The sequence below is a fragment of the Elgaria multicarinata genome, chromosome 1 (assembly GCF_023053635.1).
Source record: "Elgaria multicarinata webbii isolate HBS135686 ecotype San Diego chromosome 1, rElgMul1.1.pri, whole genome shotgun sequence".
Classification (NCBI taxonomy): Eukaryota; Metazoa; Chordata; class Lepidosauria; order Squamata; family Anguidae; genus Elgaria; species Elgaria multicarinata.
This window is the reverse complement of record NC_086171.1, coordinates 200,991,043-201,062,422: the sequence shown is the minus strand read 5'-3', so window position 1 is coordinate 201,062,422 and position 71,380 is coordinate 200,991,043. Positions and strand designations below refer to the sequence as shown.

The window sequence follows — 71,380 nt, the reverse complement described above, 5'->3', positions numbered from 1 at the left end:
TACAAATGTAAATAAAGGGAATTTCAGCAGGTGTCCTTTGTATACATGCAGTACCTGGTGAAATCCTTTCTTCATTACAACAGTTAAAGCTGCAGAATCCCAGCCCTCTTTTGTATCTGGTCATGCTAGGCTTTAACTGTTGTGATGAAGAGGGAATTTCACCAGGTGCTGCATGCATACAAAGGACACCTGCTGAAATTCCCTTTTCTTTGCATCTCTTAAACATACAGGAGCCCTGTCCTCCTTTCCATATGGTCACCCTACCTAGTAGTAGGCCGCTCTTTGGGGCTGCAAATCATAGACTGTAGCCTCAGTCAGTTATTCAAAAGCTTGTACAATACTGTGGGAATAGTTAGGCTTGTTGGTTTTGCTAATACCAGATCTGGATGGTTGCCACTATCTAGGCTGTGAAGCATCCTGGGAGGAGATGGCCTAAATCCTTTTTCGTTTGTAGCATCATCATACTGTATCCAATGCTCTCTTCCTTTGTCTCTGCTTTTCTGATTACCCTGAATGCACTGTGGCCTTTTAAATCTCCATGTTGCTGCTATAAATAATGAACCTTTGAATTAAAGGGGGGAATCTTTGTAGTTAGTGAACCATGAGAGCAGAAAATGGTCAAGATCTTTCCTTTGCTTCTTCTGAATTAACTAACCTTTTCAGATATTTTGGCACAGATGTTTCAGTGTATAAATTAGGGAGAGGTAGATTTATGTTAAATATTAGGAAGGTATTCCCAATCCGTCTAATGTAAAGTGTAAACTCTTCTGCACAACACCAAGTGCAAATGTCATCCAATAGAAATGCTAAATAAAGGCATAGGAAAGCCGCTCAGTTATGAGAGTAGTGCTGTGCTGAATTCCCCCCCCCAAGAAATTTTCGACCATTCTCATTCAATTGGTTATTGCCCTGTAGTTGTCCCTTTAAGAATCTCCATACATGTCTGTGTGTGTGCTTTGCCTTTATTTTAATTGACCCAAACATACCCAAAGGGTTTCAATGAAACAGTAGAGGAGGCTGTTCCTTCCTTTCCCAATGACTCCATCTACTCTTTCAGGGTATGAAGCTCAGCCGGGTGGTCATCCCTCTTGGAAGGCATCTTCAGCTGGCAATGGTGGGTGGTACTGCGGCAAGCCCTCCCCTCCCCCTGTCTGTCAAGAGAGATGCATTGTGGGAGAATGGTTCGTGATGGCCCGCGTTGGTGCCGCCGCTGCTCCCTGCCAGCTTTTCGTACTCTGCAGTCGGCTGCAGGGTCCTTCTTTGGTGCTTTCTCTCCCAGATGCTCTTTCGTTGCTTGTGGGTGTTGCTACTGCCTGGGACCGCTGGCCCCTGACTTGGACTGCCCCTGCTCTGGCTGAAAGAGATCCGGTTTGCAAGGACATCCTTCCCAGAGATGGCCTGAGATGCTGAGAAGGGGTGGTCGGACTGCTCCGGGTTGTGTTCTGGGCTGGGAGGCAGCGGACTCACCAGGTAAACATACACTTCCGCTTGCTGCGCCGCTGGCAAACGCTGGTGCCACTCGAGGCCTAGGCGGTGTGGGGGACCCCGTGGGGAATGTGGGTAGGTGTAATCCTCACCATTGAGATGGGTTCTGGAAGCAGTATCTGAAGCGAGGGCGGAGTACACCACCCGCCTGGGGCCAGGTAAGATTGGGCTGGGGATGAAACTGGCCTCGCTGGACTGGCGGTTGTAGTCCTCGCGTGGCTGTTCCGACCGGCGGGGAGTAAGTTCTGCTGCATCCAAGCCGACGGAACGTTGCAGGAAACTCTGCCCTTGGTGACCCGCTGCTGCTGCTGCCTCGGAGCTGTGTTGTTTGTCCCCGGTGGCCCTTTGGTGGTTACGGGCGTGGACGCCATAGTGGCCCGAGCTGGTTCCTGCAGCAGCTGCACGCTCGGGAGAGCTGAAGCTGAAACGCACCCACGAGGCGACGGATCCGGCGGGACAGGCCGGTTGGGGAGTTTCGGTGCCCGAGAGGTGGGAACTGCCCTGGCTGCTCCGGCGGCGTTTCTGGCTCCTGTACCAGCCGGCCTTCTTGTTGTCCGTGTCGTGGTGGCTCGACCATTCGCCGGAGTAGTAGGCCTTACTCTTCCTGCCGACCTGAGAACAGCATACTTTGGATTCGTGCGGGCTGCCCATTCTCACAGTCACCTTCACGGGATCCACAATGCAGCGGAAGCGCAGGTTGGAGGCTTTCTTACAGTCCCGGAGCAGCACCGAATCCTTCCACAATCGCTTGCTGCTGGAGAGGACCTTCATGGTCTTGAGCAAGCTGCCACCTGTGGAACCACAAGAGCAATCGGAACACAAGTAGCTTGCCTTACCAAACACTGAAAAGTAGCTTGCTGCCTTAATTAATTAATTAATTAATTACATTTCTATACCACCCAATAGCCGGAGCTCTCTGAGCGATTCACAGCCTTAAGCTGTGTGGATTAGTTTATGAGAGCCTTCTGCAACTTGTTGCCCTCCAGATGGGGTGGACTGCATTTCCAAGCATCCCCCAGGCAGCCATGCTGGCTGTGGGATGCTGGGAATTGTAGTCCAACACATTTGGAGGGCGCCAGGTTGGGGAAGATTGAGCCATAGAATCCCTAATCAAGCAAAGTCCAGTTCATTTTTCCACGTCTTGTCCTGAAGGGGTTGTCAGGTGAAAGAAGTCCTTTAACAATGTAAGAGGGAGGAAAAATGTAGGGTACACATACAAGATGGGGGATTCATGGCCTGGGAGCACTACATCAGAGGAGGATTTGGGTGTGGTGATGGACAGCAAGCTGAACATGAGTCAGCAGTGTCAGATAGCCGCTAGAAGGGCTAGCGCAGTTCTGGGCTGCATTCGAAGAAGCATTGCATCAAAGACGTGTGACGTCCTTGTTCCTTTCTACTCAGCACTAGTGAGACCACACCTGGAGTATTACCGTATTTATTCGATTCTAAGACACACTTTCCCCCCCCCCCCCATATAAACATCTCTAAAAAACCCTCCCCACAGCCTGAGTTCGATCCCAGCGGAAGCTGGTTTCAGGCAGCCGGCTCGGGTCGACTCAGCCTTCCATTCTCCCGAGGTCGGTAAAATGAGTACCCAGTTAGCTGGGGGAAAGGTAATAACGGCTGGGGAAGGCAACAGCAAACCACCCCGCTATAAGGCCTGCCAAGAAAACGTCAGCAAAAGCTGGCGTCCCTCCAAGAGTCAGTAATGACTCAGTGCTTGCACGAGAGGTTCCTTTCCTTTTCCTTATTATTTCTTAGAATCAAAGCTTTTTTTCTGTTGGTGGTACTGAAATTAGTGTGCATCTTACAATTGATGGCGTCTTAGAATCGAAGAAATACGGTATGTACTGTTCCTGAAGGACATTGACGAGGTAGAACAGGTTCAGAGGAGGGCAACAAAGATGGTGCAGGGACTTAAGGACATGCCCTATGAGGACAGGCTGAAGGAACTTGGGATGTTCAGTCAGGAGAAAAGAAGACTCAGGGGAGACATGTTACCAGGGTTCAGGTACATAAAAGGGTGCCACAGGGAAGATGGTCAAGAACTATTTCCCATTGTCACAGAAATTAGGACCCAAAATAATGGGTATAAGTTATGTAGGGTGACCATATGAAAAGGAGGACAGGGCTCCTGTATCTTTAGCAATTGTATAGAAAAGGAAATTTCAGCAGGTGTCCTTGGTATGCATGCAGCACCTGGTGAAATCCCCTCTTCATCACAACAGTTAAAGCTGCAGGAGCTATACAAGTGACCAGATACAAAAGAGGGCAGGGCTCCTGCAGCCTTATCTATTGGAAGGAAGAGGGAATTTCACCAGGTGCTGCATGCATACAAAGGACACCTGCTGAAATTCCCTTTTCAATACAACTGTTAAAGATACAGGAGCCCTGTCCTCCTTTTCATATGGTCACCCTAAAGTTACGGCTACCTAGATTTCAAATATATATAAGGAAAAACTTCCTGATGTTGAGATCTGTAAAACGGTGGAACAGTCTGCCTAGAGAGATTATGGGTTCTCCATCTCTGGAGGTTTTTAAGAAGAGGCTGGACAGCCACCTCTCATGGTGGTTTAATTGGCTTTCCGGCATATTGCAGAGGGTTGGACTAGATGATATTGTTGTCCCTTCTAACTCCTAAGTTCTATGAAAAAGAGAAATTCAAGTGGGGAACAGGAAGGACGGGGAAGGAATCAGAGATGGAGGGAATTTAAGAACACAATTTCCAGGATTCCCTGGGGGAAGCCATGACAGTTAAAATGGTAGGCATTCAGGATGCACTTGCAGCCTAGGTGGGCCTGCTCCATGTTTGAGGGTCCCATTGGTCATGTGTCTGATGGGACCCTTTCTACATTGATGGGTTCTCAGCTACAGACTTCCTGCCAATGGTGTAGTGGTAAAATTTGAAGTGCAGACGCTCATCCTGACACTCGTCCTAGCCACGCTGGGTTGATCCCTATCGACAAATGAAGGCTAGGAGTTTGATCTCCACCAGGAAAAGGTCTTCTGTAAAGCGAATGGGTGAGAATTGCCTCTTTCAGGAGCAGCCCCCCCCCACACACACAATACTTTGCATAAGCAACTGAGAGCAATATATTGCTGCTGGAGAAATTCATCCCCACCCCCCCCGGCCCAGCTACTGTGACAATTGCAGCTAAGCTGAGAGGGAATAGGGAATTCTGAAGGGGGCAGCAGGAGTGGCAGATGATGTCAGCCTCCTTGCTAATAAAAAATTGCTGGTGCAAATCCTGACTCCACTACGCCGCTACTTAGTGTTGGCAGGCACTGCAAGCTGCCATTTGAAACAGCTGGAAAAGGGAATAGGTAGGAAGAAAAGAAGGAACGGAGGATAGATGGATGGATCAAGCATACTAACTGGAGGCTGGTGGCTCCAATGTCAGTGGGGTGGTGAATCCACTCCAGGTTTCAGTCAGAGCTCTAAAGGAACCGTGCAAGGTGCAAAGGTATCCAAGGTGCAAAGCACAGCACCTTGGGTGGCTCCTTTAGAGTTCTGACTGGTTCTGACTAAAATCCGGAGCAGATTCCGTGCCCAACTGGCACCAGAGTCACCAGCCTCCACTGCATCCTAAGGACTTCAAGACAACAGGGAAAGGGATATTTTCCTCACCACACACTTCTTACTCGTCTACAATTTACCTTTCTTGAAGAAAGAATCGTATATTTTCTTCAGGAGCGGAGCAAAGTTAATCCAGAACTGAAGAGAAGAACAAGAAGGAAGTCATTGTACTGACCAGCAGTGACTCACAGGCAATAAGCCTGTATACACCATTTGCCGGGGAACATGGGTGGGAGAATGCTGTTGCACCCATGTCCTGCTTATGGGTTCCTGGGCAATAGCTGCTTGGCCGCTGTGTGAATGGAGTATGGACTACATGGACCATTTGGTCTGATCCAGCAGGGCTCTTCTTACGTTCTTATGACTGAGTTACTTAGGGGTCCTTTTGGCTGTACCCCAAGGGCCTGAGCTGCTTCAACGTGGTTCCTTCTGATGTTGGAAGGCTTATGCCAAATAGGAGGGGCTGCCAATATGGCTACTTTCCACATCAGGGCACCTTCCACCCCCACTCCCACCCACACCAGAGAAGGGGCAATTGTTGGCATAGAAAACTGCTGAGTTAGCAGCTGCCTCTCCTATCTGATTTTGGTATTTCTGATGTTACATTAATAGCATTGGAAAGAGCCATGTTGCATACCCATTTCCTACCTGGAAAGCAAACGACCCCTTTAGAGAGAGAAAAAGCACAAAACCTGCGGAGATATTGTCCTGTGTATCGCCTGCATGGTTAGGATCACCACATGCACACGCATCTCTGAATATGTCTATATTTAATATTTTATTTTATTTCGTTTTTGTTTATTCAACACATATCCAAAAATACTCTAGGAGGCATACAAAGTTAAAAACAATTTAAGCAAGATAAAACGATCCATAAAATAATCCGGCATACAACAATATTCAGCCATCAGCAATAAGATTCTAAAAAGAGAAGGCCTGATGGAATAATAGAGTCTTTAATGTTTTCTTAAAGATGTTCAAAGAAGTCAGCAGGCAAATTTCAACCAGCAGGCCGAGGACCCTAAGTGACTGGCTGGAATAAAGGGGCTTCCTAAGGTACCTCGGACCTAGACCCACGTAGGGCTTTAAAGGTAAGAACTAGCACTTTATATTTTGCCTGAAACAAATTGTATATGTGTACACACATACACACACAAATGAAAGTTCCAGGTTCAGAGTTAGCTCCAGGGGTTGATGAAACCTTGGTAAAATGCCCTCAGGGAGGCATCTCCTCTTCTTCCTCATCGCAGTTACTGCTGCTCATTCGCTTGCCTTGTAATCTGGGCCCAATCCGCACCACCTTCCAGGCGGAGGAAGCAAGGCAAGACAGGGCTGTCACTCTTCCTCTTGCCACCGCTCACATGCTTGGAGAGGAAAAGGGGCAGGCAGCAAGGAAAAGGAGTAGCACACTCAGGGACTCTGCCTTGGCAAATGCCCGTTGATCCCAACCCATAACACTGTCCCTGCCTCGGTCGCAGCTGTTCGTTTGGGACAAAACCAGCCCCTTTGAAGTGTAACCTGGAAGTAAACAGGGAAGCTGTGCAGGTACTGGAACATGTTATGTACGTCCTTATAATGTGTGTCCGATCTTAACAACCCCCACCCCCGCTTCGGTTCGCTTACCAAGGTGATGAGTTGAACAGTATATTCCAGTAAGGCAAAAAGGCCCAACACAATCAGGATGGTGGCTAGGAGCTTCTGGTGGGGCTCACCAAAGGGGAGGCAGCTGTTTTGGATCTTGTCCCCTGGCGCAGCCATGGCTGGAAAGGTAAAAAGGAAGCTGGAAGTCAGTGCAGCATCTTCCCCCTCATCTCCGGCCTCACACTGTTGTCAGCCGCAGCAAGAGCAATCCAGCCACAACTGCAGGAGTGCAGGGTACTCGGTGGGTTGCTAAAGCAAAGGTGTGTTAGGGCCCAGGCCTTTGTGACAGGGGCAGTGTGTCATTTTGCAAATGTGAGTCAGGTTAGGATTGTCTCGGCTGGACCAATCAGAAGCGGCCCTTTCAAGGGACACTGCAGTAGCCCAGCCCTGCTGAGCAAAAGGTCCCCGTGAAGCAATGGTGCTTGTGTGATCTCTTTACCCAGGGCTTGTCTGTTTGCTCTACTTACTCCGTTGTTTATATGAACCATTGTTTATATGACGCAGCTGCCAACTCTCAGCCACACTGCTATTCCCCACGAAGCTGCACATTTTCGACGTGTCGTTTTACTGCGACTTTTTACATTGCTCCTGTATCACCACGGTTGTTTGTGTGTCTGTCAGTGGCTTCAGGTTAAGAGAGTGGGCGTAATTAGGGCCGGTTCCCAGTACAGGGTAGGTGTGGGATATAGGGCAGGTGGCGGGCTTGAAAAGCCCTAGGTGACTGTTTAGTAATGGCTGCCATGGCAATATTAAAGTCTGGGAAATGAAAGTAAGGACAGTTATTACATCTCATGCATAAATTCAATCAACTGTAGCAGAGCAGACGCACAGCTACAGGGTTTCAAAGCTACAGTATTGCACAGAGTTGCCAGAAAACAAACAAACATTTTTAGCAGTTTTCAGTCCCTTGATATTTGCTGCCCATTACCGCCATCTGATAATGGCGTTGTGCATTTTCCCGGCTGGATAGCCCACACTCGCTCCTACTAGGCCACCCTATTGATGTTGCTTCATAGCAGCAATGCTGTGGGGGTTGTGGGGAGTCAGTAGATAAAGCAGCGCTGTATAGATGCCCCCACAAAGAGAGGCAGTGGGCTGCTGTAGTTAATCCAGACTTGAGTCAACAAGTGCTGAGTTCAAGTCTCTATTCACCTACAAACCTTGCTGGAGTGACTTTGGGCCAGTCACCATCTCTCAGCCTAACCTACCTCACAGGGTTTTTGTGAGGGTAATATTGGTAACCATCCATTCATGTACATGACCCTGAGCTCAATGGAGGACGGCTGGGATGCAAGCGAGATTAATAATATGTTTCAGGTGGGATAGTGGAGGCAGAACCCAGGGGAGTGTGATGCTGGGATTTATTTTTTTTCAGAGTAGATGGGATGGCGTCGTTTTCCATGGTTTGGCAAGTGAACAAGGTGATAATGAGAGTTTCATATGTTTGTTTGTGACATTAGCATAGAGGAAGTCAGGGATGAGGAAAGTAATCAAGCAGAGAGTGGAGACTTCTTTCCTTTTTCTTTCTTATTTTTGGACGGGGTCCCTACTTCACACTAACAGTTTGAATGGTAATACTTCTTGGCAAGATTGCTTGCCCCTCCGATTAAAAGCTAAAAACTGCATTTCACAGTTGTTGTTGTTGTTGTTGTTAAAGCTGGGTTTCTCAGCTAGTCCTGATAGCTATGTTTTACCTCCAGTGTTAAAGGGAGTATGCCTGTGTACACCAGTTGCTGGGGAACATGGGCAGGAGCGTTTACTGTACCTGTTTCCTATTCAAAAGCCTAGTAAGAGATGTAGCATCATTAGCTAACAAGAGACATTTTTCTCTCTCTCTCCCATAATAATAGAACCCAGGGTCATCCCGCAAAGCTCATGCATGGGAAATTCAGGACAGATAAAAGAAACACTTACTCATGCAGGCCATAATTAAACTATGGAATTGGCTACCACAAGATGTAGTGATGTCCACCAATTTGGATGGCTTTAAGAGGGAGTTAGACAAATTCCTGGAGGAGAAGGCTATCAATGGCTACAAGTCTTGATGGCTATGTGCCACCTCCAGTATCAGAGACAGTAAGCCTATATGCACCAGTTGCTGGGGAACATGGGTGAGAGGGTGTTGTTACGTGTCCTGCTTGTGGGTTCCCTATCAATAGCTGGTCGGCCACTGCATGAACAGAATGCTGGACTAGATGGACCCTTGTTCTGATCCAGCAGGGCTCTTCTTATGTTCTTACCCATACCATATATATGTCTGGAAATGCAAGCCTTGCAGGACATGCACAATTTCTAGAGAGAGATATAAAACATCCTCGGCATGCACCTAAACAAATAATGCGTGCGAAACGGCTTCTCTGTGTACAAAGTGTCACAAAGACAAACGTAGCCCACGTCGTCGACCAGGAGCGCCTGCTGTCCCAGACCTGTACATGTTCCAAAATTTCTCATCTGCACCATCATGTCTGCACCTCATTTGTTTAATTCAGACAAAAGATGCAACAGCCAGCATTGTTGGCTTCCTAAAGGGAGCAAATTTTCTCCTACTGACTGATTAATTACTCAGTGAGCGCATTCAGCTTGAAGAGACACTTTAATTATTCAGGGAGCTGCGCGGACGGTAATATAGGCCTTTTTGTCTTTTGAGTCAGCTAGATCTCGTCACGTGAAGCCAAACCCCTGGTTTTGTGTATTCAAGAAAATGTTTCGGAATGGCTGCTCCCCCAACCTACATTAAGCTCCAGTAGAGACGAACCAGGCCAAGGCAATGCTAGGTGCTCTGGTCAAGGTGTGTGTGGTTTGCTGGTTCTGATGGCCTTTGTTGGAACTTTGAAATGAACAGCTGGCCTGTGCACACAAACCCCCTAGGTACGGTAAGCCAGCGCCAGGGCTCTATTTGCAGAAGGAAAAAGAAACTCGGGTTTCCCTTGTCATTCTGATGAGTAGGTATGGCTGCCTTCCCGGCTTTCGAGTGCACCACACACACAATACCTAGTTGGGATTAACAGCAAGATCTCACTCAGAAATATCTCCTTTTCTTTGTTCCCCACCCCTTTTTTTTTGAGGGTACCTAGCTTGAGGAAAAGGCCTGCATAATTCAAAAGCAACCATACCACGTTGCACGTCCTTCAGTTCCCAACTCAAAAACCACCCTTTCGAGGCAGCCTTTGGTGTAACTGCGCTGTTCTCCCATCCCGTCTTACAGCAGCCTTCGCCAGCCTGATGTCCTCCAGATGCTCTGGGCTGTTCTTGACTATTGGCCAGGCTGGCTAAGGGGAGTTTAAGCCCAAACCATCTGGAGGACACCGGATTGAGGAAGCCCGCCCTACTGTAACTAAGACGGAGAGAAACATTTCAGGATGCTAGAACAAAGATTTAATGTATGAAAAGCACTGTGTTTTTCGCTGGCGACAGTGGAAGACAGTTTGTTAGAAGAATTTCTGCAGACATTCTCATAACCCTCTGAAGAAGGTCTGAAAATAAAGAGACTGAAACACGCTGGGCTTTTCAGAAAATAAAATATTTGTTCTAGCATCCTGAGATGTTTCTCGCCTTTTTGGGTCTACCTTGGATGCTTACCTACTTTTGCGTGCCTCTTATAACTCAGCCTATGTCCATGGGACTGAAATGATTGCACATTCTTCCCTTGCTTAGCCCAGCCCCCCTTCCTCTGCTAGTTTCCCCCATATCATGTTTTAGATTGTAAGCTTCTCGGGGCAGGGGCCTGTCTCTTTGTACTGTGTGCAAAGTGCTGTGTGCACTGATGGCACAATAATAACATCACAATGATCTCATAGGTGATGTCATGCAAAATGAGCATCAGCCCAGTAGGACTGGGTGGGCTAGACCAGCAAACCCTACCTAACTTGATGCCCTCCAGATGTTTTGGATTGCAACTCCCATCATTAAGTGGCCATCCTGACTGGGGCTGATGAGAGTTGTAGTCCAAAACATTTGGCCAACACCAGGTTAGGGAAAGCTGGCCAGGACCTGTTGACCCCCATGGGCTTTTCAAGCCTCCTAGTAATGGTATCTCAGTCACTTTCATTGCCTTGTGTATGATTTATCTGCTTCTAATATGAGCTCTTCCATCTTTTCATCTCACTCTGCAGAACAATCCCCTTCCACCAAGACCCCGGCCCTGTATGCATATATCCATCATAGTCCACTTCATGTGCCTGATGAAATAGGCTCTTGTTCTTGAAAGAGCCTGGGCTCCATAATTCAAGGAGGACGCAGACAAGCTGGAGCGTGTTCAGAGGAGGGCAACCAGGATGATCAGGGGTCTGGAAACAAAGCCCCATGAGGAGAGACTGAAAGAACTGGACATGTTTAGCCTGGAGAAGATTGAGGGGAGACATGATAGCACTCTTCAAATACTTAAAAGGTTGTCACACAGAGGAGGGCCAGGATCTCTTCTCGATCCTCCCAGAATGCAGGACACGGAATAACAGGCTCAAGTTAAAGGAAGCCAGATTCCGGCTGGACATCAGGAAAAACTTCCTGACTGTTAGAGTACGACAATGGAATCAGTTACCTAGGGAGGCTGTGGGCTCTCCCACACTAGAGTCATTCAAGAGGCAGCTGGACAACCATCTGTCAGGGATGCTTTAGGGTGGATTCCTGCATTGAGCAGCGGTTGGACTCGATGGCCTTATAGGCCCCTTCCAACTCTGCTATTCTATGATTCTATGAAAGCCAGTGCTGTGCAAAATTTGCCACACTTTAAGCTGCCAAAAGATTCTTTTTGTAAGAGGGCTATCCTTTCGCAATTTCCGCCAGACTGTGAAAGTTAAGACACAGCTTAAATTAAAAGCAACTATGTACTTCTGCACCTTGGATAGCTCCTTTGGTATTCTGACTGAAACCTGGAGTGGATTCACTGCCCCACTGGCATCAGAGCCACCAGTCTCCACTAGTATATGCTAATGGTGAACTTGTTATCCCAGTGCTGGTCTTGATGTAGCCACAGAATGCTGGCTGATTGTTGAAAAGCAGAGAGGGGATGGAGAACCCTGGACAAGAACATGGTTGGTTCAGCATCAAGAGTAGGTATGGTTGGGTTGCCTGCCAGAGCTCCTCTTCACCATTGCAACCTGCTAGTTCACCTGCCTATTGCTTTGGCCCAGACAACAGTGGTGGCGAGAAGGACGAGCAGGAATTGCCACAGCCTACTTGCTCATTGGCTCTTTTTCTGCCAAACAAACACATGGTAGCAATGACTAGAAACAGGGTGACTAACGTAGGAACGTAGGAAGATGGCTTATACCAACCATTGACCCATCTAACTCAGTACTGTCGGTGTACAAAATTATGCATGGCGTGGAGAATGTGGGTAGGGAGACATTATTCTCCCTCTCTCATAATACTAGAACCCGGGGGTTATCCCATGAAGCTGAATGGTGGGAAGTTCAGGACAGAAAAAAGGAAGGACTTCTTCACACAGCACATAGTTATACTATGGAATTCACTACCACAAGATGTAGTGGTGGCCACCAATTTGGATGACTTTAAAAGAGGGATATACTGTATATACCGCCCCATAGCTGAAGCTCTCTGGGCGGTTTACAAAAGTTAAAACAGTAAACATTAAAAAAGTATACAAAATTTAAGAAACATCAGAAACATAAAAACAATATAAAAACAACAGTATCCATTAAAAACAAGAGTTCTGGGCCCTGTTAGAAAACAAACTTAGCGTTGTTAAATGCTGTTAAATGCCTGGGAGAAGAGAAAAGTCTTAACCTGGCGCCTGAAAGATAACAGTGTTGGCGACAGGCAAGCCTCATCAGGTTGGATAAATTCCTGGATGAGAAGGCTATCAATGGCTACTAGTTCTAATGGCTATGTGCTACCTCCAGTATTTGAGGCAATGAGCCTGTGTGCACCAGTTGCTTGGGAGCATGGGTGGGAAGGTACTGTTGCACCATGTCCTGCCTTGTTGGTCCCTGGCCGATGGCTGGTTGTCCACTGTGTGAATAGAATGCTGGACTAGATGGACCCTTGGACTGATCCAGCATCAGGGCTCTTCTTATGTTCTTATGTCAACACGGATTGGCAGCTTACCAAGGTTACAGGCAAGAATTTTTCCAGCCCTGTTTGGAGACGCTGGGGATTGAACTTGGGACCTTCATTAAAGAGCAAGAACAGTGATGGAGGGGGGCACTGGCTCAGTGATGGAGGCTTGCTGGGGAGGCGCCCTATTGGGGGCGTCTTGCTAAGTCCTTCAAAAGAACTGGAGCCAGCCCTGCAGGCTGAGACCATGGACAGTACAGGAGCACTACACGGTGCAACTTTTTGATGCCGTTCCCACTTGTAAATAAACTGCTCTTCGGAGAAGTCACCATGCCTTGACACAATTGAGAGGAAAACATGTTATCCTTAGAATAGCTACCAGAGGAATCTGGGCTAATCCTGAAGCACAATGAGAAAGCCTTTGACACGACTGTAATTATCAGGAAAATAAAAATAAGGGACCTGACTCTGGAGGTGGCTCCTTGTTTCCGAAAGCCTTGATAAAGTCAACGAGCCAGATACGTCTTTCTCTCTCTCTCTTCCTGGAATTTCATTTTTGCTTTTAGTAGCATGTTGGTGGTATATACCAAACCCTCCAAAAGCAACACATCTAAGATTTGAAAATGTATGAATGGAACCGAAACAAATGCTGCCATCTTCTGGCCCAAATAAAGATCTACATCAGTCAATGTAAGTGATACCAAACCACTTAAAAACAACTAGGGAATTGTTTTATGAATTTATTTTAAAACATTTATAGCTCACCTGATTGCTGAAGAGTTCTAGGTCGGCTCAACAGGTAAATAATATAACAATTAAAGACATCCCTCCACTTTATAACATAATGCACAAAATCAGCAGCAGAAAGACATCACACAACAGCAATTGAAGGTATTTAAGGCACAATCCTATACATGTTTAGTCAGAAAAAAAGTTTGACAACTCCCAGCAAGCATTGCTGGTTGGGGAATGCTGGGAGTTGTAGGACATTTTTCTGTCTAAACATGCATTGCTGGTTGGGGAATGTTGCAAGTTGTAGGACTTTTTCTGCCTAAGCATGCATAGGATTGGACCATTGAAATATTAAATAGTAGAGACTAAATAACACAGCAAGTTAAAATTCCACACCAAAGGTCTTCCTAAAAAGGGAGGTCTTCTCCAGCTTCCGCAGGGTTGTTACTGGGGAAGTGAGATAGGCCGTCTTCAGAATGGAGTTCCAGGGCCTAGGCCCAGATAGCAAAAAGGTCCTCTGTTGTGATAGGAAAACTCCCTTTTCAAAAGGTCTTAGGTCTAATTCACACACACAACAGAGGAACTGTTCCAGGACTGGTCTACTTCAGTCATGAGTTTCCACCGGTCCCCTTGCAGTCTGAATATATGACCCATAAAAACCCTGCCTATAGAAAACTGACATATCAGGGGAAAGGCATATGAATTCTTCTCCCTGACATCAGATTTTCTATGGATAGTTTAAAAAAGAAAGATCATCCAGCTTTATGGTTCACTACCTACGATCTGTAGAATAGTCTAGAACAGTTTTACCACATCCTCTGCTTGAGTGAATTAAGCTTTTGTAGACTAGATCGAGGCATTATAATGTAGGGCCCACTCATTTCTTTCTAGAGTTGGTGGCAAAAGAGCTACATGAACTCTTCATCACCAACAATAACAACAACCTGCAAGCACATGCAGTGGATCACTAAAACCAGTCCAATTAACCACCACTGGCTTTATGTGGCTAAGTATAATAGGAAGCCTTCAAATATCCGACCCAAATTGACCATCAAATTATCACTCAAGTGACCAGGCGATGGCTACTTTGAATGAACAAGAGCAAGGGAATGTGCATAAATAGGAGTGGAGTGGTGGTGGTGGTTTTAACAAGTTGATTTATGATATGGATCAAAGACCCCATGATGAGAAGGAAATAACATTTTAAAAAACAGATTTTTCCTCAGGCATGAGAAAAGCCAATATATATTGAAAAAAAACTGCAGTCTCGGTTTTGTCATCTTTTCTCATGGGCCTTTCTTACAATTTGTGGCTAACAGATTCATTTTACAATGTATTGTTATGGAAAACAGACCTTCAGATAGATGTAGGATACGCATTGTGACAGAAAGCAAATTCAGGGTCTGAAAGAGTTTCAGAGATAAGGATGTCAACATTTCCCAAACATTTTACCTACAGGAAGCCTTCTCCACATTGACTTAGCTGTTGAGGAACTCCTGTGCCTACCATGAACCTCTGCCTGTTGAAAAGGATGCTGTACTGTTCAACACGCCCCTGTCCGTTTTATACAGGGCATGGTTGGGCCTGCAGATCCTCATCACTGCATGAGAGTATAGTTGCTCAAATTGGAGCACATACGTAATTCACATCGTAATTACATTTCTCTTCTTTAGTGCCAACATCATCATCAAAACCAGCACTGTATTATGAAAATCAGGGGCCTTATACCAGGCCCTTGTTAGCCTCTTCGACAATCCGGTCCTGGTCAAGAGGGCCTCAATCTCCATATTCAGAAAAATAAATCAAGTTCAGGGCAAAGGACAGACGCTCTTGATTGTTCTACTTTTTCCACAAACCTCCTGAATGATGTTCATAAACCACTCTGAGAACCTCTTCCCTACCTGTACCCTACAATCAGCATTTGAAGCTCTCCTCTGGGTGCTTTCCTCTGAAGGAGGTGTAGAGGAATGCTCTCCCCTGTGGGGCCTGCCTGGCACCGACACTGTCATCTTTTTGGAGTCAGGTGAAGACTTTTATCTGTTCTTAGTCATTTGACGGCTTACAATGGGCTGTTTAATGTATCAGTTGAAATGTTTATCACTGAAGTTTTAGTTCTTTTATAGAGTGGCTGTAATTTAGTAGATAATAGTTTTAGATACTTTAATTTTTTGTTTTAATTTTGTTGTAAGTCACCTTGAGTCTTTTTTCTTTTGAGAAAGGATTCTACGATATAAAACAAAAACAACAGAATGCACTTAGGAGATGCTTGTGTTTATACATAGCAGGAGAAGAGGGAGCAGAATGATGTCTTTCAAGGAATCATGTCAACCTTTACTGGTCTTCTCACATAGGAAGGTCTTGAGAAGTTTCCAAGGAACTTAAGGTGCTCCAGGAATAGATTTGGGGCAACAAACTGGGAACTGTCCCATTCTTAACACACACGCGCACACACACACAGAAAAGGGAGAGGATATTCAAGATTTTACACCAGTTCTTATACTGCTAGCCCTTGGTATAGTTTAGAACTTTTTAAGATGCAGTTTGTTTTCTCAACAAATGTTTGTTGGAGTAGGGAGTTAGTGCTGCCATCAGATGCCATTCTAGTGCAATCCTATACATCTTTATTCAAATTAAGTCCCATTGAGGCGGGTATACGATTGCAGCCCAAGTAAGTGGGTATGCTATTTCAACCTTAAAACGCCTATTTTTTTAAAGCTGCAGACCACAACAGAAGAAAAGTTTAAGAAAAAGTGGAGGCAGTTCACAAAAAGAAATAAACCATAACTAAAAAAAAAAAAAAGATTTTGGAGAAAAACAACAACAGAGTTTGAGCACTTCTATTTCTGCACCATAAAAGAGACAAGGAAGAAGCCTCAATAGCAGGCAAGGTTAGCTAATTTCACAGTAGAGACCCCTTCCTCGGCTGACGTTCTTGTGGCACCTTCAAAATAAAGAGGAACAATAGCACTTGTAAGGGTGGTTATTTTGGAAGACACGCATTCTAAGCAGGAGATTAGGAGACCCAACATTTACATGTTATGATCCGCTCAACCTTCAGGTAATAAGAAATGGAATGGAGTCCATGCAACAGCTGTTTTTAATCAGCTTACCTGTCCACATATACATGGCCATATATGGCCTTAACACACACACACACCAAACTGTCCGGTCGCCTTCCGTTTACAAGCCTGTCAATACACATGGGATTTTTGGTGTGATGATCTTATTCTTGTGAAAAATCCACGATGTGCCAAGATCTGTTGAATGAATTGTTTCTTAAGCACATGCTTAAGCTTTTTAATGTGAACCTGAATAGTTGCCAGAAATGTAATTTCATTAAAGTTTACAAATGGTGCACAACTAGAAGGCAGGTTAACAAAATTCATGCTACTTTTTGAAATTAAGGGCTTTGAGTGTAACTAATGTTACTCTAAATATGAACTTAACTGAAATATACAATAAATAAAAGGATACCTAACTTTCAGGTATCTCAAAAGATATTCTTCACAAATACTGAGTAATTTCTGAGCTGCAGGCAGTATTAGAGTCCATAACTCGGTATTGCTTATTTATAAAACTGAGAAATCCCAAGAGGTTAATTCAATTGGCCTTCTTCCACTAGTGGCCAGGTACACCTGCAAGGTAGTGCCATGAGGTGGTTGGGTACCCCTGAAGAGCTGGCAAGCTTGCGTACCGAGAAGCTTTTGGCTGTGGCTACTACTGACACATCTAACACAGACAGCAGGGACAGGATATTTTACAGCCAAAAGGAAACAGCAACTACCACATCAAAGGTTGGATCCAGATTTGCTCTAAATGTGCTGACAGAAGTGGTCTTATCTGCCCCCTCTTCCTCACAGCAACCCCTCAAAAGTCCTACACAGAGAATCAGGAGTCTCTTGCTGAAAGGGGTGCACTGTTATGGTGGTAGGGATCCCCCAAAATAGGGCAGTGGGACCTTCTGCTAGAGGAGGCCCTCTACTCGTGGATAGTGCCTTACTCTTGTGGAAGATGGATCCTGAATCCAATATAATGACCTGATTTATCTCATCTGTAGGTTCGTTATTGGGTTAACCGCTGGGCTGTTCAGCCCCTAAACCCATTGGTCCAGGTTCACCGATCACTCCGACAATCTACAAATGAGCCATTCGAAGGCTGTGGATTAACAGCAGATCTGGCGATCACACTGCAGGCAATGCGTCAGCTCTTTCCCTCTTGTCTGTGACAACCCATGGTTTCTTTAAAAACAATACTGCCCAACGTGTAAATGTACATTTGGGTTAAACGTGCATAATGCAGTAAGGTGTTGTTGTTTTTGCAAAAGTCAGCTAGAATTACTGGATAAGGACAAGTTTGCTCTAAAAATTTCACCAACATCTGTACCATCATGTGCTGATCAAGCGTTTCACTGTGCATTATGTGGAATTGCAACACTACCAGCTGAAAAAGGGAAATCTGTACATTGCTGAATTCACTACACAGGTAAGCAGGCAACAGTTCTAATGAAGCCAGGGAATATTTACTCTGCACAGGTCACACACATACACACACAATTGTTACCTGCTAGACTCTTATTGACATCCGTAAGATTTAACTGCAAAAATGAAAAATGATTTTTTTTTTTATAATCAGTGAGAACAAACATGAAATCTGTACTATTTACAGATCAGCAGCCTATGAAAGCTTAAAAAGAAGACCCAGCACAAAAGAAATGAGTAGCTATTGGTAATACAGTTAACTGCACTTGAGAGCAAAAAGCAGCGTTAGGGGAGTCTTGCCTTGAGGAATGGATTGGTCACAGGAATGAAACTTGTTGAAGTCTATAATTCTAGATTGCTTGGTCGTTTCAAAGTCTGATGCCATCTTATTTATAGGCTACTGTGCATACAAGGTTGCATCTGAAGTAGCGGTGTAAATATAGCTACGCACGCACAATATGCACTCCACACAATGATCTTTAGGGCAGACAACTTCAGGCTGGCACCTTTTCTGGTGGGTTCCTCTTCACCAGCATCTTCACATGCAGTGTTGGCAAATCAGCAATCTACAGCCCTGTGGGAAGCCATGCTGGTGTCTGAACACTACATGTGAGGGGGCCTGTGCAAGAGTTACAAATCCGTGAAATGAGACACCAAACCTCATGAAACACTACATCAATTAAGGGCTTTTCATGTATAGTGTGCTTTGCAGAACCTGGGTTTTTGAGCAGGGTTCTTGAAACACTTTTGTTGTTGTTGTTGAATTCTGCTGCAAGGTCTCAGGTCATCCCTACCACAGGAAAGGAAGCATAGTTCTGTGGTAGAGCACATGCTTTAATTGCAAAAGGTCCCAAGTTCAGTTCCTAGCATCTCCGGTTAGCTCAAGTAGTGGGGCTCAAAATAGCCTTTTTCTTTCTGAGACTTGCACAGCCATTGCCAATCAAAGTTGATAATATTGAGCTAGAAGGAACAAATAATCTGACCTAATATAAGGAAACTCCGTAAATTCCTGTTGGTAGAAAGGGAGCAACTCATGTGCATTCTTAAATATGTAATGGTGTACAGTGTATTTGTTGAACTAAGCAATGCAGCAAGATTGCACAATCTATGGACAAGCATAGACTCCTCATTTGCGTATCACAGTAAAAGTTAGTGACTGGAATGTTCAGCTTAGCAGTAGATAATTTGCATACAATACAAAACAAATAAGAGATTGGTTTCCATGGAATCATTTAATAAGAGTAGTTGTTAAGTATTTGAGCCGCCCCTGCCCACCAATGCATTTTTCCAGCTTACTAAGCACATTAACTACTTACATGAAAAATCTTTTAATTAAAAAGTTTTATTTAAACTGTAGCAAGTCTTACAACATGTGGGTTTACAGAAAGATTTTCTGACAGAAGCATTATTGTAAATAAATCCTGGTCCCCCATTTTGCTTCCATTCATTATAAATGGAAACAAACATCAAGCTTTTCAAAAGAAAATCCTTTGGCATTTGCACAGCAGGTTCTCCAATGAGAATAAGCCTGGACTAACCGCCACACCATTTCTACTTGGTTGCGTTCTTGATGAGGTTCACCCACCCAGTGCTAGATAATATTGGAACTAGTATAATGGTGTTAAAACACACACACCAGTCTTTCTACTTGGGAGACATCTGAAAATAGTTCCATCTGCAGCTCCTTAGGGCACAGACTGGGTAATTATAGCAGTGGTCATAATATGTAGCACATTCACATGAAATTGTTCTTTTAGCTACATCTCTGGCCCTTTTCTTGCTACCGCAGACATGGATACAGTGCAATGTTAAAACACTGTCCTGTTCACCCACTGTCCTGTAAACATTGACTTGTAGAAATGAATGGCAGAGTTCACAGAATCAGAGACACAGCAGTGCTTCTACATGACATGGAGACCCTGGACCTATAATCATCCTTTCAGCTGTTGTATATTATCATCCCTGAAGACAGGGTTTGCAAGATGGAGCTCTTGTTCCTTAGTAGGCCACCCACATCTCAGAATTACAAACCTAGGCAGTCTAGCTATTGGAGCCCATGTCAAAGGGAAGATATAGAAGAACTGAACTGTACAAAATTAAATTTTGATACATTCTAGGAGTTAAATGCTTGCTTGGTTTACCACAGGATTTTGCTTCCAACACACAGCCCACTTGCTCAAGTGGAAAATAATGTGTGTAGGGGGAAAATCAGCACACATTGGTTTACTCTAAATAACCAGCATTTTAATATTAAATTTACATTTCTTGCGGGGGGGGGGGGGGGGGGGAAAGAACCTACAATCACAACTGCCCTTCTTTAACTCTTGTTAGCCCCAATTTTACCTTCAGCAAGGGGGGAAAATAGATTGCCCAGAATCTGCCCAGAATTTCTACAGTATTCATATTTTCATATTGACAAGAAGTTACTTAGGATGCAACAATGGTTTCTTGGTCCAATGCAGGGTTTTTGCAACTATTAAGAAAACCGGCACATCTTCATGCAAATGTCAGACATTCTTGTACAGCATTGAACAGATTGCACAAAGGGTAGATGCCCAGCCAGTAAGAATGCGCTTTGGTATTAGTCACAGAGGCCCCTGCTAAGGGTTACCAATCCAAAACATACAACTGGAAGGAGACCAAAGGAGGGCACATGGCAGGAAAGCAGTGCTAAATGGTCTGAATTATACTCACTACTTCTTATTTCTGGGTTTTAATTCTTCAGCAGCATTGCGCAGAAAAATATAGTTTTTCTTTTGCGGATTATAGAATTCATGTCCCTGTAAAAGTAGATTAAGACAATAGTATTACACAGAGAGGTAACAGGATAAACCTAAACTTAAGCTTTATAGATTAGTCACAGAGTTTTAATGATATTCAGCCTCGTGTAAATCTATAATTAACGGACATTCAATGATACAATGGAAACCAGCATGGCTTACATCAAGGTAAATGATGTTTGCTCCCTGCCTTAAAGCTTTCTTTTATTTATTTATTATTGCATTTATATCCTGCCTTTTCTCCTGCAAGGAACGCAAGGCAGCGTACATAATCCTCCTCCTCTCCACTTTATCCTCACAACAACAAACCTGTGAGGTGGGTTGGGTTGAGAGTGTGTGACTGGCCCAAAGTCACCCAGTGGGTTTCCATGGCCAAGTGGGGACTAGAACCCGGATCTCCCGACTCCCAGTCCGACACTCTAGCCACTACACCACACTGGCTCGCTTACATCTTTTATATGGAAAGATGTACGTTTAAGGAGGGAGACAGCAGTTTATGCATTAGAGTACCTATCCAAAGGTAGTAGAAGCCACTCTGTAAACAGAATTAGCCGAATTTGGGAAAAGGCAGCCAAAAGGCAGGGTGAACTACCACAGCCCAAGGGCTGAATCCTCCTTGCATTATTGATGGAGCTATTTTTTCAGTCGCTCTTTGATGACATCTGTCTTCAACAGCTCCACCCCAAACAACTTGCTCCATTCAGGGCAACTTCTGCACAATTACGATATAGCTACAGGTAGATTCAGTAGCTCCACCTCTCCTCCACCACCCATTTCGTTTCAGTTGCAATTACAAAAGAAAACCTTGCTACCATCTCTGAGATGCTGGAACGGCACCAGCATCGATTATGTTTGGGAGGCTGAAAAATACAGAGGTGAAGTCAGTCCTGGGCAAGTGCAGCACTTCTGTTCTGTTCTGAACTATGCATCGGTTTTGTGTCATGTCATTATGAGGCATCCGGCAAGGAGAGCTGTTCCTTACAAAGATGGCACAGCTGTTCTGGAAGGTTTGCAGCTTCATCGAAACTTGTGGCTATGTTATTGGCTGCACCCTGTATTATGTTAATAGTTATATTCAAAGCAGAATTTGCATGACAGGATCAGTTGCTTATCTGAAATCCTTATAAGGCATCGAATTAGTAAGCACATTGTGAATGGGGTTCTAACTACATTTCAATATTGTGCAACAGTACTAAAAACCAATCCATTCTTTTACTAGATGCTTCAAGACTGATAGAAATACTAGCTCTATGCAGGCATTCGCCTGCTCCTGTATAGGGCTAAAGTGGGGAGGGGTACGTTAGCCCCACCCCAACCTTGGTTTAAACCTTCGTGAGTTGAGCACAAAGTTGGAAAAGGGCTCTGTAAGCACATGTGCTTACAGAGCTCCTTTGAGCAGGAGCCCTGCCCGTTTCCCAACCCAGGAGCTCACTGAGCCCTTTTCAGACCTTCATGCTCAATGCACAAATGTCTAAACAGAAGCCAAGCCCACAGGGACACTGGAGACAGGGTTTCCATGAGCACCTCTGTCGCCCACCGCCTCCAAATTACCCCAGCGTGCAAGCAGGCCAATGCCTGCGTAGGGCTTTTGAGTTTCTCCAATGATAGCTACTGAAGGCTGATAGGTTTATATATCAGCCAGCTCACTTACCTTTGACCAATCATAACTGGAAGCATATGTAAATATGTTGCCGTTATGGTTGAAGGAACAAGCGGATATTGGCTGGTCCAGCTGCTCTGACGTTTTTAGTTTTGTCCGCGCATCTTTATCCCAAAAGCTGAATCTACCATCAGATCCTACAGTTGCAAGAGTGCCATGAGCAGGATGAAAGGCGATTCCATTTACCTTTTAAGTAATAATTAATGTAAGTTAAATTACGTAGGCGTTATCCCGTTCTTCAGTTGAAAAGGTCTCCCAGACTAGCTTACATAATATATAAGTAACGAAGAAGACAGACCCCTTTTTCAGGCTTACAATCTAAAGGACATGACGTAAAAGGAAAAAGCAAAGAGGAAAACAACCACATTCAGACAACAGTTACGAATCTCTTGTAATGATTAGTTTTAATGGAAAAAGCTGAGGGAGAAGAGGAACCAGACATAGACTATGGAAAGGCATCACTTCCCATCGCCACTCTCCACCACCACCACCAGTTAATGGACATAAACAAAGCAGTTGTGCAACGCCTGCAAAGCCCCCTGTATACAAAATTATTTGAACGTGTGACAATTTACGATTCAGTGGTCTTAAGTCTGAGTTTCATCATTTCAGATGGACAACAGAGCAAAGCCCATTCGTCACAAAGAAGTCTATTAGTCAAAGCTAGTTGGGATGGACAATTTCCAGCCTTTTCTCCAAACATACGTATCGCCCCTCCCACCCCACCCACCCCCACTTTCTTACTTCTCCAGCAGAGAAGCAGGCCTGATGCCACCGCTAACTTTGTGCACAATGGCAATGGTCACAGGGAAGGTTTGGTGGGGTGAGGAAAGAAGATGGAAAGCTGCTCTTCTATCCATTCTCAGTCCTCCAACAGAAACCACTGATGTATGGAAACTACCAGGTGGAGCCAAGCCTGCTTTTCCAAAGCTGGCCTACCTCTTTTTTCCCAAACAAGCCAAGGCCCAGTGAAAGAGGTGAGGAATGTTTCCCTCTTCTTTCAAGCCAGCTGCTCTCTCCTTATCTCATTCCTCGTCTGAACCTGGCTCCTTTTTTGGGAGGGACAGGGAGAATCATCGGAAACATATCCCCCCCTACGTTTAAAGCCAGTGGAAAGGCCTGTAAGCAGTGGGAAAGGAGTACTGCTCTCCCCATCACGAGAGGCCTGGTGGTGGTGGGTAGAGCCCCTGGTTTCAGGTTACATCCCCACTGCACTTGCAGTGCTTTTACTTTTACCTCACGAAATAAATCAGCTAGAGTGACCAGATACAAAAGAAGGCAGGGCTCCTGCAGCTTTAACTGTTGTGATGAAGAGTGCTGCATACAAACAAAAAACACCTGTAGAAATTCCTTTTTCTATATAACTGTTAAAGCTACAGGAGCCCTGTCCTCCTTTCCATATGGTCACCCTAATTTAGGCACACTTTTGGCCCAGTAATCCCAGTATCTGGAGTAAGAAGCAGGTTTTGTTCACACTCAACTATGTCACAAACCAAATTCCATTTACCCACAAACGTCAATGGGAAGCACAGAGAATTGATCTAGGCTGTAGCTGCACAGTTCTTCCTGCATCTGCATGGCCAGGCCCTGCATCCCATTTATTAAATACACTACACAACGTTGGAAGAGTGTGACACGGGGAGAATACTGGAAACAGGCTATTTCTAGAGAGCCTCATATCTCTGCCATCTCTCTTTTCACTCAAAAGGTATTTTACTAGGATAAAAATATCTTGAGTCAACATTGTAGCATGCAAATGTTCCCTGCTCACCCCCATTCTGGTTGTTACAGATATGCTTTTTATCTAAAGGGAGAAAACTGTCAAATCCCCTCTTTAGGGACAAAATGTCAAAAAAAGAGTGTGTCCAGATTTGACATATTTATATTTAACTGCCTTTGAGAATGCTTACTGCATAGCGTGCGAAATACTTACAGCATAGATATCCTGAGGTGCAGATGTGTTTGTGCCATTGGACCGATGACATTTGAAGGTGAAGTTGTCTTTTGCACTGAAAAAAAAACGCCATTTAAGTTCTTCATTTCACTTTGCAATACACGGACAACTTCTGCAAACCTATGCTTCCTGCAAGCCAGAAGTGAACTGCAGCCATTTATTTATTATTGCATTTATATTCCACCTTTTTTCCTCCAAGGAACCCAAGGCGGCATGCATAATCCCCCTCCTCTCCGATGGGCTGAGAGTGTGTGACTGGCCCCCAGTCACCCAGTGGCTTTCCATGGCCGAGTGGGGACTAGAACCCAGATCTCCCGACTCCAAATCCGACACTTTAGCCACACCACCACACTGGCTCTCCACATCACAATGGCTCTTCTTGAAGGATTTCAAGGTACTTACGGATTAGGTGGGTTAATGTAATGAATGGCTACTCTTCCTTCGATGCTTCCAAGAGCAAAGCCTGTTGGTTTGTTCCCTTTGTCTTTAAAAATGGCTACACAGCGATGCTAAATGAGAGAGAAAGAGATTACATTTCAGTCAGATTCCAGATAAATCAAAGTATTAGTTCTGCTGGGCATGATAGCTGTATTGCATTTATTGATTAGGAGACAACTCCTGAAAACCAAGAAGGCTTAGCTCAACCTTAATTATTACCTGATGTTTAAGTGGTGAGTCTATTCTTCTAAATTCGGAAGGCTGGTTCTCTAACTGATAAACTATTAAGCCTCTCTCTGCAGTAGCCACAACAGCCATGGGGTATACCTGAAACAAAATTAATGTTCCCAGAGTGATGAATATGAAGTTTTGACAATCAGTTGAAATGCAAATTAATTGCTATAAAGACATGCAATCAAAATAAACAGTAAAGCATTATTAGCAATATTTTAACTGTAAACTTAGTTCATTCTGTACCTTTCCTCCCCCACAAAGAATGGAACATAAAACTGCTTTTTATAATGGCAACACTTAATACAAACATAGAGTAATTATTTTTGTAGAAAGACAAACTAATGGCAAAGGGTAACAAACTCAAATCTGAAAGTCTTTGAAGCCGGGTTACTTACTACGTCAGCACAGTAACATCGCTCAGGCAACTGCAGTGTCATCATTGGAGTAGGCGATCGTGTATCCCAAAACTAAATAAAAATTAAATACAACATCAACAATCCCCATGTGAGTTATTAGGGCTATTTTAGCAAACCAAAGCTTTGGATTACCTCCAGGCCCTTGAAAAAAGATTGGCTCCAGAAAGCCTATGTATTCCAAGACAATACTATAATGAATCTGGGAGACTTTACTTCAAAAATGGTCTCAAAGATAAATTGAGTGAACAGCTTGGGCAAACTCCCAGCCTCAGTTCCTAGCTTCTCTGTCGGAATGATAGTGTTCTACTCAAACGATGGCTAGGCACTTTATACATTGCAGTTATAAAGAAATAACAATAGTACTAATTAGGTAAAAAGTGTTATTTAAACACTAAGGGCTCAGCACATTTCACATACAGCCTTTAAAACCCTAAGAGTGACTCCTTTAACAGAGAGACCTGTATTGCTGCCATACTACAGGCTGAGGCTGAGAAGGGACAAGGCAAATGGGCATTTTAGCGACAGTAGTTTGCCTAAGTAGGATCATGGCTGAGTTGAGATTTAAACTAGGGGCTTCTAGTTCATAATCTCAAACTCTTAGGCTGCAATACCAGGCATACTTACCTGGGAGTAAGTCCCATTGAATTAGTGAGGCTTGCTTCGGAATAAACATGCATAGGATTATATTGTGCACCACTGTGCATATAACAGACACTTAACCATTTCTTCCATAACATGTGCTATGCAAAACTGATGAAAAACATTTCAATCTGTACAGCAGCAGTATTGCAATAAAAATTAACCAATCCAAGCTTACCTTCAAAGTTTTATCCCAGCTCCCAGTCATTACACAGCTATAATTTGGGGCTTTAATCCAATGGATAGTCTTGACAGGAGCTTCATGCTGAGGAATAAATAGACTTTAAAAGACCTGGAATCATCTTCCATGCATCCTATTAGGATGTATCCTGACATACCTTAAAATGAGGATTCACTGCTTTTTCTCTCCCACAAAGTGAGCCCTGTCTCTCCTTGCCTTTGCAATACTTTTGACAGGCACACATCAGCAAATCTAAAAGGGAGCAAATCATCTCTCTTGCAATTCCCCCCTGTGCTTAACATAGGCTGTCTGCTTTTTTAGTTTTGTTTTTAAATCCAATATAATGTATGTTACTCTCACCTTTAAAAAACACACTCAAACGCAAATATCTCATCCAATAAACATGAAGATCTTTACATCTGAATCAGTAAACAATTTTAAAGAACTGGGGGGGGGAACTGTCTCTGAGGGGGCACAAGATGTAATGTCACAACCACCAAACAGTGAATGCATTATACAGCAAGCTTTTGTCCCCTCCTCCATCACCAAAAGAATAAGATATATCGATCTGGCTTCTCTACGTTCAATCCTGGGAACCAGATTGTATGTATAAGCAAAACATGCATTCTACTACTCAAAATATGTACATTTGGAAAAATAAACATCAAAGCCTTGTGGTACGCAACTTAACAGTTTCTTAATCTCTGAGTGTAGGCAATTCTTATAAACTCATATTCTACCATCTAGCCCACACTGTAGCCTTATTCCACAGTAGAAATCCTTGCACAGTTGTGTGCACACAAATTTCTGTGTGCAACGAACTGTGGATAAGGGTGGGCACTAATCAACAAAAACAACAACAGTTCCTGCCAAATCAGGTTGGAGTGATGGAGCAAGCAAGCAAGTAGTCTTCCCCACAAATACGCCATGAAGCAATGAGGACCTTGCTGTAGGACATTCAACCTATCTTGAAACCACCAAGAGGGAAGCACCCCAGTTAACTGCCTTAACACACAAGTGAAAATTTGACCTGCAATTTATTGCTCCCAATGGTTCTCCCTCCCTCCCTTTAAATTGAGGAATCTGTGCCAACAGTTTATAGATCAAAGTTCTTTATATTAAGAAACTTTATTATCCAGCAAGGTTTTCTTTTCTAAAAGTCTTTCATATATCCCCTTTATAGAGGGCTATGTTTGAAAATCATACCTGTGCGATTTGTATTGCTTGGTTACTGTTGAGGTCCCACATTTTGGCAATTTTATCACAAGACGCTGTGAACACTTTACTCCCATCCTATAAAATGAGAGAGAAAGAGAGATGGCTATATTCCAATAAAACATAAGAAGAGCCCTGCTGGATCAGACCAAGGGTCCATCTAGTCCAGCAGTCTGTTCACACAGTGGCCAACCAGCCATCAGCCAGGGATGAACAAGCAGGACATGGTGCAACAGCACCCTCCCACCCATGTTCCCCAGCAACTGGTGCACACAGGCCTATCGCCTCAAATAATGGAGATAGCAAACAACCATCAGGGGTAGTAGCCATTGACAGCCTTCACCTCTAGGAATTTATCCAACCTCCTCTTAAAGCCATCCAGATTGGTGGCCATCACTACATCTTGTGGTAGTGAGTTCCATAATTTAACTATGCACTATATGAAGAAGTACTTCCTTTTATTTGTCCTGGATCTCCCACCAATCAGCTTCATGGGATGACCCCATTGGGTTGTAGTATTTTGAGAGAGGGAGAAAAATGTCTCCCTATCCACATTCTCCATACCATGCATAATTTTGTACACCTCTGTCATGTCTCTCCTTAGCCTCCTTTTTTCCATGCTAAACAATCCCAGCTGATGTCACCTTCTCTCATAGGGGAGATGCTCCAGCCCCTAAATCATTTTAGTCGCCCTTTTCTGCACTTTTTCCAGCTCTATAATATCCTTTTTTAGGTGTGGTGACCAGAACTGCACACAGTATTCTAAGTCTGGTCGCACCATAGATTTGTATAAAGTCAGTATGATACTGGTAGTTTTATTCTCAATTCCTTTTCTTATAATGCCTAACATGGAGTTTGCCTTCTTTACAGCGGCCACACACTGGGTGGACATTTTCATCAAGCTAACCACCACAATCCCAAGATCTCTTTCTTGTTCGGTCACCGCCAGCTCAGATCCCATTAGGTTATACTTGAAGTTGGGTTTTTTTGCCCCAACGTGCATCACCTTACACTTGCTTACATTGAACCACATTTGCCATTTGGATGCCCACTCTCGCAGCTTGGAGAGATCCCTTTGGAGCTCTTCACAACCCTTTTGTGTTTTAACAACCTTAAATAATTTGGTGTTGCCAGCAAACTTGGCCACTTCACTGCTCACTCCTAATTCCAAATCATTTATGAATAAGTTGAAAAGAATTGGTTCCAAGACCGATCCCTGTGAAACCCCACTATTTCCACGGTATCTATTTGTAAATGTGCATGTCTGAGTGCAGATGCTGAAGTCATACCAACAGCAGAGATTTCCTACCCAAGTAGAAAAGAACATTACATTTCTATGATAAGGTCATGCTTTTTTTTAACAAATGGGAGGGATCCTAGAGCAGGTTTGTTTCGCCCATTCAAGGACGCACTCCTCCACTGAAGGAGAAGTCAAGGATTTGAGTCATGGGCTCTGATTTCCTAGCCCACAAATAAGCATTACAGATATTTAAAATTAAATGGAAATGAGGAAGAGGATTACGTATGCCGCCTTGGAGAAAAAAAGGCGGGATATAAATGTAATAAATAAATTAAATTAAATAAATAAATATTTAACAACACTTCTCGTAAAATGAAGTGACTTACATCACTCCAGCAAACATCTAGCACGGGTCCTGTGTGCATCTGCTGTGCTTTTGGAATAGTCTGCCCATTATCCTGGACTTCCCAACAACGAACCTAAAGTTTAAAAAAATGTTTTAAAAAGAGAGAGAAAATGTTTTAAAAGGCAATTCATCCACCTTTGTTTATGCTTTTACCTTGTTTGTTCTCGTAAGATCCTGATGTGTGGTTAGTTATCCACCTTTTATACAAAGACAATGAAAGCAGAGCCCTGTTCAGAAGACACCTTAAACCACAGCTTTAACCATGGTGAATAGAGCAAAAAGCCTTATTCACGATGGTTAAAGCCATGGTTTAAGGTGTCTTCTGAACGGGGCCTATGACCATCAAGTGAGTCCTTCGATTCAGCTAGAATTTTAATAAAGGCCTTAGCAGTCCACCTGTCTAGTCACAGGGCTGCACAGACCCTCACTATTATTTCCAGTTTTGGACTACAACTCCCAGTGTTCCTGACCATTGGCCATGTTGACTGGGGCTGAAGGAGTTGAAGTCCAAAATATCGGGAGGGCACTAGGGTAACTAAAAGACACAAGGCCCAAAAACCTCCAGATGAAGTTGACTCTGGATGGTGAAAGCTCAAGCAGCAATAAATATGTTTGGTCAGTCCAGACTTCATCATGCTTCGCATAAACCCACTGAAATAAATGGGAATGAAGTTAGTCATGATTAACTTCCCCCATTGATTTCAATAGATCTACTTATAAGTATGGCTAAGTCTAGGTCTTTTTACCACAGTAGACCTATTTTATTTTTGCTACCACGGTTGGGCAACCTGATCCTATGCATGTTTCCCTGAAAGGAAGTCTGACTGTGTTCAAAGAAGCCTACGTCCAGGTAAAGTATGAACAGGATTGTAGCATAACATGATTACCCTTCAGGAATTTGTTTGCTCATACAACTTTGTTTCACAATAGATACACAAATCAGAGCGGAAGACTTTGAGGCTGCAATCCTGTACCCACTTACGTGGGGGCTAAGCCCCATTGAACTCAATGGAACTTACATCTGGGTTAACATGTATAGAACTGTGCTGAAAGAAATACTGCCAACAAGTAATGCAGCTATTATGTCAAAATCCATGTGTTTCAAACACACACACACACAAATTAAAGGAAACCTGATGACAATGCAAGTCAGATTTCTTTCCCTATCTAATTTATTTCATTTAATCTTTTACTCCTCCAATAATTTGAGTGGTTCTTTATAATAATGGACAACAAATACCAAACTAATTTTTTTTTACATTGTCAATACTTCTATACTGCCAATATATTATTACAAACTCAGCTTGTCTTACAGGTGGTATGCAGCTGTCTTAACTATTACCCTCTTAAGGTAATCACATTTTGACTACAAGAAGCAGTTGTCGATATTTGCCCTGATACCTCTTTTCATTTGTTACTTACATCATTTGCCCATGATCCTGCAATAAGGAAATTACCCGGCAATGTTGGTGGGCTGAAAGCCAAGCAGCCAATACTATCATCAGGTGGTGAAGTTACTTCAATATCCTAGAACAGAAGTCAAAGTTAGACATTACAGGCATTTCCACTTAGTTAACAGTCTAAAAGTTCCCCTTCTACAAAATTAAATTGAAGCCTGCTCCAACATGTTTTATTCTGTTTTTATTTTCATTTTATCTTGTACACCGCTCTGAAATTTTTCAATGGGGAGCGGTATATAAATATTCTAAATAAATAAATAAATATGTGATGTAAATCTCACCAAGTTTAATGGGAATATTTACTTCATGGTAAGGGTGCTTAAAACTGCAGCACATTTGAAAGTTAGTATGTTTGAAAGAAGAGCCCCCCCCCAAAATGCCCCTATAATGAAGTACTACAATTTCCCTTGAAATCTCCACTATCTCATATGTACAGCTGTTTGAACTATAGTTCTAACAACCATTGTGGAAGCTCAAATTCCAAGCTACAAAAGATACAGAAAATTAAGCCAACACCACTTTGACTCATCTTACAGACTTATCCACACATTTACCACAGGGGGTACATTTTTCCTGATGTTATCTTTTGTACTTTAGGATTTTCACGTTGTTTATGTGAATGACTTCTTTTTAAATGAGAGATTAGATATTTCTTCCCATGTAAGCAATGGCTGACTACCTTCATTGGATTGTGGTTATCAGTAGCTGTGCTGCCAAACATGCTGGTGCCCCCAGTTCCAAATCCTGATGTTGATCCAAACAAACTCATCTTGGCCCTGTGAACAACAGAGTTCAAAACAATTTCAGTAAGTTACATGTAAATTGATAGTTACACAGAAGTAAACCAGGAAGATTGCTTTCTTTCAAATGGCGTGTCTCAGCCTTTCCCAATCTGGTGCCCTCCAAATTTGGATTATAACACCCATCAGCCCCAAAGCCAGTGGCTAGGGATGATGTGAGTTGTAGTCCCAAACAACTTGAGGCTAGCAGGTTGGGAAGCCAAAATCTTTTTTCTTCATCTTTAGTCACCATGTCAGCATGCCATTTAAAGTACGTGGTTACTGGGGAGAGGACTTTATAAGTCGCTGTGCCTTGAATCTGGAACACCCTGCCAGGAAAGTTCACCTGGCGCCAACTTTGAACTTTTTTCAGTGGAGAACTTTTTCATTTTCAATTCCAACATGTTCTATAGCTGGTTTTGATGGCTTCTGCTGGATTTTACTGATTTTGTATATAGCTGCTTCTGTGATTTTTATTGTGTTCAATGTGGAGTTTTACTGCTTATTTTAACTGTCTTAAATGTACACTTCCCTGGTTTTCTGGTATTAATGGGAAGCTTATAAATAAATACATTAATTAAATTACTTGATGTTGTGCAGACTTCTACTGTTACTTTCTACTGTTAGCTTTACCCTACCCTGTGCCTGCTTACCCTACCCTGTACCTGTTTGCATTCTCTTCCCCTCCTTATTGTTTTACTATGATTTTATTAGATTGTAAGCCTATGCGGCAGGGTCTTGCTATTTACTGTTTTACTCTGTACAGCACCATGTACACTGATGGTGCTATATAAATAAATAATAATAATAATAATACACTGAATTAAATGGGACTTAAAAGCACAATCTTACGTACATTCACTTAGAAGTTAGTCCCATTTTGTTCAATGGGGCTTGCTCACAAGTAAGTATCCATAGGATAGCAGCCCTCTGAAGTCTTTAATAAGTCTTCACAATATAGGGAAGCAGGCACACCCACTATAACCATATGCCACTGACTGATTTAAGCTGTTCTGGTCCAGGAGCTGCTTAATGATGCATCCAGTGGCGGTGGATTGCAAATGGTTAAACTACTCTCAACCTTGGCTTCTCAGCTTCCTGTGCCATGCAATCATGGAGGCTTACATGTGCTGTGAGGAGTTCAGCAGCGAGCAGGCAACACAGGCAGGGATTGCTATATTCAACAAAGATGTATTGAAGAGGTCAAAGAACTCCTACTTCTGCCATAAGTCTATACTGAATGAGAACTCTGTGCATATTATTCCTCAGTCATTTCTAAAAATTTATTTATTACATTTATATACTGCCCCACAGACGAAGCTCTCTGGGCGGTTCACAAACGTTAAAACAGTAAACATTAAAAAGTATACAAATTTTAAAAACCATCAGAAACATAAAAACAACAGTATAAAAACAACAGTATCCATTTAAAAAACAACAGTTCTGGGGTCCATTAGAAAACAAACTAAGTGTTGTTAAATGCTGTTAAATGCCTGGGTCTCACACAAACTCACTCTAAACAAAGGACAGTCTTCAAAACCTCTGTATTTTAAGTAAGAAATAAACCTACTTATAAGCCTTCATTTCAATGTGACATCCCAGGCCTGCAATATATTTGATAACTGTATACTTTTCCTTCCGAGTGCGCCATGGTTTCACAAACACCATGGTTACAACAATTCTGGAAGGTTGGCCACTATTACAATCCAGAAGGTTACGACTCAGAATTATTGACTTGCTTAAGTGATGAGCCGGCAAATCTTGCATGGAAACTCACTATGCATTTTTTTAAAGGCACGTGGCAGGAGGTGGGGGGAAAACACACACACACTTTTATTAGCAAATGATTTTTTAAGGAGTGACAATGGAGAACATGTGCCATATATGCATTTCCAGCTTTTTTCAATGCCAACTTAAAATATATGTGGAAACTCTCTGGTCGACTATATAAATAAATAATTGTTGTTTATTTACACTATTGGTAGACCACTTTTCAACCATAATGATTGTCAATGAGGGAAGAGAAGGGGAGCACCCTAAAAACAGTGTTTTCCTCCTTGTACGTGAAATGATCTGGCTTTGGCAGAAGTATGGGACTAATGCTGGCCAGAAAGTAACCTAAAGGAAGCAGCAGCCGCCAACTCAAATGAAATGTGGAGGGGAAAAACAGCCTTCCCCAACCTGGCGCCCTCCAGATGTTCAGGACTACAACTCCCAGCATCCCTGTTCGTTGGCAATGCTGCCTAGGGCTGATGGGAGCTGTAGTCCAAAGCACCTGGAGGGCATGAGGCTGGGAAAGGCTGACCAAGAGGGACGTAACTAGCGACTGGAGTTAGAAAGAAGGAAGGAAGGAAGGAGGGAGGGAGGGTCTGGGGAAGCAGGCAAAGAAGGGAAGGGGCGCAGCTGACGGGAGAAAGAAGAAGCCAGAAGCAGCCCGGGTTAGCGAGACCTCGGAAGCGAGGGAGAAGGCGGGATGGCGCAGTCCCGCCACAAGGCACGGCGAGCCTGAGGCCGCCTCGCTTACCCACAAGGCGGGTCCCAAACACCACAGGTGAGCCTGGTCAGAAGCGAGGGAGGGAAACAGGCCTCAGGTGGTACGGGAAGGAGCCGGGCGGCCGACCGTCCTCCCTCGCCGACGACTCTCTCCTCAACGCCGGTACGTTACACAGGACAGGCCCCAAAATGCAAGGCCCCTTGTTAGTGTGCGCATGCGTCACTCGCAGCGGCGCTCATGAGGCCTCACGTCAGCTCACGGGTTAAAGGGGGCGTGGCCCGCTGACATGGGCGGGTCGAAACGAGGAGACCGGGTTGCCACTCTTCCCCCCCTCCTTCTTCTTCCTTGTCGGAGATGTGGTTGTTACGGGACGAGCAGCGTTGTTGGCTTGACCAGACCCTCTGCTTCAGCAGGGCTAAAGGTAAACTCGTCGGCTGATGGCAAGTAGGAGAGAGGAAATCGGGATGTATTTCGTGCCAAGTGGGAGAACAAGCAGCATCGTAAAGATGATCCCAAATAAAATCATTGTCGTCAATTAATCTTGGATTTTGCCTGCCGTTGTGTGGTTAATGAATTCCCCTTCGCAGGTGATGGTTAAAGACGGAACATGCAAGTAGCTATTGATTGACAGAGAGGAATTTCGTAAACAGGAATTTATAAAGGTGAGTAACAATCATTTTATAGCTGCGTTTTTCATATTGCAGCAAGTTTGAAACTGTAGACAGAGTTAGAGGAGCCCCGTTGCAATCAATGGGACTTAAGTTAAGTCACTTGGTTTCATTTGGTCTAATATAGGAATCTGTCTTATGCTGAGTAAACCCATTAGTCCATCTAATCTAGTATTGTAGACTTTGACTAGTGGCAATTCTCCAGGATTTCAGGCAAGAATTTTTCCAACCCAACCTGGAACTACCGGGGATTGAATTTGGGACCTTCTGCATGCATTGAGCCACAGACTCTATGCACTAAATCTAGATCTAACCCAATGAAAATATATGCCATGTTTTACACTGTTTACTTGCAACAGTACTAAATATTAAAATCAGCAAAGAGCCTTGTGGTAGCTTAAAGGCTAACAAATAGATTGAATTTATGGCATAAGCTTTTGTGGACTTCAAGTGCTATTCTGTTGACATGTTGTAGAGGGGATGAGACTGTAAGCAGTTCAGTACAGAATGTAACTATTGTGTTAAAAGCTTAAAAGTCTGTGAAATTGTTAGTGGCTTCTGCAACATCCAATTAATAAAATGCTTTAAGCAAGCTCTGATGCCTGTTGTCTTCTTCACACTAATTCGGAGCGTCATCACACGGGGAAATCACGTTTGCTTACTGTCGCTTCTCCAGCTGCGCATTTGTCCTTTGTTACTTCCTCTTTTGAAAGAGGAAGTAAACAACTTAGAATCATAGAATAGTAGAATTGGAAGGGGCCTATAAGGCCATCAAGTCCAACCCCCTGCTAAATCCACCTTAAAGCATCCCTGACAGATGGCTGTCCAGCTGCCTCTTGAATGTTTCTAGTATGGGACAGCCCACGACTTCCCTAGGCAACTGGTTCCATTGTCGTAGTGCTCTAACAGTCAAGGAGTTTTTCCTGATGTCCAGCTGGAATTTGGCTTCCTTTAACTTGAGCCCCTTAATCCGTGTCCTGCACTCTGGGATGATTGAGAAGAAATCTTGGCCCTCCTCAGTGTGACAACCTTTCAAGTATTTGAAGAGTGCTATCATGTCTCCCCTCAATCTTCTCTTCTGCAGGCTAAACATGCCCAGTTCTTTCAGTCTCTCCTCATAGGACTTTGTGTCCAAACCCCTGATCATCCTGGTTGCCCTCCTCTGAACATGCTCCAGCTTGTCTGTATCCTTCTTGAAGTGTGGTGCCCAGAACTGGACACAATACTCAAGATAAGGCCTAACCAGTGCCGAATAGAGGGGAACTGGAACCTCGCACAATTTGGAAGCTATACTTCTATTAATGCAGCCCAAAATAGCATTTGCTTTTTTTGCAGCCACATCACACTGTTGGCTCATATTCAGCTTGTGATCTACAACAATTCCAAGATCCTTCTCGTTTGTAGTATTGCTGAGCCAAGTATTCCCCCATCTTGTAACTGTGCATTCGGTTTCTTTTTCCTAGATGTAGGACTTGGCATTTATCCCTATTAAATTTCATTCTGTTGTTTTCAGCCCAGCACTCTAGCCTATCAAGATCACTTTGAAGTTTGTTTATGTCTTCCAAGGTATTAGCTATCCCACCCAATTTTGTGTCATCTGCAAATTTGATAAGCGTTCCCTTGTGCATGGCCCATTCAGTGGGCCATTTTGATCCCGCTGCTTCTCCTGCACACAGCAGGAGATAGCAGCAATTTCTGTCTTTAAAAATAAGTCGGACTTACTGGGAGTTTTTTTTTTTGGTGTGCGAAGAAGGCTAGTAGGGTGGGAGGCAGACGATGTCATGAGAGGGACCCACGAAAATCCATGAGTGCCCAGTAATGAGCATGCAACAAAATGCTTGTCTGATGGAGCTCTGGATTTGTCCATCTAAAACAAGGATGGGGAACATGTGGTTTTCCAGATGTTGTTGGAATGCAACTCCCATCATCCCTCAGTATTGGCTATGCTGGCTGGGACTGATGGAGTTGCAGTCCACTAACATCTGGAGGGCCACATATCCATCCCCACCACCGATTTAGAAGTAGAGAGTCCATAGACTCCTCTGCTGAGGGAACTGCACTGGCTGCCTATTTGCTATCGGGCCAGGTTTAAGGTTCTTGTACTTGTGTACAAACCCCTAAACAACTTAGGACCAGGATACCTGAGAGAGCGCCTTCTCCCTTACCAACCTGCCCGGTCACTGAGGTCATCCGAGGGCCTGCTCCTGGTGGTTCCACATAGATCCATCCTCCGGTTGGAATCCATCAGGGGAAGAGCCTTCAGCGTGGTGGCGCCCCTCCTGTGGAATTCCCTGCCTCTGGAGGTCAGGCAGGTGCCAACCTTGTACTCCTTTCGGCACCTCCTGAAAACATCTTTATTCCAAGAAGCCTTTGTCTAACATGCAGCCTTGGATTACTGTTATTGCTTCTTTTAAATTTTGTTTTAACTTTTTATTCTGTTTTTATTTTCATTTTACATTGTACACCGCTCTGAAATTTTTCAATGGGGAGTGGTAAATAAATAAATAAATAAATAGACTACTAACTGGAAACTCTAGCCATTCTGGTACAAGAAAACTGATTTATGGACAATCTGCTTCTAGATCGGTGGCAGGGACAGATGTGTGGCCCTCCAGATCTTAGTGACCTTCAACTCCATCAGCCCTTAGCAGCACAGCCTGTCGTGAGGGGAGTTGCAGTCCACTAACATTTGCACCCCCATAAACTATCTAGAAGTAGATTATCCATAGATCAGTTTTCCTATACAAATGATGGCTTCAGTTTCAAGTTACTGAAATGTTTAATTACTGCACAAATGTAACGTGCTGAACTAAGGAAGGAAAGATATTCCTTTGCTTATTAAAAAGCATATATAGTGTAACTAATGATAAATAAGAGCAAAAATGAATACTAATCATAGTAATTTTACATTGAAATACTTTCCCTAAAAATAAAAGGTACGATACCCAATGCAGGTCACATGAGTGATCTTTAAAGTTTGAGTTGTGAGGATTAATCAGATTTTTAAAACGGGTTAACATATCTCTCCTTTTTCTGTATTTTTCCCCAATGTGCAATTGGTATATTTTAAGTGTTTGTGAAATAATGTGGATTCAAAGAAGGAAACAACCATTCTACTCAACTGAAAAAGAAAGTGGGGGGGGGGAAATCAAAGGCAAAAACAAATTCACAAACATGTTTTAAACCTCAAAGTGTCAATGACATTCCACATTTTTCCTGTAGAATGATTGCAAATTTTATGAGGTCCGTCTTAAGAACTCTGAACTAAATCTGTCTCATGAAACTTTGAAAAGTTGTCTGAATAATCATATCCATCCACCAAACTGCAACTTGTTTGGCAAATACACTCTGGAAAGATAATCAGATGAAAAAGAAGTCAAAGCTTGAATTTCAGCCTTCATTTTAGATGTTGCCATAATATCTAGCTGCAGAGAAAAGCACAATAAATTAAACTTCAGGTTGAAAACAACGTGCTGCATTATTAACAATGATTCAAAAGAGTAACTCAGTAGACTCATCTGTTCAACACTAACTATGGGTTGTTGATCCATAGTTTACACAAAGCTACAATTAGCATAACTCCTAGGCCTACTTTCCAATGTGACCTTCCGTTAGCAAAAAACCTCTTCTGCTCACAGAAGTGCCTTTCTTGATCTAGCAGATGAGTGTAGAAATGTGACCTCAAATCCAAAGAAGTTCTTCTATTTATGCAACTTATCCAAAACTTTGCTCAAACATTTTTTATGGATAGGGGCCGATAGCTTTTGACTGGCTAAAGTTGTGGTTGACAAGTTCCAATTCCCAGCCCTGACCAGGACAATTCCCCCTCTCCTCCCTGCTCCAGATGGCACGGCTTTGCTGGCTCCAGATGCTTCATCAATGCAGTGGCTAAAGAAGCTGCTGTTACCCGTTCTAGCTCTGGACTGGAAAAAAATAGTGAGACTTCTTGTTTTGATGCTGTACTGCTGAAGTGCTCTAGGTCCATTAGTAACAACACAGCAGCCAAAGCCCTAGTCTTCTTCCCAACCAGGGATCAACATACTTTGGGTTGCCTTGGTAGTGACAACCAAAAATTGGTGGTTGCCAGGACATGTTTCTGCCCCAGTGAGCAATGTCTTCCCCTTCACATGTGGCATCTCTGAAACAGAGCACAAGGTGAGGAACAAGCCAAGCACCTCTGCCATCCCCTGCAGCTTGGAGGCAATAGAGATGTGTCGTTTTCTCTACATCAGTGATTTATTGCACGCTCATGATCAGCCACTCACAGAAGTTTGTGGGTTCTTTACATGACGTCATCAACCTCCAGTCCGTCTCCCGCGCCCTCCCTCAGTAATCTCGCTTTTAAAAAAGATCAGAGGTGATGCGCTATTTAAAATTATTGCAGGATATCCCCTGGTGTTGTGCTATAATAAAGTCACTAGATGGTTCTGTTTTATTGAACTTTATGGAGAATTCTTAGGGGAGATGTTTTCAATTACATATCATTTGGTCGCTGTAGTAAACATGGGAAAGACCCCAGAAGAAGAAAGCCTGATAAGAGTGTGAGGTTTTTCCTTAATGTAGAGACGCTGTCTGTGGCCATGGCTAGACCAGGCCTATCTCCCGGGATCATCCCTGTGCATCCAAATGACGCACACGGGATCCCGGGAGCAGGCAGAGATGACCCCTCTGTTTGCCTGGGATAATCCTTAGGTCTAGCTAAGGCCTGTGTCTGCTGGGTGGTTGAAGCTGAAACCACATGGTAGATGCAGAGACAAGCTGATGTACCTCTGTTGTCTTTCTCGAGCTTGGAATTAGCAAGGAGAGGTGGAGGCATGCCAGCTTGCATTGCCTCAGCGCTTCCTGGGTGGTTTGAATTCAGTTTGCCTAGCAGACACAGAGACATTTTCTCTTTCTACTCAATTGTTTGAATCAAAGCTGTTGTTTCCAAACCTACTCCTGATTCTGGTTTCCTAGCTGATCATAAACCATGGTTTCTCAATTCAAACCATGCCAAACAGTTAACCCTCCTTAATTATGGTTTGGCATGATATATGAATTGTGTCAAGTAGAATGAACAATAAATTGAGTTCAGAAGAGAACTTTTCATGCTTCTCTATAAGCAGTATGCCAAAACTTGTATAAGTCAGGTGCTTCTTTACTGTGTTCAGAGCTCTTTACCAGCAGAGGAAAATTAATTTTTGTTCAAGCTTCATATGATATAATAAACAGAAAATAATACGGTTCATACATACTTCTTTTTTCCAGACTGACTGATAAGCAATATAAGGTCTTATCTGTAAACTGGCCAGTTTACTTTGATCTCTTTTAGTCAGTGGAATCAAAGCATTCTTGGGTATATTCAGTCTGGAAGGCAGATAAGTTAATCTTGCTATGTTTATATATTTTTTGAATTATATACAACACATTAAAGTAACAAGACCCTGATTGGAACAGGAAGCCAGGAAGGATGATATGACGAGACACAATGTTCAACTAAAGACTTAGCAATACATTACGGGGAGCATGAGGTTATTAATTACTAGTGGCCCACCACATATTTTTCTGGTAATGGTCCTATACCTATTTTTCCAGTAACTTTTGGTAGAAGACCTGTTGTCATCACCTCTAGAATTTCCCCATTCTGCTCCTATTCATTGGCTGCTGTTTGCATGTCATATTATGGCTCAGTTCAGACAATGCGTTAGTCAACAGTGGTTTTAGAACTCCATGGTGGAGTTATTACACCACCATTGAGAAATGTGTTGTCTGGCGGGAAAACATGCAACAGTGTAGCGTTGTTGTTTTAAAAAAGACCACTCCATGCAGAATATCCATGCTGAGTAGAGGAGAGTTCCTGCACAACCATTGTGTTGTGTGGCAAGCTCAATAGAGTTCTCTGTTGTGTTGACTTTTTTCACTGGTTACAGAGTTCACTGGCAAGAGCGGCAGAAGGAGTGAGTGCCCCTCTAGGAGAGCTGCTAGGATTGTTTCATTGTAGCAATGGCTGATGGGAGGAGAGAGGGCAGTCAATCAAATGTCGCACTGGATTTTACTCAACTCCATAGTAGCCCACAGTCACACAACAGTGGAGTTAGAACATGTTGTGTGGGGAGTACCCCCTAAAAACTCAACGGTTGAGTAGAGTTTTCACACTGTGTTGACTAACGTGTTGTCTGAACTGAGCCTATGTCTGTCTTTTACAAAACATTACTGGGGAAATGCATAAAGAAAAGTAGGGTTGAATTTTTTTACATACTGAGCTGAAATGCTCAGGTTAATGAATTGTACATTCAATACTAATTTCTGCACTTCTGAGTCATGGAACACACTCATATGTTTTGAACTTCTTGGTTGTGTGCTGCTTTCTTGCTGTTGGATAAGGCACTTTGAGCCTTAACCTTACAGATATGTGTTTGGAACTTGTTAGGATCGAGCTTGTTCTCCCTAGTATGGGGAAGGGGTTTCAGGAGGTCAGTCAGACTCAGAATCTGAAGGAGAAGGACTTGAAATTTACCAGCTAAGGCAGGAAGCAGGGGAGGAGATCTTCCAAGACTCCTCAGGAGTCAAAGGGAAATCTCCGGAGGAGTTTATCAGAGAGAATGCCAACGACTCAAAGCCCATCCTGCCATGATCCCTGGGAACACAGCCACTGTTGGAGGGGGAGGGGACTTCAGAGTTGTCAGATCCCTGAGTCCGCCACAGGGTCAAGCAGGCGGAGTTGCGAGCAGGTGAAAAGCGGTCTACCAAGCTAGCAAACTCGCCAAAGACTTCTCGAGAAAGACCCTCCCTGAGCTAAAGTAATTCTTAGACTGCGCGGGGAAACTCTCCCTTTTAGTTGAAAGAGCAACTGCCTAGCTTAGTTAGCCTAATTAAACTTAGAGGAAAGCTGGTAGCATTCCCACTTCCTTCAGGTGTGAAGAGATGTTTATTTGCTGAATAAAGCTTTGTAGATTACACAGCACGTCCCTTTATTGACTTGCAACTTAGCGGGGTGGGGGGAGTTAGAATCAAGACAGACTGTAGCTTCCCATGGGCGTTTTGTGCAGAACATAACAGTAGAAGTCTTCCAGTTTGGGTTTCGTTTTTGTGAAAGAACAATGATAATGACACCTTTTAGAAAAAACACTAACCGGTCAAAATCAGATGGAAGGAGGCCAAGCCATCTTATCGCTGGAACTGTGAGGCGCTGGGCTTCAAATGACATAGACTGAAACATGAAATAACAACTGTTGTGCTCAGCGCTTGTTATATTTGCCTCTACTAAACTGAAACTTAATACAGAATCAGGTTTTCAAGAAATACCCCTAAGGCTGTGTCTCCTTGGAAATTTACTTGACAGAAAAATGGTGGAAGTGGTAGAGGGATAAAAAAATGAATGAATCATATTTTATTTCCACTTTTCCTCTGCAACCTCTCCACCCAGATACGTTTTCATAAATCAGGGTCCTGAGATGTGTCTGTTGATCAAGTGGGGAATAGAGTCCAAGGATTATAAAGGAAAAGTGGCTACTAGGGGTAGGAAAATGTACCCGTCCCTTTTACTAGTACTCTGCAAATGCTCCCATTGATGCTGCTATGCACATTAGCAACAAGCAAAGCGTTAGGTAATCCTGCATTTATTGCCAAATAAGTAATTCCTTCCAAAGGCAGGAAAAGGATGCAGGGAAGCTGTTCCTTTCCCTCACTATACATGATCATATCATGCTGACATAAATTAGACTGGGATTGAAATCAGCCTTAACCTAGCCTGCAGAAGTAGTGCAAACATGTGCTAAGTGTACTCTTAAGTTCATTACATAAACTTTGGAGGCAACACTGTGAGGAGAAAACAGAACACATCTGCCAGAAAAGGAAAGCCAATAGGTCACAGTGCAGCAAGATGAAGAATTGGATGAGTAAACATTATTTATGTTTACGATCTTTTTATAGCATTCGTGACATAAAGGACATGTGTGTGTTTGTTTTTTCTGTTGCAGCCTACTGACTGAGAAGGTAGTCCCCAGAGCAAAAGTGCTTTTCCATCCTATCTTAAGGCATAGTGGTTGTCATAATATAATTATTTAATTAGACGATTTGTGTTTTAGCTCCAAGTTTCCCCTATTTCTCAGTCTTATCAGCTTTTCAATCTTATTTTTCCTCTCCGCCCATGGAAGCTTCCCATTGCTTTTATACATCATATTGCTCTATATTTTTTTCTCCTCTACTTCTTGAACCACAGTTCTCAAAGTGGGAGATATGCCCTATGCCTTTCCTCCCTTTATCAAGGCTCTGGCAGTTGCCAAAGAGGTGAAAGATCTTCCTTGACTCCTATCCCAACTTTGTAGTTTTGAAGATTTAGTGATATAGTTGATGGGTTAGATTTTTTCCATGCTGCAATGTTAGTAGTCAGTATTAATGTGCAGTTGGGCACTCCTTCATTCTGAATAGGCTGTGAGTTTTATTTTCAATATCCTTTCACCGTAGTTCCCAGTACGGAATTCAACTTTTCACAATTGCCACACCCTGAGTTGACATTTTCATTGTGCTGTCCATCAGAACCCCAAGCTATTTCCTGATTAACTACAAGATATATAAGATTTGGGCCCCAAATCATCTTTTATTCCTAAACCAAAATAGAGCATAATGTATTGGTTCCACTTAAACAAATCAGCAGTAGTTTTCATATTTCAGCTATCAGACAAAATTGTGGATTGAAATTAAAAACAAAAACAAACCACAACTTACCACAGAGCCATACTTGTAGATACACATTATTTCAATACCTAATATAGAGACAATATCAAATGTCAATGGTGTTATGCCAGTTAGGAAAATATAGTAGGTTAAGGATATCTTTTTAAAAAAGTATGAATATGGTTTAATTCCAAGTCTCTGCGTACCGTAAATATGAGGTCTGTCAAGTCCCTAGCCAATGGTAATGCCAGATAGAAATGATGAACAGGGAAAATATTACTTTCCCTCATTTTGCATTAGCGTGGCTCTTGGTGTTAGATGAACAAACGTGTTCCAAATCATGCTTTTGCCAAGTTAACGGGAATGTGGAAGCAGGAGGGCACTTGTAGAAGAGCATCAGCACTTGGAAGGGAGGGGGAATTAATCCCTTTCAAGCCTGCCAATGTTCCCTGCCGCCATTCTCTCCCCCCCCTTCCAATGTCAGCTGGGTTCACCTCTGGTTTCAGAACCAAACTGGGGGAAGAATGTCTTAAAACCACTGGGGGAACATTTGTAGGGGGAAATTGCTGGCCCCTGCAAGTGCTCCTCTGTGCTGCACGATGGTATATGTGTCTCATGTGTGTGTGTGTGTGTGAGAGAGAGAGAGTGTGTGAGAGAGAGAGGGAGAGGGAGAGGGAGAGAGACTTGGGCCTCAGCTAGACCTATGGGTCTAGCACGACGGAGGGGTGAGGATCTTGCGATATTATTACCATGAGATCTCTCTTTGTTTACACGTGGCACGCGACGGCCTCGGAAGAACAGGATGTCACACCCGCCAATTGGGGGTGTTTTTGTTTATTTATTTATTACATTTCTATACCGCCCAATAGCCAGAGCTTGTTAAAGGAGAAGAGTGCACGAGTGCTCGTGCGCAAAAGGTCAGTTGTTTTTATTTTAATTTTTCCCGCTCCCCCCACCCCTGTGCATGGTTCCTGGCTCCTCGCGAGTAAACGCGAGGAGCTGGGACGAACCATGATGGGATCAGCCCAAGACTGTGGAAAAAGCGGCCTGAAAGGGTAGGGCAATATTCCGGGGAAAGGGAGGGATCATCCCTCCCTGCTCCGGGGATCCCCTGTGCATCATGTGGATGCACAGGGACAATCCTAGGGATCACCTAACCACATCCCACATCCAGGGTGGAGGCAGAAGAGGAGGTGGGCAGTTGATTGCCATCATAGAAGAGCAAACTGCGACAAGGCCAAGGAGGACGCCTCTAACCTGCCAGGCCACTGTTTCTGCATCTCTGGTCCACCTCATCATCACCTAATTTCTAAATATGTGTGCTCTTCTATCTAAGGGCAGAATCAGACATTATCAAGGCAGAACTACTCATCATCTGCTGCAACTGCCTAATGTGAGATTGGCAGCACATGCCAGAGGACTGTTTCCTTTGCTGCCCCTCGACTGTGGAATGACCTGCTGGTTGAAAGGCACCTGCTGGTTTCTTTGAATGTCTTTAAGCAGTCATTGGAGACTTTATTATTCCGTCAGGCTTTCCTTTTTTAGTATCATTGCTGACCATTATATATGTTTATGCTGCATGGTTTTATTGATTGTTTTCTTCTTTTAAACATTTTTATGCTACCTATGGTATTTTGTTGGTTGTTTTTACCTTGTTAAATTCTTTTAACTTTGTATGCCACCTAAGGCATTCTGTATATAGGCGAGGTACATATTCAATTAACAGTAATAATAAATATTAGGGAAATATGTCATTCTCAACATCATGTTCCTCTTGTAATGTAGTTCATGGGGAGGTCATTTGCAGGGGCAAATTGGTAATGGATGCTCAATCTTTTCCCACCTACTAGTTTCCCCTACGAATGCCACACACACCCAATTTGCAATAAATCACCCACCTCCTCCTCCATGGATGTGGGGTGTGGATGGATGGGTGAATGTGTATCAGACAGAAAGAGAAAGTGTGTGTGTATATGTATAGGGAGGGAGGAGATGATTTTAAGTTGAGCTCATCACCAAGTGATACTTCCTCACAAGATGAGAGAGAGAGAGAGAGAGAATGAGTGAGTGAGTTGTGGTGGCTCTGGACCCATCCATCACCAATCTGTGGCCCCCAACAGGTTACCTTAATAGTATACAACTCTTAGTGGGACAGAAGGTTCTTCACCCCTGAAGTAGACTGACTCCATTCATATTTCTCCAATTGCTTTAAAACATATGCTATACTTACCATGTGGGTCAGCATCCATGAGAGCAAAGACAGGTACGTGACAAGTATCCCATAATTTTCTGACTAGAAGCCTTGTATTCACATCTGGTACACCTTTCCCCTAAGAAAATAATGTCTATTCGGAGTTTATATAATCATTAGCCATGTTTTGTATAGATCTTTAAAAGTCATTGCACTGCCAATCAAATAAGTTCAAGAACTACAAATGTATTTAATTATTAGTTGCCCTGTAGTTCTCAGGATGAATTAAATACAGATGCAACACAAATAAAAATCCAATAAATTCCACATACGTAAGATCAGCATCCAAAAGCAACACAAAAATCAGCTTGAACAAGCAGAGACTAAAACATAGCAGGTAGTAACCACTAAAAAGCGTAATGGAGATTTAAAAAACTACTTTAAGATACGAACCAGACAACAAGAATAGAACCATGCAAAAAGCCTGCAAGAATAAAAAAATCAGTGTGGTGTAGTGGCTAAAGTGTTGGACTGGGAGTCGGGAGATCCGGGTTCTATTCCCCACTTGGCCTTGGAAACCCGCTGAGGAGCTTTGAGCCAGTCATTGACTCTCATCCCACCCTACCTCACAGGGTGGTTGTTGTGAAGATAAAATGGAGAGGAGGTGGATTATGTACACTGCCTTGGAGTTTCTTGGAGGAAAAAAGGGATATAAATGCAATAAATAATAATAATAATTATAATAATTATTTCCCTGATGCCAAAGAGACTTTTGGGTAAGTACCAACCAGACCTGCCTGTTGTTTGCTGCACCTCATTATGCAAGGTCACTCAGAGGAGGGCCTCTGATGAATATCTCAGGGCACAGGCAGGAATATTTTATTTATTTACATGCCACTCCCCATTCAAAAATTTCAGAGTGGTAAATATTTGGGAAGAGGTGGTCCTTCAGATACTGTGGCCCCAAGCCATGAAGGGATTTATAGACTAAAAACAGCACTTTGAATTAGGCCTGAAAACAAACTGAAAGTCAGTGAAAATGGTACAATGCTAGTGTAATAGGATCGCAATACCTGGTTGCATTGGGTACTCTTGCTGCCAAATTTTGTACTAACCGAAGTTCCTGTCTTTAAAGGCGGCTTCACCTACAATGCATTGAATTCATCTAAGTGGGAGATTATCAAGGCATAGATCATTGATGACAGGCTATATCTATCCAGGTAGAGTTGTAGCTGCATACCAGCCTAAGCTGGTAGAAGTGTTGTTCCACAGGAGAGACTTTTGCCCGTGGTGACAAAGATGGAGACAGAAGCAACCCCAAACTATGAATTTAATCTTTTAGTGCAACCTCTTCCAGAACAGTTTGAACACCACTATCCTAGATAGATGAACCACCCACCAACAGTATCTAATCTAGATTGGTTTTCTGTTTATTGGTCCTCATCTAGTCCATCACCATGGCCAGGACTGACTGCTTTACCTGGAACTGATGAAAAAGAAAGAGAGCTGCATGTCATCAGCACAGTGATTGCACTGCACTCTAAATCTCCAGACGACCTTACTCAGTGGTTTCATGTTAAATAGCACGAGGGATGATGGAACCTTGCAGGGGCACAAAGCATTGAATCTATGGAGTCGAGAAGAAAGCTCTGGAAATCATCACCCAGGTACGAGCAGAACCACTGTAAAGCCATACTGCCCATACCGACTCAGATAACCTTTACAGAGGATTCCATGGTTGATGGTACTGAAAACCATCAGGAAGTCCAGAAGAATCAACAGGGTTGCTCTTTCCCAGCATAATTCATCCCATAGGGGCTACCAAGGCAATTTCAGCTCAAAGCCAGGCCTAAATGCAAATTGAAATGGATCTAGAAAGAGTGCCTGGATTTGATTGTCCAAAATATAAGCTTCATACCGTAATTATTATGCACGGAGACATTCTACCACAGAAATTGTCATCTAGCAGTCTCTGAAAAGTTGCATCTTTTTCTACAATTAAAATAAATTTTGCATCTGTGATCAAATCTGTAATAAGGTTAAATGAAAAAGTATTGGTTCAATTCCATTGTAGTAGATAATAAAGTACTGAATATGTTAGTATATGTTAAGACTGTTTCATTCTCTTATGGTATGAGTAACTCTATAGCACAACCTCAGTTTTAAAGAAAAAAATAGAAATTTTGTATTGGACTCTCTCTTGCTCTCTTAAAACAATCAATCAAACAAAAACAAAAAAAACAGTTCCCCAATCTACAAATCGATATTTTTCCCAAAGGATACTTCTCATTCCTTCAACATTAGATGGTACAGCTGCCTAAAACAACAAAAGGCAAAATGATATCATAAATAGAGAAAAATGATTAGATAATGAGAAACAGGAATAAATCTCCAAAGTTCTCTCTCTTAAGTACTTCAGAGAGCTTTTCTCCTGCGATTTACCACTTCTTCCTGTTCTGGATTCTTTGGGGGATTTAAATGGGGTTTTTATACAGCCGGTTTTTCTTTCTATGAATAATGATATATGCCATTTTCACAGGTGGGTGGAGCCTGGCAGGATGTTAGCAGACATCCCACCCCTTTGGTGTAGCCCCTTCCCTCTCTCAGCATGAAATGGAACTCGTCTTCTCTCCTATGGATAGTGAATCGAAAGGGCTAAAAGTTTTCCAGGCAGCACGAGCAGAGCAGAGCAACCCCCTTCCCATTGTTAAACGCTGACTCTTCACCAGTTCAGAAGTCTTTGCCCTTGGAAAACCACCTCCCCCCTAACAATGTGCAAGTCAGTATTGTCCCTGTAAAAGCAATCAGTAACTTTCTCGTTTGAGCGTACGCTGGGAGACGTGATTAAATGGAGACAGGTTGCATGGGTTCACATCCACCTCCCCGTTGCCCATCTGCTTAGGCATTCCTGAAATATGGAGCTGAGTAGGAATGGAGGGGCTGGAGGAGACACTCCCAACTGATCCTCATCAGTACTGATTTCAACACTGCACCGCCCAACAACCGCCCACTCAAGCAGGGCATAGCGCAATGGATTACCCGGCGAGACAATGGCGGTTTCATTGCATGACTGCCGAAAAGTACTGCATTTTCCTCGTAGCAAAATCGAACGCGTAAAGGAGGGAAGAGGTGGGACAACAACTGCATGGCAACGGTGTTGTGTAGATCACGCGGGAACAACGGTGACCAAACCTTCATGATTGCCTGAAAAATCGCCTGTCTGAAGGATCCCTTAATTTCCAAAATAGTTTTCTATAATAATACTTGATTGCTTTGTAGACTCCAAGTTATGTCTTGATAAGGGTTAATGGCATTTACAATCCTCACATTCTAGTATAGTCTAGCCATTCTTGCTCTGTTGTTAGTCCTATTGAAATCAATGGGCCCACGACGGACTTCCAAAATACAATAGCCTTCTTTTGTGCTGGAACACTTCATATTGAGTTACTAAACAGAGCTAAAGTTAAATATCCTGATGACAGATGTTTACACACATTTTAACTTATTTTCCATTTGTTCTATTTTTTTTCAACTCATATTTAGAGTTCTAGAAAGCTTTGTTAACATTTAATTCCTCATATTGAAATTTGACTCAATATGGCAGACATATGGAGAAAGAAACAAGAAATGGTGGGGTGCGGAGAGGAGGAAATTGGTTCAGACATCTATATACCATAAGCTAAAGTATGTAGTCTTACTGTTTAACCATTATATCATCGCAGGTGTCCATAGTGAACATACTGAAATAGGAGTATTCCTGGATAAATATTAATAATGAAGGGACCTTATGTACAGTCTTAGTAAAATATAAGTAGAGGAGATTTCCCCAATACCATCCACTTGTGCTTGATCTGGAAATATGCAATCTTTAAGCCTGTTATCCACTCTGTGGAATTCCGCTCCCGTTGCTCTCCAAATGTTTTAGATTACAACTCCCTGACTATTGGCCATGCTGGCTGGAGCTGATGGGAGTTGTAGTCTGGAGGTCACCATGCTGCCTACTCATGAACTCCAAACTAAAATATGGTTACTGTATCAGAAATCCCAAAGTGCATAAATCATGATCTCTTCTTATTGAATAAATATTACTATGGACTATTTGAACCCTAAAGTATAATATCCTTGTACTTTGGATAATTCAAGGTTGGTGTCTATAAATTTGAAATATTTCCCAGACATTACACTGAAAATATGTTAAAGACCTTATCCCAATTCTAATTTTTGGTGGGCTGGCAAACAAGAATAATATAGATTATATAGATACTGGGTATTAATAAGTGTAGGCATAGAATTTATTGTCCAATGCTGGGTTAGTTTGAGATGGTGTTAAAGACAGTTCTGGTTTCTCTTCGAAAGAATTAAATCAGAGTTGTCCCAGAGGAAAGTTGTAATACGTTGGAAAACCACAAATGTATATCAGATACAACATTATAAAATGAATTAATAAAAAGCAACAGCATAAGAATCCAGTAATACATACTGTTGTACTGCCGGTGCAGTAGACTTTGGTACCATCCTCCTCAATATAACTTAGATTACCAGCAATGCAACCTTTGCTGGTAGACAGCTGTAGACAAAGAAGGTATTATATAGTCAAAGAATAGTATACATTATTAATTTATGTCCTAGATGGAAAAGTTCAGACATCTCTTAACGAACAGGTGTTGGCATTCTTTTTTAAATTGTTACTTGAGAAAGGCAACTTCACGAAGGCTCATTTTTAGAGCATCATCACACAGGGGGAAATCATGTTTCCTTACCATCGCTTCTCCGCTCCTGCTTTTCTCCTTCATTACTTCCTCTTTCTTCCCGGAGAGGAAAGAAGAAGTAAACAAAGGCCATGTGGCCCATTCAGGGGCTGTTTATATTGTGCCACTTTTCCTGCACACAGCAGCAGATTGCGGCACATTCTGTTTTTTAAAAAAAGTTGGATTAAAGGGGGTCTATTTCACGATGGAAAAAGGAGCGGGAGGCAGACGACAGCATCTAAAGGACACATGAACATCCGTCTGTAGGCTGTAGTGAGCGTGTGATACAATGCTCACCTAATGACACCCTGAATTGACTCAGAAAATATTCTGATTGGCTTCCCCCAAATTGGGAAATAGTTCATCTCATTTCCAAGCAAATCTGACTTTGGAAATAAGTGGCCCATCCCCGAAACCTTTCCCGCCTACTTTCCAAGCCCACTTTGACTTCTCAAGCCCCTCCCACTCCACTTACTAGGCTGACACTGCAGTGGCAAGTAGGGAGAGGGACGGGAGGAAGGACTCTTACCCTCTCTGGCAGTAGCAGTTTTGCAGCAGGGAAGGGAGGTGTCTCCCCCTCCATATTCTGACACTGAAGTAGCTAGTCCCTGTGAAGTATAGCTTTTTCAAAGACTATTGCAATACCAGCATACCAAGCATAGAAAGGGGGAGTAGAGCTCTCTCTTTCTTGCTCTCTCTCTCTCTCTGGGTTTTGTTTGCTAGACTGCTATCACCAGGGGTTGGCGGGGTGGGGGTGGAGGGAAGAGACCTCCTCAAACTTCCTTCTTTCTCATGTAGCTTGCAGCTGCCATTGTAGCCTAGTAAGCAAGGTTGGGTGGGTGGGAAGAAGAGGTTGGGCATTAAAATTTGAGCTGGAGAAGATTTTACGAGTTATAATACTTATTTCAAAGGTACAGCGAGTAGTACGGGCCCCTGAAACTTGTATTTGTGAGTCCAAAAGTATAAATTTTGCTAGCATCTCTGATTATTGGAATGTATTGCATTAAAAATAATAATACTTAATACCTTTCAGATTACAGGCATGAACTAAAACTAATTGGTAAAGCTGTAGCTATTTTTTTTTGTTAAATATGGTAAGATCTCTGTAACTAGACAAATCAAACAAGGAGCTTGGAACTGCTAGATCTGGAAATGAGGACCAAATGAAGATGTAGAGATGCTGATGTCACGTTGTGTCTGCACCAGAGAAGATGACCAGGGCAATGAGGCAGCAAGATGGAAAGTTGTAACACAGAAGGGTAACTCATCAGAAGAAATGAAGAGGACGTCTTAAGAAAAGCAACTATACATTCTTTTCCTTATGAGGATTTAGGGTGCTCAGTTACCATGAGGCCTTGAGCTGAGAAACTAGTTGATATTAAGATTTGTTCACTATGGGTTGGTTCCAGATTTAGTAATACTTGAATTACACCCTTTGACTTAAATTAATCATAAATCCTATTGGTTTCACTGACGAGTAAGTATGACTGTATATGACTGGAACCAATCCTATGATCTCCCAGAAATGGACTAAGGATCCATACCTATCTTGTTCTCCCCATCTGTAAATACTAAAACTTTAAATTAATCAACTATGTATTTGCTGCCCTTTTCAAATATGTTAAGCTTTTACAAATCATGTAAGAGTTATTTAATACTTAACAATATGTAGATTCCTCCTAGGTATCTTGAGCATACAGGAAATGTCATCAATAATGTTGTCCGCAACTCTTTGGTTACCAAAATGTACTGTATCTGTGTAAAATATATCTCTGTCAAGATAAAATAATTTAAAATAAGTGAAAATTTAAGTCCCATTGAATTCTAATTTTATGTAGGGAATGCTTTTGTTTTCATGAGATTATGAATATTTAGTTAAGTGCCCACTGGGCATGAGCCATAAATACCACCACACCTCCTGTGCCTGCTTTCCTGTGCCCTGTCTGTCTTCAGCACATTTCATAATAGTTGAAATTCATAGAGAAGAAGCAAAGGGGGGGATATTCCCAACTATTCTTATACAGAACTTTTCAACAATAATCTTTACAGTGGTTTGTGTTGGGCTAGGATTGAGGCAGACCGATTTCAAATACCTGCAATGATGAACCTTTGGCCAGTCTCTCTCAGCCTAATCTATTTTAAAGGGTTGTTGTGAGGACAGAAGACTGGGGGACTATATATGCTGCCTTGAGCTACTTGGAGGAGAGGCAGGATATAAATAAAATGAACAAATAAATAGTATTTTCTACCAAGTAAGTTAACCCACTACATCTTTTCTGCGGCCTTTGTTAATTTTGGACCTAGTTAGGGTATAAATGAGGTCTGAAAAAATTAACTACTGTCTTCATGCTCTCATTATTAAGTGAACACCTAAAGCCAATCAGACTTGATCAGCTATATTCATTTGGGGATTGCAACAGCCATTCTGGTGTCACAAAAATGCAACAGTTACTTTGGCTAATGAGGAAAAACTCTGGTTTAACGTTTAAAAAGAAAAGTGGGGTGGTGCTAGTAGAAACCATGAACACCCCCCATCTGCAATATGAACCCCCCATCATGAATCAATGTACACAGAGAAAGAAGAACAGCCATTCTCCCATTGTAAATATAAAAGCCAGTAGTTATTCAAATTTGTCTCAAGCACTTTGTCACAGTGGACTTTGTTTACCTTTGCTATTGAGACAGTTGCTCAAGTGCCATGCTCTGTGGTGGCACTGATGTAGCATCTCTGGTGGTAGTTTATAATAAACGTAGAGCATGGAAGAGCAGGAGATAGATCCACCAGTTTTGATAGTTCCAAGAGTGCATGCACAGGAACACTTAACACAGATTAGTTATGCCTGATTTTTTAAAGAGATCCTGAGTACGTACTTTTGCTTTGCAAATTTTAAAAATATTGCTGAACCATGGTGATTCCAGTTTTTAAAACATAGAGCACTCTAGACTGAAATCACTCCACTTCTGTCAGAGAGAGCCTTGGCCCAAACATGTGTCTGCTGTGGGGCAATGGAGAAATCTTTAAGTCTGTGCTTCAACGTCCAGGGGGTGGGGAAGGTAAATTAAATGACAAAAGTTAGCGCCTGCTTGTTAAGTACATTGCAGAACTACGTGCTATATAGAAGGACAAATTTTCCTAGTTACTTGCATGGTAAGAGGTAAATTTGAAATCCTTCACCTAAAAATGGTTTATCACATCCAATTCATGTAACATTTTAATTTGATTTAATTTTAAAATGTATAGTTATTTTACTTTTGCAATTATCTATAAACATTCTTACCTTTTAGTTGCATAAATATTTGTCTGCACCATCTTGTAGATAATAGATAACATTTTGAGAAATAGAGCTGAAATGTAAAATAAAACCTAATAAATATTATCATCTGTTAGCTGTATTTTCAAATACAATAGCTCTGCAAATCTAGTATGTTCACTACCATTGGAAGTGACCACATGTTCAAATCTGAAGAAAGAAGAACTTGCAAAGCCCAACATTCCACCTTGTTTATGCCTGAATTCTGGCCTCTGTTACAAGGTAAGCTTTGTGTGCCAGGTTATGATGCTTAGATGTAAAAATAAATTTTCAACCTTTCCTATAATCAGTTACACAAATCCAAGAAGCAGCTGGACAACCATCTGTCAGGAATGCTTTAAGGTGGATTCCTGCATTGAGCAGGGGGTTGGACTCGATGGCTTTATAGGCTCCTTCCAACTCTACTATTCTATGATTATAAGTCTAGTTTTTAAAGGTACTTGAATGTGAATAGTTGTGCAAAAATGGGGACAGAGAGGCACAATCAAATCTAATTGAAAGCAGTGCAAAGAAGATAGATGACTTAACTTGCCCCATTGATGTCAATGGGACTTATGCACAACTGACTTTAGTTGGACAAAAGCCATATATAAACAGTACTTGGGCCTCACTCACAAATCAACTTATTCCTTAACACAGAAGATTAGCTAGCATTATGACATGTCACCCAAGACACACCAGGTATTTTATTTATTTATTACATAAATATACTGCCCAATAGCTGAAGTACGAGAAAATTCTAGATTGCCCACCAAACATACAGCGGGAATAAGCAAATACTTTTTTGGAAATCGTTTTAAATTGTGAAATCTTTCACACACAAAAATGCACCTGTTTACTTTAAATTTGGCAGGCTTCATCGCCTCAGAAGGGGCAACTATGCCTGCAAATGTCATGCAGTTATTCCAAAAAAATAAAGTTATAGGCAGTTCACTTAAATAATAATCAAAATGTTAAAGCTACTTGAACAAATTCCCCAGTATGTATTTGTGTGAATTTGGCAGGGGTTACTTTTGTTTGTTTGTTTATTACATTTCTATGCCATCCAATAGCTGTGCTCTCTGGGAAGGTCTCAACAATTAATCCAGACGAGAATTTACCAGAGCATAGATAACTGTAAGTAGGCTATCTCTGTCCAGATAAGGACAGAATTGGTGTAGCGAACTAAACTGATAAAAGGTGTTCTGTGTCAACAAGTCCACCTGTGCCTTGAGTGATAATTCAGGATCCAAGAGCACACCCAAACTACAAACCTGATCCGAGTTCAACCCCTCCAGAACAGGTTGAATATCACTTAGCCGGGCAGATGAACCACCCACTAACAGTACCTCCATATCTGGTCACTCTACAAGAGAGGGCAAGGCTCTTGCAGCTTTAACTGCTGTGATGACGAGGGGATTTCACCAGGTGCTGCATGCATACAAATGACACGTGCTGAAATTCCCTTTTCTATACAACTGTTAAAAGTACAGAGGCCCCGACCTTCTTTCCATATGGGCACCCTATCCAATATGCCTAATTGGCTCCCTTTACCCAACCAGGAGAAGAACTCAAGAAGTATGAACTCTATTGGTATTGCAGAAAGATGAACAAGATACAGGATTTTATATTTTAAAAACAAACAAATTAAAGAGATGTTATATCCAGGGCCGGTGCTACCATAGAGGCCACTCAGGCGGCCACCTAGAGTGCCAAGCTAAGAGGGACGCAGGGCACAGTGCAGCACTCACACGCATTGGTTGTGAGCCGGCCCGGCCCGAGGATTCAGCTGCGCCTGAGCGGGCGAGATGGCGCCCCGCGCCCGCCCAGCCAAAGCAAAGCCAGGAAGCTGGGGTGGGGGGTGGGGCGGCTCCACATTTGGACTTCCAGAACGCGCCCAGAAGAGAGAGAGAGAGAGAGAATGTATGGGTGCATGGGGTCTTTTGAGTGAATGCATGTGTGTGTTTGTTTGGAGTGAGTGATGCTGAGTGTGTGGGTGCACGCGTGTGTGAGTTGGGGGGATGATTTGGAGGTGATATTTCTATTAAATAATGCATTTTAGACCCATAGATGTTCCTTTCCAATTTGTTTGCTATAATTGGCATGATGTATTTCTTGCACTTTAAAATAAGTTTAGCAGTTTCAAGTTTTGTGCTTCTTATTTTTTCCAGGAAACCTATGTTCTTAAAAATCAAAGTTGGCATTTGGGGGGGGGGGGCAGGGGGCAGGGGTGAGGCAGGCAGTGGGCGGAGCAAACCCAGCAGCTCTCACAGAAGAGGGAGAACAATGGAAGGATTGAACCATGTGCCCTGAAGTTCCATTGCAGCGAAACATAAGTCAGAGAAACGATACAGAAAACCACATTAGAAAGGGACACTAGCAATGTTAAAAGACTAGTGTAGATCCGGCCCTGATGTAGATTCATTAATCCCTAACGCCCTATCTAACTGACTAACTATTTGCTCTTCCCTTGTATAAACTCTCTCTCACACACACTAGCCCCTCCCATTTCTCATTCTCTACCATACAATTAATCCTCATTTACCTGGGTTCTATTTAACACAGTAAAGAAATATATACATTAGTACAGATACAATATGGCAAGCATTGTGATTTTGAATGAACCACTTGGAAAAGCTCCTCTGGATGACACCGAGAAAATGGAATGGTGGTGGAAAAGAACTCCTTTCATGCCATCATCACCGCCACAAAGTAGGCTTGATAATGAGCTCTAACCTGTGTTCAGTCAGACTCCGCACGAATTTTCCTCCACCTGCGTTTAGCCAGCTTCCCTCTTGCTTCATTGCCCTCTGCTCAGGTGTATACCAAGGAGCTGGCCAGGCTCTGCTGAGAGGGAGCATGCACTTGGAACGTTTCTACACCTACCTTTTCCCCCAGGATCATCCCTGTGCATCCAAAGGACACACACGGGATCCCTGGAGCAGGCAGGGACAATCTCTCCATTTGCCTGGGATAATCCTTAGGTGTAGAAAGGGCCCAGGATGCTTAAGCCTCATTGGTGACTGATTGATGAGAGTACTGAAATTGTGTGTGCATGTGCTTATCTCTGTTGATCGATCAATCGACCTAACAATCTAGCTATCAGTTTTTAAAATAGTGAAACATTTTGACAGTATGTGTATATTGAAGGAGATAAAGTATTTCAGAATGAAAATAAATTGGTATATTGCTGAGTTTCTTTAACTCACCAAATTTTGGTGCTGATTTGGGACAGTCACTTCTTATTTTCTTTGTGGTGCAGTTAGATGTCATGTGCAAACCTACAGAAGCTTTAAACCTGTGATTTTGTAAACCAAAAATACACTATGTCATATTCTTTAGAATCCACATTATTATATAAAATTTAGAACATATGCTTTATGAATGGAGATCAGGAAATCTTAAATGCTATCTCAAAGGAAGACAAACTTGGAAGAGTGTGATGGTTATATAAATACACTACACAACTGACATATACTGTCAGATTTAAAGAAGAAATTGGAAAAATAAAATCTGGACTCATATTAACTGCCCTGAGATCCTTGGAGGAACAACAGGATACAAATGTGACACATAAATACAATAGTTTAGGCTGCAATCCTATATTATGTATAAGTAAGCCCCATTGAACTCAATGGCAGATTTTTCTGAGTACGTATGCATATGATATGGTCAGAATGTTAATTTGTGTTCCTGAATTTTGAACTACAAAACCTGGTCTGATGTCAACTGGTTATGCAAAAGAATTGCTAACACAGTGGAAACACAGCTACTTCCAGATGATTTTTTTTCTGCACAGCATCTACTGAATCAAAGTGACCTCCTTCTCCTGCCAACTGCATAATAGTCAATTTCTTCTTCCACCCGATCTTGTCTATGCATGGTATGTAAACTACCTAGGCAAAAATTGCTTCTATATCTGTACAATGGCACAGCTGATGCTGAACAGCTGTTAGGTGATAATGGTACCAACAGAATCCAATGAATTACCTGCCTATTGTAGCCCTCATCCTACACACACACACACACACACACACACAATTGGGCAAATGTAATTTCTGTATTTATTTATTTCTACTTTAAAAAACGTACTTTCCCCCTAATTTGTATTTTAAGGAAGGGAAAGGAAAACAGGTGAGCTTGCCAACATAACAGCATTACAAGAATGGGAGCAGGGAAAGGCATAGAATAAGTGTGTATATAGTGACCAAAATAATGACAATGTGATACAGAAATGTGCTGGGTGTTATCATTATTTTGTACAATATACAAATTTGACTTTTTCACTTTTAACAGGGAAATTACTTTAAAGTAATTCTTATCAAATCATATGCTACAGAGCCACCTTTTATAACTTTATTCATTGGCTTAAGAGTAATTACATATTGATTTTTGTCTTTTGCATAGAAAAGAAACAAGGGAAGAAATTGTATTTCTACTTAACATGAGAATAACCAGTTCTATGTTAGGATTATTATTTATCACTTCAATAACACTTTTCAATGTACATAGTAATGTATAATGTATGTGACTCCTTAGGAAACATACTACTGTTTTTAATATGTACATAAGAAATGTGTTCACTAATTAGCTAATCTTCAGACCTCTCATATTCTTTTCCTCCACAACAGTATCTTCCACAAGATATCCTATGGAACCCACATTCAAGGACCGAGATGTAATACGGATAACTAAGATATTTTTGATAGATTTATTCAGAATGAAATATCTGCTGACAGTGTTAGGAAAAAGTTGAATTGGTTTCAGTATGCAAAATGTGACATAACTGCATTTTTGCTTTTTGAATGCATTGCTTTTAATATCCTTAAGGTGGCAGAAGACACTATACTATAAAACTGCAAAAATAGCCTAGGAAAACTTGAGATATCACAACACATTGGATTGGATCCAGCTGTTATACTTAAACCATTGAAATCAATGGGACAGTTCAACCCATTAACTTATTTTAATCCCTATCCTGCTCTATCACTAGAAAAACATCCAATATATAAAATAGTGCCGATGGGCATATGCTCTAATTCACATTTTATTTGTGACACTTACATATCTAAATGCCAGTGGCTGCACAAATTCCACAGTTCAAATTAGGGATTTGAAGCTGGACTACATCTGAGACAATTCACAGTTAGAAGAAACTTTCTTTATAGCCCCATCAACAAGTATAGTTTTGTCATTTTGTGGTTAGCTCTGCTATGTAACATACCGAAACAAAAAACCTTGGGAGATTCAAACCTGGTTGAGTCGTCTGAAATGGCTTAAAGTGTAATGTTACTGTTTGCTCATTTAGAAAGCTAACAACTTCTGTTTTGTCCCAATTCAAGCACCATTTCAGCCCCAAACTCATTAGGTGGTTTTACACAAGTGACTATTCTATTAACCTCAGTTCTCGCCTGCAATATTCTTATTTATTTCATTTATATCCTGCCTTTCTTCCATGGAATTCAAGGTGGTGTCCACAGAGTTTCAAGGTGGTTTCCCATTCAGGAACTGACCAGCCCCAGACCATTTCTACACCTGCCTTCCCCCCCCCCCCGGGATCATCCCTGTGCATGCAAATGACCCACAGGGGATCCCGGGAGCAGGCATGGACGATCCCTCAATTTTCCTGGGATAATCCTTAGGTGTAGAAAGGGCCCTAGTTAACTTCAGCAATGCTGCTGTATCATATGCCCTCAGATCATGCATTGGATCATGTTGGATAATAATATAGAAAACACAATGGTCTGAGGACACAGGAGGCCGACACAGAGTCTGGTCAGTGTTTGAAGGGGAGACCACCTAGGAACCACATGAAGCCACCTTGAGTTCCACAACAGAAGAAAGGTGGGATATAAATAAATAAAGCCCTGTTGTAATGATTATTGAGATAAGGCATGTGAAGACCTCTGAACACTTAAAATGTACTATATAAATTCTAAGTACTATTAATATTGATGACTCAATCCTTTTGATAACTAAGGGAGCAGCAGGAATGAGAAAAGGGCTGAGGGAAAAGCACAAAGAAAAAAATGCTATTCAGCATAGGAAGTTGCCATATACCAGGTCAGTCTACTTTACCATCTGGCCCAGGCTCATCTGTTCTGACTAGCAATGGTTCTCTAGTTTCTCAGACTAATCCTTCTGATGATTCTTTTTAACTAGAGATGCTGGGGTTGATCCTGGAGCCTTTTGAATGTAAAGCATGTGCTCTTGTCACTGAGCTATGCCCCCTCCCCATTTTTCAGTGGATTAGGACCAAAGAATGTTTTTCTAGCCAAAAATGCAATTAATTTTAATATTAAACTTGAAATCACAGACAAAAAAATTGAGTCAGCTGCAGGTTAATTTCCTTAGTGCCTTCAGTCCAATATAAAACCCGAGATGACTTAGCCATAGCTAGATGGAGCGATATCCCAGTGATCACCCTAGGATTGTCCCTGTGCGCCCACATGATGCACAGGGTATCCCAGGAGCAGGGAGAGATGATCCCTCCCTTGGGCCGGGATATCGCCCTACCATTTAAGCGTGCTTTTTCCGCGGTCTTGGGATCATCCTGAGACCGTGGAACGTGTGGGTGCGCGTCGCGGTTTGTTCTGGCTCCTCGCGAGTAAACACGAGGAGCCAGAAGCTGGGCATGGGGCACAGAGCTCCTGAGGAGCTCTGTGCCCATCAGGGGTGGGGGGTGGGGAATTTTTTGTTTTCATTCAAAAAAAAATGGCAGGCATGACATCCTCCTCTCACACTGCATGTAAACAGAGGGGGATGATCTCGCGATCATAACATCGCAAGATCATCCCCCCTCCCTCCTGAAAAGCCCGTAGGTCTAGCCATGGCCTTAGTCTGGAACTGCTGCTACTCAGTAAACCAGCAAGAAACATGGAATAAATTCTTCAGAAGCATCACTAACAAATCCCAATTCCTAATGCTCTCTGCCCTCGTCCCACAGAAGGTAATGAATTTCATCTTAATTTATAGATAATGAGGATGCCACAATAACTGACAGATCCTTCCATTCTTTCTTATCTCTGTGGATGAGATTTGAGAATAGTTCTGCAATGGTGGATGCTTGTAATTTGAAATTGTTCATAACCATAGAAGTTCAGCACCATTTATTTACCAGTTCTTTCCCTTTTACTAGTTCCTCAACCTTTGGGGATTTTGTAGCATTCTTGAATCCTACATATCATTTATTTATTTATTACATTTATATACCACTCAATAGCTGAAGCTCTCTGGGCAGTTTACATATTGCTCTTTAATGCTATTCACTGAACAACGGATATGTTTAAAGTAAATCAATAAAAGGCAACATTTTATTTGTGACACTTACATACATCACATTTATAAGATACCTACTGTATATTGCTCCAATCAGATCTGTTTTTCAAGATTAGAACAGGTGCTTCATTTTTGGACAGACTTATGATAATATCTTCAATGACGTTTTCAATTGCTTTAAGAACCTCAGAGCTGAAACAAGTTACAATATACAATTTCACATAGCATGCAGACAAATTACAAAATCTTAAATAAAACTTCAATATACACAGATGTCTTATTTTATGTTAGAATTATGAAGCTGCAAAAAACATTCACTATGCTTTATCTTGCTTTCAAGTACCCCTACAAATCTTAATTTGCCATTTCATGTTTGTAAGCTTCAGCATTAGGAGGTATATTACCAGCCACTCCTCATGCTTTTTTTTTTCCAGCCAGCCAAACATTTGGATCAACTGGTTTAAAACAACTATGATTAATGTTTTAAATAAAATGATGTAATATTAGCTTTGGCCAGAGTTTGACTTAACTTGTTTTTAAATGCTGTAAACTTCAAAAAAATGTTCAAGGGTATAATATAAGTACTTCCTCTCTACCATAGCACATTAACCTTTTGATCTGACACTTTGAATGAGTGCCTGTGGTTTTTAATTATATGAAGGTTTTGGCTGGATAGCAACATTGTGCGTGTGGCGGGGAGGGGGGATAAAATGTGTCATGAAGTGAGCTAAGAATACTGGTAGTGCTGCTCCCCATATAGAAAATAGCAGGTTGCTTTGAGCCTCCTGTGAACAAAATGAAAGTTTTGTTTAATTTTCTCATCTCCCTCGTCCCCTGGTTTATAACTGTGATCTTGGTGGGCTATGTTACATAGAGTAGCCAATCCATAGAGCTGTATGAATTTGAATCCATAGTCCAAGTCATATAAGCTGAGAACTGAAAACTATTTTCGGCAGCCCCAAGAATTTCCTTTAGCCTAGTGAGATTTTTTTTCTTGAATATTACACACCCATGCTATATCACAAACCACACTTTACACTTCTGTCAGCTTCAGAAATGGCTTTCCGTAAGAATGGAGGTGGTGGGGTGGAAGACAATATGGCTGTAGTTCAAAGAACAGAAGTTTCTTTTGGCTTGCTGGATCCTGACTAACTTCTAACTCTGGATGATCACATCCAGATAAAAATGTTGTGGATAAAAATGTGGTCCTTTCTTAAATGGGAGCACATTCATGGTATATATCACAATAAACCTCAAGACACTCACAATGTGCTTCCTCCCTATTAAGGAAGTCTTAAGTCCTTTTTGAAGATGATTGTACATTACTCATGTCTTAAAAGAAGGTGTTTTTTTTAGAGAGCTTTTATCAGAATCAGAAGGAAGGATGTTATATGATTGGCACAACTAATCCTGGGTTTTTAGATACCTTTTCTTTAATAATTGTCCATGTTTCAGATGGAAAAGTTTCAGAACAGAATTAATTTGATGGATAGGTTCAACAGGCAGGAGTCCAGCACTGTGGATTTGCCACGTTTCCTATTGGTGTTCTTTTTTCTTCTTCTTTTCTGCCAAGTTATTTCTGATTCCTTTAGTTTTTACAGTTGTTGCATTTTTAATGACCCGTGGGCACTGAATTTTATCAACATTCTATATAGGTCTGATCATTTAGCCAGGTATGTTGCTGTTTCATCTTTATAAAAGTGTGGCTACGTAGACACTGCCAAATGGTAGATCCAGGTTTCACATCCAGGCTTAATGTCTTGGAGTTTGGAGCCAACAGAAGTTGAGAGTGCTTTAAAACAGAAAGGGAAGGATTTGAATGGCATACTCATTGGAACACATCACATATGTTCTTCCTTTCATTTTAGCTCCCTCTTCTTAAAGATGAAGTAACTCTTAAGAAGAAAAAGATGCATTACTGGCCAAACATGCCAACTTAAAAAGCTCTCAGCATTAATTACAGAGAAATCTAAGCTGGGAACAGCAAGGCACTACAGATGTATCACACAAGGATAAGGCCTGTCAGCTCATTTCCAACAAGTCACAGCATGAGCATTCTTTCTTTCATTTTTGGCAACACAAATAGAAATGCACTTAAATCATTATTTCACAACAGGATTAAAAAACAAACAAAAAACCACCCAGTTACTGAATTAATCCTATAGAGTGGTGTTTTTTTTAGCAAACTGCAGTATATGGACATAGATTATAATTATTCAAAATTAAATTTGGAAAACAATATGTTGCCTAAGATAAAGGTATTAAAAAATGGCAAATGTCTTACACTAGTCATGCACCAGTGTCAGACATATATGCAGCATCAGAAGCAGTAGCAGTTCTTTTTGTGGGATACTGCAACTGACTTTTTGTGAAAATGGTCAGTTACGTCACTTGTAAATGTTTATAGGTGCAGAATCTTAAAAAAATGAAAACAAACAAACAAAAGCCCAGTGCTTAGTAATAATCCATGATTGTTTTGGCAAATTTGGGTGCAAGTCTTATGAAAGAATATAAGCTATGCATTAACTATAATTCCCTGCTTCATGGACAAAACATGATCTCCGTCTCAGTAGGGTTGCCATATTACATCCTACAATCCAGATAACACATATAACTCTTGAACAACTCCACAGCAATGGAAGACAATATAACCAGAATGTCTTTTGCCCTGTTTCTCTCATGGTGCCTTTGTTAATCCTCCCCTCCTGCTTTACTTTTGCAGAGCAAAATGTGAATGCTACTTGCTCCTGCAGGTGGCATTGTTGAGTGGTTGAAAGAAACCGCAGTTGTGAATTAGTCACACCTAATTGTGTTTCTGTCTAGAACTGAATTCTACACACCAGAAATACAGGGTTGCAGCCAATGTTAGGTCCATTCACACAACTGAGCTTTCTCACCCTTCTTCACTGCAACCTCTTGCAGATGTTGCAAGGGTGGGCTGCAATAGGAAAGGGAAATGGTGAGTATCTGGCAGAAGCAGCTTCTATGAGTGGAAAGTTGCTTGCGGAAGCTGCCTTTGCCTAATTTTCAATTATTTCCTATTGCAGCTCCCTGTATCGCCTCAGGCCTTTCTTGATGTGGGCCCCCCAGTTCTCAAGGGAGGAGACATTTGTGGGCTAGATGGAATAATTATAAGCCAGCTTTGTATTCTCAAAATATGAAAGTTTATGAAGCAGCTTGGTAATAATTTTGTCTATATTCATGGATACCTGGGGGTAATTATATGTGGTATCACAGGCTGAGGGGAAGTGCCAAGCATCCATTATTGTCAGTCACTGCACTTTTGAGGGAAAGATCCTCCATACTGACATCTCCCAACTGTTGTAACAAGAGAAGAGGAAACCTTAGGTGCACAAAACTGTAACTTAGTAGGCCTCATGTGTTTTAATGAAAAGTTGAAAACCTCTTCAGCAGCATTGCACAACAAACAGTTTTTGTTCTCCAAATACTTTGCTGCAAAGGGGTATACAAGTACTATAGATAAATAAATGATCTGAATAAAGTATGTTTCTGTGCAGCAAAACAAGTTGCATCCTGGCTGGGTATATTTTGACCAAAGAGTGGGATAATTAGATACTATTTTCTGAACATAGGTTTCATATTACATTATGAGAGAACAGGAATCTGTTTTTCACTTTGTATTTTTGAAATGGCCATCCAAAAGATACCACCCAAATTGGTGAGGTTTGGGGTGAGCTATACACATTCAAGGGCACATATACTTGTCAATGTCTGATCTCTCAGCTGTTTTGAGGGGGAGATGAGTGAAGATTTGAGGGTGCAGGACAGTGTGGACAGCAATTCCAACTGTTGTTTTGCATGTGGTACAGTTTTATATAGTACAATATGAATGGAGAGGTGGAGCTCTCTTTCTCTGCTGTTCTTAGTGAATGAGGTTCAAATTGTGATCCAGCTTCATGTCTTTACCTAGAGATCTCACAGCTGTAAATGCTAACTATGGGTTCTTCTGCTGCTTCCCTGAGGTAAAGTCGGTGTTGATCCAATAAAGTGAACAAGGACCAGTTTGTCTCTCTAAGGAAGGTCATATTGAAGCTGAAATGAGGGCAAAAAAGGAACAGCTAAATCTTTTACAAAATCAGTGAAGGAAGGTAACTTCTCACTTGGCTCATCCACTCTATGCTTCTACTTTCATGGCATGTGAAAAGTGGAGAGGCATGAGATGAAGCCTGCACAGCAAAACCAACGGTTTTTCCCTCCCTCAGTGAAGTAATTGTGGGAGAGAGGAAGAAAGGGGCATAAGGTAATACATGCACCTGTTCAGCACTGACTAGCCAGACTAAGCAATGCAGCCAATCAAATCAGGAGACAGAGGCAGGCTTAGTCTCACTCACTGATGTACCTGTGCGCAAACACACACTTTTACTCGAGCAGGATTATGAGGGAAGATTATTATGAGGATACCTTTTTAAAAATTAAAAATTGAAATATACTCTGAGTACGGGTAGTTGCTACATTATTTAATGCCTAACTTGTGGAGAAAAAAATAGCTGAATTACAATAAATATTTAATTTTAACAGAATTAAAAGAAATCATCAATTTTAATGGAATTACAATAAAGTTAACAAAAACAACATTCTCAAATGGTTCCAGGATGGGCTCTAGATTTGTCTGGTTAGCAGACAAGGCCGCCAACAAGAATGACACCAAGGGGAGGTTCCTTTCTGGTTAGCAAGTAGCACGCTTCTGGCATGGTTTGATTGAATTATACTTCAGCAAGCTTATTAATTTGCGAGAGAAAGGTACATTTTCAGGCAGGGACTTGGCCATGTTTGTTTGCGCCCTGACCCCAAAACCTGAGGAAAAGAGCACCACTGAGGAGAGAAGAGGATTTTTGAGGAGACACAGAGTTTTTCCTCACAAAATACTTGTTTGCGCTTAGGCAATAATTGTACTGGGTTTTGTTGCCTGCAACCCATATCTACACTGAGTCCCTTTTTCTTGATAGGCATAATAGGATTTTACATCCACTCACGGAGGAAAGAGCATGACAATGTATCTAGGTATCGTTTTTCAACTCTGGGCATGGGAATTGCTGTGTGTAACCCAACTGCACACACTGCTTTCCTAAAAACTTTTCTTGTTTTGCCAGAAGGGTGATATTATGGAATTTCTTAATTTAGAAATATGGAGCATGCAGCTCTTGATGACCTGATTCACGTAATCACCACAGCTCACTGTGACTTATTCAAGTCTTGGGTGCAGCTTGTTGGAGGAGAAATAGCCCTCCAATAACGCACATAGGGTTGACCATATGGAAAGGAGGACAGGGCTCCTGTTTCTTCAATAGTTGTATAGAAAAGGGCATTTCAGCAAGTGTCATTTGTATGCATGCAGCTCCTGGTGAAATTCCCTCTTTATCACAACAGTTAAAGCTGCAGGAGCCCTGACCAATTTTGTATCTGGTCAAGGGCTTTAATTGTTGTGATGAAGAGGGAATTTCATCAGGTGCTGCATGCATACAAATGACACCTGCTGAAATGCCCTTTTCTATACAATTGTTGAAAATACAGGAGCCCTGTCCTCCTTTCCATATGGTCACCCTAAATACTTAGTTGTTGTAGGGTTATTGAAGGATTGTTTCCCTTTCCAACAAGCTATGCTGTCCAGGTTTGGACAACATGACAAACCATGTCACACACCTTCCCCACGACAGCTTCTCCCACCCTGCTTCCATTCCACATTTTCCTGTCCATGTGCAACTGTTCTGCTGTTTCCCTCCTTAACAGATTTTCCACATTAAGGGAATAATCAGACAAGTGTTTTATTGCACGCACATTACTGGGCACTCACAGATTTTTGCGGGCCTTATTCATGACATCGTCTGTGTCCTGCGTGCCTCCTGCCCCCTCTAGCCTTTCCGTGAAAAAAGAAAAAAGGTCCCTGGTAAATCCAAACTGTTTTTGAGATGGACGTTGCTGCTATTTCCTGCTGTGTGCAGAAGAAACAGCGCGATAAAACAGCCCACTGAATGGCCACGAGTACGTTGTTTAGTTCCTCTTTTGAAAGAGGAAGTAATGAGGGACAAAAGCATGGGTGGAGAAGCAACAGCAAGGAAACACAATATTCCCCCTTGTGATGACGCTCTTAGCAAAAACTTGGGGAAATTGATGGAAAAACTTGGGCAGATTACAAAAGGACGATGTCATTGTCTGGATCACCTGTGAAATGGAGTGTGTGAGGCATGGTGAGTCTTCAATAAATCCTCGGCTGGAAAACCCCCAACCTTCCACTCCTTTCTGACCATGTAGTGTGGGAAGGCAGCCAACACCAAAGCAAGAGAGAATTTGGTCTGCACATTCTGTCACCTCTCCACTTTCTGCTGGGAGCCAGGCAAGAAGACTGCCTGGCCACAGTAACACACCTGTGTGTCACTTGGCTATACCCTGTGACACTGCAGCACCTCATAACAGGTGGATGCCAATTTGAAAGTTGTGGAGCAGGCAAGAGAAAACCGCTCTCTTAGACCACAGGTTGGGGGCCAGCACTCCACCTCCGGTTCATTAGCTGGAAGCAGCCATAAAATGACTTCCAACAGCAGCAACTACAGCACACAGTGGCCAAGGGAGCAGTGAGGGGGCTGTGTGTTATGCCACAAAGGGGTTCCCTGAAGCCTCTCTTATTTTCCTGCCCTGTTTCCCTTCGGGAGTGTAACCAGCATTGGAGCAGTTGCTACTGCCTGCATCCCCCCACCCCCCAGTGTAACAGAAAGTGAGAACAGGCATATGGGAAAAGGACTTCTACTCTCAGACCTTCCTCCCCTGAGCTAGCAGTCTCGTTTTCTATTTATAAGTGTGGATATAGCCTAATAATAGTACTGAGGCCTAGTAAGCAGGAAAATAGTACAGTGGCTAAGAGGGTTGGTATTAGGAGGAGGGGCTTTCTTCCTGCTAGTGGAGATGGGAAGAAGCAGCCTGTTGCATTACTGCTTAAAATGGCTGCTAGAGTTGGCTGTAATGAGAAGCCCTGGGCCTCAGTTGTTTTTAGATTGAGAATTTGTAGCTGCTTTTCTTCTTTCGAAGCCATTGTTTCTCCTATGGTGGAAGCTTAAGGACACCTCTGAAATCCCTTTGCGGCATCTCGAACTCTATGTTCTCCTGAAAGAAAGCAGCTACTGGGATGAAGTGTGACAAAAGACAAAGGATTGCACTGCAGCCCAGCAGTTCAGGTGAGAACAGAATGGAAAGGATGGACTATCCTGACTCTGTTCTCACCTGACAAAACAGCTATTCCTGCAAGTCCCCTCAGGAGGGGCAGGATTTGGAGTGTAGCAAGAGGCAAGAGACAGTCCTAAGGGTCGCCCTTTCAGATAAGGACGAAACGGTGCTGCTAGCGAGAAGCGTTGTGCAGCTATTTCATCTTTTCTTTCCTAAGGGAAAGATCTGCGGTAAAAGGAGATGGAAGAAGCAGTGGGAAAACACAGGAGGGTTTGGGCCCTCTGTGAAACTTCAAGAATGAGGCAAGTGTGATGATACCATAAAAGCCTTGTCTGGAAGCAACCCAAGATTGCCAGGCCCCTTCCCCTCTCAGCAAGGCCCCTCATCCCCTCTTTCTGAGAGACAAGCCATACTAGTGTTGCTCAGGAACTGAAACTAAGGCCACAGCTAGACCTAAGGTTTTTCCTGGGATCATCCAGGGTTCGCCCCTGCCAACAGGTTTGACCCCTGGACAATCCAGGGATAAACCTTAGGTCTAGCTACGGCTTAAGTCTACATTTAAATAAATTCAAGTGCATAGGCTCGCTTCCATGTAAAAGGTGCCCCTTCCTTGTAACCTTTTTTATACGTGATTTTATATGCAAACAGCCTCTCAATAGTATTGGGCAATATCCTTCTTTCCTGAAGATAGGCCCTTCTGTGCAGTAATCTGTTGGGAAATAGAGGAAAATTCCGGAGCTTAAAGAATACTTATTTATTTTATTTATTTATTACATTTTTATACCACCCAATAGCCAAAGCTCTCTGGGCAGTTCACAAAAATTAAAACCATAATAAAGCTACCTGAACTTTAGACCAAATCTAGGTCTGACAGATTTGAAAAAATAAAGTTATTCTAAAAAAAAAATTGTAAAGCAAAACAATCAAAGAAAATTAATGTCCATTTTTCCTCAGAGAACTAGGGAATGGCATGCTTTCAAACCCAGAACTTTTTTAGTCCCTATGGTGTGTATGTGTTGGGAGGAGATAGTGTGTGTGTGTGTGTGTGTGTGTGAGAGAGAGAGAGTGGGATGGTTTAATCCTCCCATTGTCATGTTTGATGGTCCTGATCTGGATCACCCCCCCACCCACCCACCCCAGGCTCTCAGAAATGACTGCTTCACTTTAAATCTAGCTGAGAGCTCTCTTCCCCTGGTGCAGATATGAGAAACGCTGGACTCATGACAATGAGAACGTAAGAACATAAGAAGTGCCCTACTGGATCAGACCAAGGGCCTTGCTAGACCAGGCCTTAGCGCGCCTTCCAACCCGGTTTCCCTGCTGTGTGTCCAGATGACGCACAGGGGAATCCGGCGGCAGGCCGCAGTGAGGCCTGGTCTGGCGCGCCATAAGCTAAGTCGCTTATGGCGCGCTTTTTCCCCAGCTCTGGCTTATTTTTTAAAATAGAACTTGCCGCAATCTCTTGCTGTTTGCAGGAGAAGCAGCGGGATCAGCGGACCACTGAATGGGCCATGTGCACGTTGTTTACTTCCTCTTTCGAAAGAGGAAGTAAAGAGAGACAAATGCACGGGCAGAGAAGCGACGGTAAGCAAACATGACTCCCCCCCCCCCCCCCCGTGATGCTGCTGCTAGCCTTAGCCCATCCATTTGGGCAGCAAGACTGAAAGGCTTAAATGGTTCATTAGAAATACAAAATTGGTAAGGTATAATACAAGTGAGTTGCCAAAAAGCTTTACTAGTTTTTGCACATTTCAACCCTCTGTTTTCCATTGTATAATTTCTATATGAAAATTTTTGCTAATTCTGTATATGGTGAACCAATTTGAAGTGGATTCAGAATTCACCTTCACAAAGAGCATTATCTTAGAAGGCTTATTAGGATAGCAGTCATTTTCTTCTCTCACAAGCTAGAGTGACATCCAGCAAATTGGATCACCCAGCAAATTGCCACTGAAGAACTTGAATCATGTGGGAGATTTTTCTGCACAAGCCCTTTAGAAATGAATGAGAGCTGTGCAAGGCTATTTCAATGGGTCATGTGCAGGAAAACATTATGCTGAATTTTGCCTTTTATTTGGTGTAGACATAGACCTCACAATATTGTTTTTGCCATTTAGCCCTAACTGAATTATGTGAAACCTCAGATTAAGCCCACCGTGCTAGTGGTAACACAAGTCTAAAGGTGTTTTTTTTTTTTAAAAAAAAATCCAGTAAAGCCTCAGGCTCTGACATGAAAGAAAATGCTGCAATTAACAAAGAAGCAACAAAAGAAGAGGTAATTAACAAATCCTTTTAAATTAACACACCTTTCGTTGGCCTTTAGGTATCTTGAGATCACACAGGAAATATTTATGCAAAACCCCTGTAGCCCTGTTTAAGAACTCCATATCAAGCATAAGTGTTTCAAACCTTGTTTGATACACAGGCTGACAAGTACATGTCAGGGTCTTAAATAATATTGGTAAATTAAAATGCACACGATAGGGACATATTTTAAAGACTTCTTTCATTTCAGTGCAGCATCAAATATCAACTACAGTTAGACATGATTCCAAAATTGAATATAATTTCCTGTGTTGCTCTTTATTGAAAGGAATAATTATCATTACAACATGTATTTAAATTGCCCTTCAAGCCAAATTAAAAAAGTATAAAAGCCAAACTACCAGAAAATTCTGAGTAAAATGAGCACCATTAAACAAATCACAGACATTGGTCAATTAAGTAGAAGGTATGTGTGTGTGTGTGTGTGTGTGTGTCATATATACCCTGAGGTGCTATCTACATGTGTTTTATATCAGGTGAAAGATTATTTTGTCGGTGTACAGTTTTATCAGCTTTCTCATCTTATGTGCTAATTATTTAATAGTCTAATACAGGTGGTTACTGCTTCCCAGCACATGCACATATTACACATTTAGTACTGTAACTATATGCATAATAATTTCCTAATCCCTGTAGAAGTTACTTTTGAATTTTCCTTAAATTGATTCAACATTTACAAAATATTTAGCTTTATAATATGTAACATTATTGGTTCACATCTGTCAATTTTCAGAAGTCATGTTGGACAATTCATAGCACTTGTTTCCCTTCATCTACTAACAGGTTCAGATTATTTTCGTACAATTATACCAAGAAATTGTCTAGAACAATTATAGCATTTTGGTAACCTGTAGGAATCCAGTTGCTGCTGGTAATAGAAATTTGAAGAAGTTGAAAGAAAATGTAATTGGTAACCATAAAAGAATTTCCTGGATCTGTTATTGTATCACTTCACAGTTTCTTATGGCTGTGAGAAAATATTAAAGAAAAATGCCTTCCATGCGCCAGCAGATTTGACTGTGAACCAGTTAGCAGAGTATGGGAACCAGACCTCTCACCTGCTGCTTACATGGAAAGATGTTGATCTTTTTTAATGAACGGGGCCTCTAGTATAGAAACAAGAGATGAAAAGTCATTCATAGCAAAGAGCATAAAGAGGGCATATCCTTTTTGATTGGACATGCCTTGCTTAAAGAATAAAATCCAATACATTTTTAGCTTACAT

At 42.2% G+C, this 71,380-nt stretch overlaps 3 protein-coding genes across 5 annotated transcripts; all 3 read right to left on the bottom strand.

Annotated features, from left to right (window-relative positions):
- Positions 1–1,101: 1,101 nt before the first annotated feature.
- LOC134409154 (uncharacterized) lies at positions 1,102–6,820 on the bottom strand. The gene is made up of 3 exons (XM_063141783.1): positions 6,686–6,820; positions 5,143–5,200; positions 1,102–2,276 (listed from the first exon to the last, which is right to left on the bottom strand). Exons 1-3 carry the CDS (start codon positions 6,818–6,820, stop codon positions 1,102–1,104), a joined length of 1,368 nt encoding a protein of 455 aa, XP_062997853.1.
- Positions 6,821–13,445: 6,625 nt separating this feature from the next.
- Positions 13,446–34,018, bottom strand: RAE1 (ribonucleic acid export 1). 3 transcript variants are annotated; one of them, XM_063146517.1, is made up of 14 exons: positions 33,855–34,018; positions 31,231–31,327; positions 30,514–30,618; positions 29,072–29,164; positions 27,437–27,523; positions 26,228–26,314; positions 25,390–25,461; positions 24,980–25,087; positions 24,725–24,831; positions 24,302–24,377; positions 22,360–22,554; positions 20,623–20,708; positions 18,011–18,044; positions 13,446–16,391 (listed from the first exon to the last, which is right to left on the bottom strand). In XM_063146517.1, the coding sequence occupies exons 2-13, from the start codon at positions 31,318–31,320 to the stop codon at positions 18,041–18,043; spliced, it is 1,110 nt and encodes a 369-aa protein (XP_063002587.1). In that variant the 5' UTR covers positions 31,321–31,327; positions 33,855–34,018; the 3' UTR covers positions 13,446–16,391; positions 18,011–18,040. The 3 variants fall into 3 exon arrangements, with proteins under 3 accessions (XP_063002587.1, XP_063002572.1, XP_063002580.1); XM_063146502.1 differs by lacking the exon at positions 33,855–34,018 and adding an exon at positions 32,456–32,472; XM_063146510.1 differs by lacking the exons at positions 13,446–16,391; positions 18,011–18,044; positions 33,855–34,018 and adding an exon at positions 32,456–32,472 and having other exon boundaries at positions 19,255–20,708.
- A 3,779-nt stretch (positions 34,019–37,797) lies between these two features.
- On the bottom strand, positions 37,798–64,706 carry SPO11 (SPO11 initiator of meiotic double strand breaks). Its single transcript, XM_063146552.1, has 13 exons — positions 64,582–64,706; positions 60,733–60,846; positions 56,586–56,674; positions 53,365–53,431; positions 51,750–51,858; positions 49,819–49,905; positions 47,622–47,655; positions 47,257–47,366; positions 45,378–45,477; positions 43,199–43,236; positions 41,605–41,681; positions 39,727–39,838; positions 37,798–37,917 (listed from the first exon to the last, which is right to left on the bottom strand). The coding sequence occupies exons 1-13, from the start codon at positions 64,698–64,700 to the stop codon at positions 37,798–37,800; spliced, it is 1,176 nt and encodes a 391-aa protein (XP_063002622.1). The 5' UTR covers positions 64,701–64,706.
- Between the last annotated feature and the right edge of the window lie 6,674 nt (positions 64,707–71,380).

Bases quoted from the DNA above. Each gene is read 5' to 3' on its own strand.
- LOC134409154 (XM_063141783.1), bottom strand. From the start codon at position 6,820: ATGGCTGCGCCAGGGGACAAGATCCAAAACAGCTGCCTCCCCTTTGGT. The intron at 5,201-6,685 runs GTAAGCGAACCG...TCTTCTCTTCAG, and splicing joins CTGTTCAACTCATCACCTTG to TTCTGGATTAACTTTGCTCC. The intron at 2,277-5,142 runs GTAAATTGTAGA...GTGGTTCCACAG, and splicing joins CGATTCTTTCTTCAAGAAAG to GTGGCAGCTTGCTCAAGACC.
- SPO11 (XM_063146552.1), bottom strand. From the start codon at position 64,700: ATGACCTTCCTTAGAGAGACAAACTGGTCCTTGTTCACTTTATTGGAT. The intron at 45,478-47,256 runs GTATGAAGCTTA...TTATTTTCTTAG, and splicing joins CTCCGTGCATAATAATTACG to GGGAAAGGTGTACCAGATGT. The intron at 39,839-41,604 runs GTTAGTGTTTTT...TCTGCCTTCCAG, and splicing joins CTTCCATCTGATTTTGACCG to ACTGAATATACCCAAGAATG.
- RAE1 (XM_063146502.1), bottom strand. The intron at 24,832-24,979 runs GTAATAATTAAG...TCTCTCATTTAG, and splicing joins ACTCACCACTTAAACATCAG to CATCGCTGTGTAGCCATTTT. The intron at 20,709-22,359 runs GTAAGTGAGCTG...CTACTTTTACAG, and splicing joins CCAGTTATGATTGGTCAAAG to GGACATGAATTCTATAATCC.